The 72089-nt window shown below is 26.8% G+C and overlaps 1 protein-coding gene and 1 long non-coding RNA gene across 2 annotated transcripts; both read right to left on the reverse strand.

Annotated features, from left to right (window-relative positions):
• Window positions 1-17116: 17116 nt before the first annotated feature.
• LOC127291317 (uncharacterized) lies at window positions 17117-26544 on the reverse strand. Its single transcript, XR_007844582.1, has 4 exons — window positions 26465-26544; window positions 19661-19873; window positions 18695-18896; window positions 17117-17282 (listed from the first exon to the last, which is right to left on the reverse strand). It is a non-coding gene; the product is annotated as an uncharacterized LOC127291317 (long non-coding RNA).
• Window positions 26545-38912: 12368 nt separating this feature from the next.
• Window positions 38913-40341, reverse strand: LOC127291325 (uncharacterized). The gene is made up of 4 exons (XM_051320392.1): window positions 40198-40341; window positions 40035-40097; window positions 39207-39531; window positions 38913-39067 (listed from the first exon to the last, which is right to left on the reverse strand). Exons 1-4 carry the CDS (start codon window positions 40339-40341, stop codon window positions 38913-38915), a joined length of 687 nt encoding a protein of 228 aa, XP_051176349.1.
• Between the last annotated feature and the right edge of the window lie 31748 nt (window positions 40342-72089).

Raw genomic sequence — 72089 nt, forward strand, 5'->3', positions numbered from 1 at the left:
TTTAATTTTAAATCACAAAATAGTATTTATGCTTAATTGTGTTAAAAATACTCTCATTTATGTGCGCCTGAGATGTGTAATTAAAATTTTTTTCTAAGTTATTAAGGTAGGTATAATGTTGACACACACATATAGGGTCATTTGTCCAGAAATTGTAAAAAAAATTCAAAAACAACATTTTGATGATGTTAATGAGCTCAAATAACATCGGAATATTTTAAAAAATCCCAATCGGTAATTTATATACCGCACTTAAGGAAAGAATGACGTTGAAATTTGAATGAAACTTTCTTTGAAGTTTTCAACCTTATTTGATGCGTAGTAGGCTTCTATAATACTTATGGCGAGTTTTGTGTCTCAAGTTTTATCGTCAACTTTTCCGCAAGTGAGAACATTTTAAGATTGACACAACGTTTTATCGAATTGGCTTGATTTAATCGTGGCCACAAAAAAAATTTTAGCGAAGAAAACGACTACGAATTAGGAATTCAGTGTTAAAATTTATTTTTAAAATACTTTTTGTCTTTCTTGATTAAAACTGTGTATTCGTATTAAATTATTTTTTTAAGCGTTTGTCGATGTATATTCACTTTCATGCTAAAGTTTCATTATAAAATCATTACAATCGGTTAGGAAATTAGGGTGTAAACAATTTCAAACGTTTTACATTGCCCACATTTTCCCTTCGCACTTTATCCAGGCTGAGGACTGGCAGCAGATTAGTAAACATACCTGCTGGCGTGTTTAAAAAATGTGGAGTACACACCCCAGTGAGATACATTTCCCACTGCTACATTTTTTATTCTTTTCTACATTATTTTAAGATTTTTATAATTTCTTTCTTTGTTTGCTGCGGTTTCTAATTATGACATAGATTTTTTTTCAATAAGATTGCTTTAGTTTTTTTAATTTTAAAATTTTAATTGTTTCTTTAACGTAATGTTGGGTTATTAATGACAAATATAGTATTATATAAGTTTTAATTTATTCTTTTTTTACATATTTTGTTTCATACAATTGTTATACAGGTTTCGTAAATTTTTATATTATTAAATTTTACTTACATTAAATCTAATACAAAGCTTACATGTAAAGTAGTTGGAGTTTGTATTATATTTGTCGAGAAGTTTTTTCTTGTCTTTTGTTAATTTTTTGTATTTCTTATTTCTTAAGGGCTGTGAATACCGACAACTTTCTTCGTCACTAGTGTCTTCGTTGCTTATAATACATGTTATGTGCGTCCAGCGTTTACAAAATTCGCATATTTTTTCTGCACAAGCTTTTTTATGTTGTCCAAAGCAATACATACAAAAACTTTGTATATTCTCTGAATGTAATAATAGTGAGTGAGCTATATTTAATCTGTACTGAACTGGATCAAAATTCATATCGAAATCAATATTTTTTCCTATACATTCTAAATAGTAAGAAACAATCGGTCCACAGTTGCTGCTATCATTTTCTTCCTGATATGGTCTTTCCAAAATTTCTAATCTTTTCCAATTTATTCCTTTTAATTCTTGTAAAGAACTTGATTCTTTTACTCTGTCTATAAATTTTAAGAAAGCTTCATATACCCTATCATTATCGTAAGATTTACGTTTTGGATCTAACAATGTAAAACTTCTGTCATTTTTATTTATTATTATGAGTGAATAATGTCCACCATAACAATATGGTATAAGTAATTTGGTCTTTAATGGTGAACGAATATTTAATATTTCTGATGTCATACTCCCTGATCTACTCTCTGAAAAATGTCCAATCGCTTTACCTGAAATATCCAAGGGCATATAAGATGTATCATCCCAGTTATTCATATGTGTAGTACTATAGCAATCTATAACTACAGAGTTAAACCAAGCTGTCTCGGGAAGGATGTCACTAAACTCATGTGCAGTCAATTGAAATTCATTATGTAATAATGATATATCTTTCTTTGCTCGATAAATTCCTATTTTAACAGAACCTGCACGTGACAGTGTATAATAGATTGGATTAAATATCAATCCATTAGGTAATATCCTACATTTTTCTACTTTACTTATTTTTTTTTTTATTATTATTTTATTTTCTTTATCACATATGACACCTTCATTTTCAGATAGTGAGTTACCTATAACCTTTGTAATTTCAATATTGTTATCTAACTGTTTTAGAAGATTCACTTCATCATTTCTTTTCATGTCAGATATTTCATTTTTAATAATAGTTTGAGAATTTTCTGTGTTTAGTCCTTTTATTTGTAATTTTCGAGGTTTACGTTTCTTATTGTTCATAATTTTTTCTGTTTCTTTTTTGTTTGAATTACCTACATTTAATATCTTTTGTTGAAATTTAGTCATATGGTATTGTTCTTCATTTTTATTTTTTTTTGCATTTTCAATGTCACTTCCAAACTTTTTAATTTTTTCGCCACCGAAAACAGTATACCGTTTTTTCTCTATAATATTTAACGCTTCTATTTCCTTACTTGTTTTTCCCCATTTTTCTTTTTCAAGAGGATTCGTAGCTACATCAGGATAATGAGGTTTCTCATCTATTCTAAATTTTTTTTTCCCACTTATGTTTAATTTGTGTTCTGCTTGTAATAACTCATCATAATGAATTAATGCACGTGTAGCATCACCTACAGTAACATTGTCTTTTCCAGATAATATAGTATTTTTATATATTTTTGCATGGTTTTCAGAGTACGCATTACTAACACGTGAAACATTATCATCAACCAAATCTAACATTAAACATGAAATTATCGGAGCAAATGCTAAAATGTTTTTTATTAAATATGCCCCAAAATCATATTTCTCTGTACCATCGTCTTCAAGCACTATTGCATAATAAGGATTTGTTAAACATTCAATATTATTTGAAGTACAGGATGTTTTAACTTTGTGCCATTGCATCCAAAAAAATTTGTAAAAAAAACTTTTTTCATAAATCGCTTTCATATCAGTATGCGCATCTATAAAGTCTTCTTCGATTTCAGCGTCGTTTTCATTATCATTTAGCATTTCTTTTATTTTTTCTGTGCATTTAACTTTGCGAGCTCCTACTATTTGTAACTGTATGTTAATATTGAGTGCATTTTTTGTATAAAAGATATTAAAAATGTCCATCATTAATTGACTTTACTCATCCATAGTCCTACAAATAACTATGAGGGCTACGCACTCTAACAAAAACGTCTTAATTCCTTCGAGTTCTGGCATGTCTTCTTTTATACATCTTGTCACCCTTCGTAACAAATGTGCATCACATGATAATATAATAATAATGTTATTTGGGAACTGTTTGTTTTCCATTAAATAGTCCCAAGCAAGCTTCAAATAAGTTAAAATTTTCATTCCATCATTCCATTCCATTAGTACACTGTTCATAAGTACCCAGCTCCAATCTGTAACAACTGCTTTAAAAAGCGGCCACTTTTTTGTTATTCCAGCTACAAATCTTTTATATTTTTTGAAAACAATTTCAATGGAACAAGTATCATGTTCAGAAGTTATAAATTGAAACAACACTATAATCGACTCACGTCCTCTAAAAACACATGCATAATGATATACTGTTTTACATTTTAAAAATTGTGGAATTATACATTTAGCTCCTGTTGAATCTATATGAACGATTTTCGGTGATACTTCTCTTAAAATTTCGAATTCCTTTTCTGAATATAATACAATTCTTAAGGGCAAAGACACTTCTTGAATTCTTGGATCATCAGTTTTTTGTCTGTCTAAGTATAATTGCATAATGTCTCCAATATCTCTTGACTTTAACTGCAGTCTGGGTTTACAACGATCTTCTGATTCAATTTGATGCAATACATTTAAACGTTTTGCTCCTTGTGGGTTTCCTTCATGTGCTAGTTCTACGTCAACATTTTTGTTTATTTCTAAATGAGCCATTCTAGTTGATCTGTACTTTAGTAGTTTTCTCAATTCTTTTCGCTTTCGACCTCTCGTTGGAAAAAGATGTAAAGCTTTACTATTAATACCGTGATGTGTAACTAACTCTTTATTACAGCAAATGTGAACTTCCATTACATTTTCATCTATCTCAAACATGTTAAACTTGAATTTTGCTCCATGACTCTCATAAGTACACATTGCATAAGCAACATAACTCTTGTTATTGTTCGGTCTGATTCCACTATAAAAACTTAAACGACAGTTAATCTTAAAATGTTCTGTTATTATCCTGTAAAGCTCGAATCGTGCAAAAGAATCATCAAAATAATAATCATTACCATCGCATAACATAACTCTTTCACTTAAAATTTCTATTTGTCCAATGTCCACGGTATAACGAGTTTTATTTGCTTTTTCTGATGAATCTGGTTTAGCTTTATAATCTAAATCGTTATGATCGTCAACATCAGATCCTGATTCAGAAGCTGACTGTTCATTTTTAAAATGTTTCTTGTCTATTTTTGTTTTTCTCAATTTATAGTTGTTATAAGTTTCATAAATTTCACACTCGTTTTCATTAAAATCGTAAATTTCTTCCTCATCATTATTATTTTCACTTTTATTTTCATAATCATCATTACTACTATTATCATCATTAACAGAAGGCTCACAAGAATATTCCATGTTAATTGCGTAATTGCTGCCATCACTATCATTTTCACTTACTTCCTCTGTAATAAGACATGTTTCTTGATCCTTTTCTTTACATTGTACATTTGTTGCCGAATTTATCAGGTTCTTATTTGGTTCATCTACATCATTAACAGAAGGCTCACAAGAATATTCCATGTTAATTGCGTAATTGTTGTCATCACTATCATTTTCTCTTACTTCTTCTGTAATATGACATGTTTCTTGATCTTTTTCTTTACATTGTACATTAGTTACCGAATTTATCAGGTTCTTATTTGGTTCATCTACATCATTAACAGAAGGCTCACAAGAATATTCCATGTTAATTGCGTAATTGTTGCCATCACTATCATTTTTACTTACTTCTTCTGTAATAAGACATGTTTCTTGATCCTTTTCTTTACATTGTACATTTGTTACCGAATTTATCAGGTTCTTATTTGGTTTATTTACAATAATAGTAATATCTTACAGAATTTGAAAAATATTTCTTTCATAATCTGTTTCATATAAAATGTGATAAGTTTTTATTGCATGAATTTCATCATCAGTTGGATAAAAAATATGTTCCAGTAAATCATTTGAAGATACAAGTTTAGCATTTTCATTTTTACGAATATTTATATCGCGCAACGTACAAAGACTAATGTTTACTTCATATAAGTTTGAAAAAATTGACATTTCCATTTTTCCGTTGTCAATACTATTCGACTTTCGCTTCCTATAGTTCATATAACACTCACTTTCTTTAATATCAGAATAATTTTTTTGAATTGAGTCCCAATTATCCTGTCCGTAACTAATAATTCCCTTTTCAATTTTGTCATATAATTCCTCATCACCATATTCTAAAAAAGCCAAGCATCTGTAAAGCGACTTTGTATCTGTTTTAACTGGAATAATCTCATATGTCTTTGTTTCATTATATTTTGTAATTTCTTTACAATACATATTATCGTTATTACTTTCAGACTCATAAGAATTAACTTCCCGATCTAAAATACTATGTATTATTTGATTATGTTTTTCATTATTTTTAAAATTATTTTCTTCATTAAAATCGTTTTTACTTGTATCTGTGGTTATTTCCTTTACAACTATGGTACTGTCATCCATTGTAAATATTTTTGCTTGTTTTTCTTTAATATAACAATCGTCATTGTTCGTTAATGCACTTCTTTTCTTTTTATAATTTGTTAACCTGGTATAATCTGTTTTTTCTGACAGAAGTTGAAAATGTCCACCCTTAAAATTTCCTATAAATAAAAGTTTCATTTTTTTTCTGCACATATTTCTTCTTCATAACATTTATATATGAATCCATCAATTAAATTGCTTTCTAAAATTTCTTTATGCATCACAGGTTCCATCTTAACCGTACATAATTCCACAATTACTTTGTACAATTTAGAAAAAATTGCAATTTCTGAATCTGTACCATAATTTGTTGATTTTCCCATATACTTCTCATATTCTTCAGCATTTTTGTATGCACTTTTATCTGGGAAACTTTCCCAATTAAGTACAACATATTTAACAATGTTTTTTCGAATGTCCAAATGTTTATTTTCAGTGCCATTTAAAAGATTTCCATTTGAATTCAAAAATTTGGAGAAACATCTAAAGAGACAATTTCCATCCGGCTTTACGTCCACAATGTTAAACTTTCTTTCTATTTTTTCATTATTTTTTTGCTCTATACAATACTGGTTTGTCATTTTCATAGATTTTTTACTCAATATTTTCTGACTTTCTTCATTTGTTTTATTGTTCTCGTTTTCAACCAACATTTCCTGAATAATTTCAACCTTCTTTTTATTATTCACATTAATATTTATAGCTTCGTTTTCTTCATCACTCTCCATAATTTTTTTTTTTGCTGTTTTATCTTCTCTGTCAGAAATTTCCAACACATGACCCTCATCAGTGTTCTTTCTCTGATTTCTTGTTTTTCCTGTCATTTTTATTTCATTACTCTTTATATTCTTAAATTTTTTCAAATTCACTTCACTATAACTTTTCAGTACAATATTTTCATTAACTTTAATACTTTGCACTTCATTTATTTCACTAGTACTAGTAACATTATTCTTTTCAGAATTATATTTCACTTTACTTTCATTATAATTATCTTTGCCTTTATTTCTTATCCATTTTTTTTGGCATTTTCCTTTCAACGTAATATCTTTATTCAATTTGATATTCTCATTTTTTATCAACATTTCCGGAATAATTTTAACTTTTTTTTTACCATACTCATCACTATTTAAATCTTCGCTTTCTTCATCACTTTCCTTAATTCTTTTTTTTGCAGCATGATCTACTGTTTCACAAATTTTCAACTCATTAAATTCATCTTTGTTCTTTATTTGCCTTCTAGTTCTGTCTGTTATTTTTCCTACGACATTCTTCATTTTATTTTTTTCGATCATTTCACAACTGTCCTGTACTGAATTTAATAAAATTTTTTCATTTATTACTGGATTTACCTCTACACTTTGCACTTCATTCATTTCACTCATAATACTATTTTCATTTGAATTACATTGAACTTCAAATAATTCACTAATAATATCGCTTTTCTCAGTATTACATTCTACTACACTAAATTCACTACTTTTTGTCGGATTAAGTTGCACATCACATTTATTATAACTGTTAGTTTCTTTCTTCTCATCACAAACGTCACTATTTAAAACATTAGTTATTTCATCACTTGTTACAGTTTTTTCATTGACTGTTTGATCTTCGCTTTCAGAAATATCAACCTTATTAAGTTCTACTATATTCGGTTTGGTACTTCTTGTCATCTTTAACTTACTGTTGCTTACACTTATTACACTTAAATCGATTGCACTTCCACTGTTTATCTTAATCATCACTTTTTCTTTATCACTATTTTGCACATCATTTTTTAATATCACATTTTTAACTATTCCTTCCATTTTATTCTTTAGTTTCACTTCTTCGCTGATTGTTATGTTCGATTTATTATTTTCATTTACATTTAATTGGGTTTTACCATTTTTAATTTTCTGACTGCTTCCATTCTTTGTTTTACTTACTTTTTTATTACTTAATGAATCACTTCTATTTACTTTACCTTCACCAGCATTTGAACTATCAACATTAGATTTAATACTACAAATAATCAATTTAACCTTGTCTTCTAAATTTTTATTTAATTTAATTTTCAATCTTTTTGAAACCTATATAATAAAAAAATTAATATTAATAATAAGTTTAATTTTTCTAAACAGTGTAAGAATGCAAATATACAGAGAAAGAAAGAGAGAGAGAAAGAGAGGGAGGGAAGGGGGAAAGACGTGTTTAAAAATATTATACACTCTATAAATCTGAATTTTAGTAAAAAAAAATTTAATAATTTAAATTAGGAGTCGTGCACATAATACGCAACGAAATTTTTACCCTTTTTTGACCCCCCGCTCCCCCCATGTCACATTTGGTTCCATACATTAGCGCCATTTTTTCTATGGGTCGTCACAAGGGTACGGTCACACTATCTCATGTATGCACTGTGCATGCATGCATAAACATTTGTCCGGTCACACTTCAACGAAATCTAGTGAATGTTTAGTAAATTTCTAGATGCAACCGAAATTTTTGAAAAATTACTAGAAAGTTACAAAACATTCACTAGATTTCGTTGAAGTCTGACCGACCTAATGTTTCTGCACAGTGCATGCACAGTGCATGCATGAGATAGTGTGATCGCACCCCAAATCTGTAGACCCCCCATCCCCCTGTTCGCGTGACGTATTATGTGCACGACCCCTTAGTGACTCACTTTTTGCTTTAGAATTAGTTAATTTTTACTAATTGTTAGTTAAAGTTACTTATAATTAGTAACATTTTACTAATTCAGAAGCAAAAAATGAGACACTGATTTAAATTAGTAAACATTTTTACTAATTCAGATTGAGAGCGCATAATATGCAAATACAGAATAAACCTGTCCATATTTAATATATGTTTGAAAAATAAATAATATACTTATATTATAAATAATTATATATATGTGGGTGATTCTCCGCGTAGCGCACGATTTGGTGTCTGGAACTTTAAAAATATTTTTTTATCGAAATAATAAATATCAATACATATTTTTGAAGATAAAGTGTCAAGAAATAAATATCCATGGTGGGCCGGAAAATTTTTTTATAATTTTTAAATTTTTTTAAACAAATTAAAAAAAAATTCTTTGCTTTTTGAATTCTATAAAATAGTTGAAATTTGATATAAAATGTTTATGGGAATTTTTGGGGTAATTCACAAAAATATATATAGCGCGAACGACAATTAAAAATTTTTCTTTCGGTAATTTACGGACATTTTCGAGGTAATTTATGGAAATTTATGCGGGAATTTATAGAAATTTTGTCTAAAATTCATAAAAATATATAAAGCATAAATCACAATTAAAAATTATAATTTTGGTAATTTAAGGAAATTTCCGCGGTAATTTACAAGAACATAAATAGCGCGAACGACAATTAAAAATTTTATTTCGGTAATTTATGGAAATTTATACGGTAATTTATAGAAATTTTGGCTATAATTCATAAAAATATGTAAAGCATAAATCGCAATTAAAATGTTTAATTTCGGTAATTTATGAAAATTTTCGCGGTAATTTACAAAAATATATATAGCGCGAACGACAATTAAACATTTTATTTTGGTAATTTATGGAAATTTATGCGTTAATTTATGGAAATTTATACGGTAATTTATAGAAATTTATTTGGTAAGGTATAGTAAACCTATAGGAGCTATGATAGTTTGTAATAAATATTTTTAATTTCGTTTGTTTCATTGTGTATTAAACTTGCACTAGTGCCGGTCGAAATTCTGTGGCGGGTGGAGACGCTGGGGTCGGTGGAACCGGTGGAACTGGCGTTAATAATTTTTTTTTTTTTGAAAAAATTATAATTTATTTTTAATGGGTTTCATATGTTTTACATATATATAGACTAAAATAATATAACTACACTTTATTCAACCATTATTATTTAATTATATTCTATTTTTTTTAAATATTGAATGGTCGGTGAATGCCGGTGGAGACGATTTTGTGATGCCTTGTACAAATTTGAATCTTGAAATGTGTAAAAAAAGGATAAATCAATTAGAAAATTGATTACTTTCTTCATGGATCAACTTAAGGAATATAACTTTTGCTGTTACTGAAGTAGAACTATATGAAGATTTGACTTTTATTTAAATAATTCAATGTTTAATAATAAAACGCAGAACAACACACAAAAGTGCAGTCAAGTATAAATAGCAAAAAAAAAGAAAATAATTATTTTTTTGATCAAACGTTTTTTTTATTCAATTCCACTACAATATACGATACTAAAATAGCAACAGAAATTGTATTTATTAGTGCACATTGCTAAAAATATTAACTTTTTTGGTTAAACATCATGTGGGGACAGGTCAAATTTTGACGTTTTCAGGCTTAAAAACCACTTTTCACGAAAAATTATAATGTTAAATACAAAAGTAACTATTGGTTTTTGTTTGTAATCACAGAAATTACCTTTTTACATTAAAATCGAAATATTATGCGAACATTATTTGTGATTTTTCTTTCACAACATGAAAAAAAGCAAGTTGTGCGCTACGCGGAGAATCACCCATATATACTTATACATATATATACTTATATACAAGCATAGAAAAATTTTGCTGTGGCAGAGAACTATTTGCTGTCACAGCAAATTACGTTACTTAATATAGGGACAGCGAACAAATTTGCTGTGGGGTCAAAAAAGTTTGCTGTGACAGTAAATTTTTAAAAATTAAGACTGATGTTGTTTATCACAGCAAACTTTTTCGTTGTCATAGCAAAAAATTTAGCTGTGGTTATTAATTTTGATAGATCCTATAGCAAACTTTAGTGAGCATCTGTAAACAATTCCTTTTTTTCCGTGTATAAAATACTTATATTTTAATAAAAAAAGAATTTTTGAAATAAAAACTTAAAAAATTTAAAAAAAAAAAAAAAAATTTTGCTATTTAACCCAAACAGCATGGTATATAACGTGAATATACACTGAGAGAAAAGATTAGTTGGGGTTACCATTTTTATTTAGTAAACTATACTACTGCTAATTTATTAGTTGTGGTTACTACTTTCGATTAGTTTGTTGGAATAACTATTTAATTATTAATTACCTCACAGAAAAAAACTGTACTCAAAATGAGTACGAAATCATACTCATTTTGATATGCAGCAAAAATGATAACGCTCTTATTCATTTTGAGTTTTCAGTGAAAAAATATCAAAATGAACAACGTCAGTTTCATTTTGAGTAAATATTTAACTATGAATTATAGATAAATAACAAATGATTATTTAATTTAAAATAGTATTAAAACAATTGTTTTTCATAAATAAACACTTTTAAACTAAAAAGACTTTAATTCTTAAAGTCAATTTATTATTATTTATAAAATAAAATAAATCAAGTTTTAGGTTAAGAAACATATGAAATGACAGGCAGTAATACCAACTGCGTTAACATGAAGTAGAGAAAGAAAGCGCTATTGTCTAAAAACCAAAAGTAATGGCGCCTTATTTAAAAAATTTAAAAGTAAAATATTGTTTACGGAACAAAATGATATTGTGTTAAATTTTTTTTTATATTAATTAATAAATAAAAAAAATTTATCTTTAAAAATTTTAATTCTTAAAATCACTGTTTTGTGATCAATAAACTAATAAAAAATTATAAATTAAATATATGTGATTGATGTAGTTTTTCTTTGGATCTATAATTTTTAGTAGAAGTTGTTCTTTTTTTTATTTGAAAAAAATAAAAAAATAAATGATTATTTTAAAATATTATAATATTATAAAATTGAGTTTTTATTATTTAAAAATTCTTACGTATAATATATTTAAAAATAAATTTATATTATTATATAATTAAATTAGCTCATAATTATTAATATTATTAATATAATATTATAATATGAATAATAATAATAATTATTATTATTATGAACAACTTTAATAATAATGTGATAAAAATTTTTTTCGATAGAAAATAAAAACTTTAATAATATTTTGAATATCACAGTTAGTACCAACATAATAGTGGTAAACAATTTTATCTAGCATAACCTGACATTTGATACTAACCAGTTTCATTTTGAGTAACGTGAAGTTTGCCGTTTACTCATTTTGATAATTTACTCAAAATGATAAGCAGCAAAAATGAGTACAGTTTTTTTCTGTGCTTACAAACGAAATGATTAGGCTGACTAACTAAATGGTAACAGTAACTAATATAAATTAGCATTTTACTCTTACCAATGACATGGTAATTGCAACCAATCATTTCTCTCAGTGTAACCATGAATAATAATATATAGGAAAATCAAAATGTCCGTTTTATGGAAATATTCTACTGTGACATAGAGAGGATATTCACGTGATATTGTGGAAATATTCAACGGTAATATTAAATTTTTGTGAAGCTGAAATACGCAACGTTTATGATAAACGATTTTAAAAGAAATAATTTTTTAAAATAAAAAATTCAATAATTTTTGGCCAAAAAATATTTTTTTTATAATTTGTCGATTAATGAAAACTACAAGAAATATTTTTTAGACAAAAAATTATAGAATTTTTAATTTAAAAAAATTATTTCTTTAAAAATCGTTTATCATAAACTTTGCGTACTTCGGCTTCATAAATATCAAGTGATTTTGAAATAATAATTTTTGGTAATTTTATTTTCTAATTTTTTAAAATTATATACAATTATTAAATTTAGTAAAAAATTTAATTGAAAAATAGTTTAAAATAATTGAATTTTTGAAGAATTTCATTAAAATTATTAAAAATAATTAATTTAGTGAAGAATTTTAGTTAAAAATTTGTTTTTTAAAATGTAAAAAAAGTCGAAAAAGTCGCATTTTATATTCAAATAAGTCGAAAAAAGTTGTAGTTTTTGAAAAAAAGTCGTATAATACGAGGCCTGAAATTTTGAGAATTAAACATTTTTATGTTACTTAACTAAAAAAAAGTTTGTTAGATTCAAGAAAAAAATATTTTATCTTAAAATCCGAGAAGAGTCTGAAAAAATTAAATTTTTTTTTTTGTGAGTGAGAATCGCTCGTATTTCCCAAATGGTCAAATCGTTGAATAGAAAAATGTAGGACCGACAAAATTACGAAAAGCAAAAACGTTGAAAGTACAAAACGTCGAATATCCAAATCATCGAATGGTCAAAGTGACAAAAATTTTTTTTAAGTGACTTAACTCGCTATGTAGGATGACAATAAAATGGGTTTAAACTAAGCATGAAAATTAAAAACAAAAAACTATTTCAAATATTCAAGCCGCAGTTTAAACACATTTTTTGAAATCTAACATAGAGATTTAACTCACCACCAAAAGAAAGTTTCGACGTTTTATCTATTCAATTTTTTGGCGGTTTAAAGTTTTGTACGTTCAGAGAAAGTTACATAATTTAATCCTGTTGTTAAAGAGAAGTGTATTAAAATTTTTTATATTTTTAAAAATAAATAACTTTTGGATGAAAAGTCAATTAAAATACAAAGCTAAAGTACGCAACGTTTTACAGGCCCTCGAACTGCATTCAGCACTAAAATTTAGGTACTTTACGGACCAAAAAATAATAAATTGGGGACCAATTTACGGATTAAGATTTTTTGTATTTTCATTTAAGTTTTTTGATTTTTATATAAAAATTGAATGATACAGTTTTAAACAATGACATAAATTTGAATTCAAATATTTGTATTAGTTTAGAATTTTTTTATATAAATTAAATAAAAATTTTTATATGAAAATTACATATAGAGCATTCCACAGGAAATTTTTATACAAAATTTTTTTTGCTCGAAACATTTTTTTCAAAATTTATATGGAAAATAAGGAAATACGTATTTTATTATTTTTTTATTTGATAAAAATGAAAATTTGTGCTCAAAAATAACAGACCTATAACGGTAGCAACAGAAAAGTTGAAATTAAATTTAAAAATTGAGTTTTCACAAAGATGGACACTTTCGATTTTTAATTTGTTTTCCCACTACAATCTCTGATGACTGAAGAATTTTTTGCACTATTTGCAAAAGTCGTGCTTTTAGTTTTTAAATTTCTATTTGCAATATTTAAGCTAGACGCAAAGATTCATAGTATGTTTTTTTGAAAATTTTAAAAAACAAATGAATGATAATGGAAAAGGTCAGCTTAAAATTCTGTGTGCCTTACTAAGAAAACTAAAAATAGTAATTTAAAAACTAAAAATACCACTTTTGCAAATAGGGGAAAAAATTCTTCAATCATCAGAGATTGCAGTGCAAAAGAAAAAAAATTATTTGAAAAATTTGAGAAAAAGTGGACAATTTTCATATACAGCATAATTTTTTATTCATTTTTCATTTGTCAATGAGAAAATCCTGTTTGAACATTTAAAATCAATTTTTTTTTTGAATTTACCTCTCATTAAGTCAGTAAGTCCAAAACGATAACCTTTCCCTAAGGTACCTAGTAAAGAAAAGTAAAAAAAAGAATTTTTTTATAACAGAAAATCGCTTCAAATTTTTAAAGGGTCAAAATGTTGAATTGTAAAATGTTGAACCGATAAATTAACAAAAATGCAAAAATTTCGAAAAGTAAATCGCAGAAAATGCAAGACGTTGAACAAACAAAATGTCGAATAGACAAATCGCCGGATAGACAAAATGTCAAAAATTTTGTTTGAATTAACTTAATTCTCAATGAAGAATATCAATAAAATAAATTTAAACTGATCAATAAAAGCAAAATCTTCGAACAACAAAAACGTTAAAAGAACAACATGTTTTTAAGTGACTTAACTCACTATTTAGGATACCAATAAAATGGGTTTAAACTATAAGTGTGAAAATTAAAAAAACAAATTTAATAATTAGTTAATAAATACTTTACTTTAAATAACGAATGTTATTTAGATATTAAATTGATTGTATTAATTCGTTAATAAGAACATTATAAAGAAAAATTTTTTTGAAATGTTTCAAAATCCAACTAAGAAAAATTTTCAAAAATTTAATTAAGTAAGACAAATTTCTAAAAATAATTTAAGTTCTATTTTCAAATTTTTTGAAGTCTAATTTAAGTAATTTATTTAATACTAGCAAAATTAAACGCGCGCAAGCGCGTCAAATTGAGTGTTTAATTGTTTGTTATAAAGAAATCAAAGATTAATATTACATTTATTAATATATCAATAAAATGCGACATTTTTTTTACATATGACAAAAAATGTAAATAAAATGTACATTTTTTTAGTATAAAATGTAGATCTTCTTCAGATCTTCTTCAATTCAATTATTTAACAAATTTTGAACTAAAATGATTCTTCACTAAATTAATTATTTTTAATAATTTTAATGAAATACATCACAAATTCAATTATATCAAAATTATTTTTCAATTAAAATTTTTATGAAATTTAACAATTGTTTATAATTTAAACAAAAAATATCAAAATAAAATTGAATTATTTTTTAAAAATTTCAATTCAAAATAAACTAAAATTCAATTATTACCCGAAATTTTAATTCAAAATCAATTAAAAATCCAATAATTATCCAAAATTTTCAATTTAAAATTTAATTATTTACCAAGTTTTCAATTTAAAATGAAATAAAATTCAATTATTTTCTAAAATTTCTATTCAAAATTAATTATCCAAATTTTCAATCAAAAATGAACTTAATTAAATTATTATCCAAAATTTCAATTAAAATTCAATTATTTCCCAAAATTTTCAATTCAAAATGAACTGAAATTCAATTATTTTCTAAATTTAAAATCAAATAAAATTTCATTATTCTCAAAAATTTGAATTCAAAATTAATTTAATTTTCAATAATTTGAATTTAAAAGCATCTAAAATTTAATTATTTCTAAAATTGTCCATCGAAAATTTTTTTTTTGAATTTAATAATTTCAATTATAACTCTAAGGAAATTCAATTATTTTTAACTATTTTAATAATATTCGTTGAAAATTCAACTATCTGAAACCATTTTTCAATTAAAAATGATTTTCAAATTATTGTATTTTGTCCGCATTTTCTAATAAATTTTTAGTGAAATCATCTAAAATTTTAATTAAAAATCACTTAAAGTTTCAATTTATTTCAAAAATCTCAATTTTAAATCATTGAAAATTCAATTAAATTTAAAAAATGTTTTCCAAAAATTGTTTGATAAATTATTTTTAGTTCTGTAAAATTTAATGATTGTTTGAAAATTAACAATATCTTTTGAAATTTAATTATTTCTAAAAATTTCAACTTTAACCCTTCGAAAAGGATTATTATTAAAAAAAAATTTTATTTAAAAATCTGTAAAATATTTTTGTTAAAATAAAAAACAAATCCACTTTTTTTTGGAATATAAATCGACTAAAACGACTTTTTGTGTCTTTAAGTTGATTCGAGGCCTGTGTTTTTATAATTAATATTTAATAGGTATTTAATGGGTGTTTAAAAAAACACGTGAAATCAGAAAAGGCCAATTTCAAGTCAGGACAGAAGGACAGACCAAGCATTTTATTATTATATAATTTATTTTATTCAAATAATCAGTCACTTGTTGACTATCCTAGGCCTGTAACGATACTGAAGTTCGCAACGTTTATGATAAACGATTTATTAAAATTAATTTTTTACAATAAAAAATTCTATAATCTATCGTGTGAAAAATTTTTCTTGTAGTTTTTATTAATCAACAAATTATAAAAAAATATTTCTGTAGGTAAACAATTTAATAATTTTTCGTTCATCATAAACGTTAAGTACTTCAGCATCGTGGCATGTACAATGTACATAGATGGAGTTAAGTCACTTGAAATATAACATACCTTTGAAGCAATTGACCAATAACCGGAACATGGTGATTCGCTAATGCATAACTTAACAAATTCTTCAATTTTTGCTTTAGATGGCATCGTGACACCACAGAGATGATCGGCCAAAGGCCGACCATCAACTATTTGGGTGAATTGAAATGTACTTAATTTATTTAAGTCACAAAAATAATAAAAAAAACTTAGTCAAATAAATAAATAAAAAGAACAAAATTTAAAGAGAAAGAATAGGACGATGAATTTTTTTCTCCGCATACGCTGTTGACAGCTTGATGAAATGGAGGTTAATGAGAAGTAAAGCGCTGTTGCCGCTTCTGCGCAGTCCTCCATTCCCATGCACGCGTAAATGTGGCGCGTTTAATGTGATCGATTTAAATCGACCCCGCTCAATATATTAAAATTTTTAAAAATAATTGAATTTTTGATGAGTTAAGGTTTGTTATATTTCAGACAATAAATAAATTTCACATAATTAAAATTTCAAAGAATATTATAAAAATCATTAAAAGTAAATTGAATTTCGGGAATAATAATAAATAAATTATATCATAATTGATGACCAAATTTTTTTTTATTTTTATACAAATTAAGGAAAATCATTACATTTTTCTGAACTTATAATTTAAATTATTAAATAATAATTTTTAAAAGATATTATAAAATGAAAATTATTAAATGATAATTGTTAAATGACTAATTGTCTTATGTTAATGAACTTTTAAATTTAATTTTAAAGTTCCAAGTTTCACCTGAAAAAAATTAATATTATTTTATTATATAATAATTGATTAAAAACATAAGTAATTTATTTTAAAACATTTCTTAAAGCTTATACAGGGTATCTCATTTTAATTTCTAGAATTTCTACAATTTTTTAATGCTTTTCTTACAATAAAAGTTTTATAACGTGTTTTTTTCAATTCTAAATCAGAAAGTCCCCTTAATTAATGAATAATAATTAAGTTTTACAAATTTTTAAATAAAATTTTTTTTCAAGTAATAATAATTTTTGAAGAGTTAAAGTTGAAATTTTTAGAAATAATTGAATTTCAAAAGATTTTGTTAATTTGCAAACAATAATTCAATTTTATAAAACTAAAAATAATTAAATTTGTCAAATTAATTTAGATAACATTTTTTAAAAGTAATTGATTTTTCAAAGATTCACAATTTCGATTTTTAAAATTAATTAAACATCAAGTGATATTTAATTGAAAATGTTTGATGATTTCTATTACTAAAAAATTTATTAGAAATTGCAGAGAAAAATACAATATTCTGAAAACTTTTTACGTCGGTGAAGTTCACAACGTTTATGATCAACGATTGAAAAAGAATATTTTTTATTCAAAAAATAATATCTAATTTTTTTCCTACAAACATTTCTTGCATAAATTATTGATTAAGGAATGTTGCAAAAAATTTTGTAGATCAAAAATAATAATAATAATTTGTATAGAAAAATATTTTTTCTTCTCGATCGTTGATCATAAACGATGTAAACTTCACCGACATATCTCTTGAAGCAAGAAATGGTTTTAGATGGTTGCATTTTCGAAGAATATTATAAAAATCATTAAAAAATAATTGAAATTCTTGCAAATAATTAAAATTTGTGAAGCTGAAGTACGCAACGTTTATGATAAACGATTTTAAAAGAAATAATTTTTTAAAATAAAAAATTCAATAATTTTTGACCAAAAAATATTTTTTTTATAATTTGTCGATTAATGAAAACTACAAGAAATATTTTTTAGACAAAAAATTATAGAATTTTTAATTTAAAAAAATTATTTCTTTAAAAATCGTTTATCATAAACTTTGCGTACTTCGGCTTCATAAATATCAAGTGATTTTGAAATAATAATTTTTGGTAATTTTATTTTCTAATTTTTTTAAAATTATATACAATTATTAAATTTAGTAAAAAATTTAATTGAAAAATAGTTTAAGATAATTGAATTTTTGAAGAATTTCATTAAAATTATTAAAAATAATTAATTTAGTGAAGAATTTTAGTTAAAAATTTGTTAAATAATTGAATTAAAGAAGATCTGCATTGTTTACTTAAAAAACGTATTTTGTTAAAAATTTGTTTTTTAAAATGTAAAAAAAGTCGCATTTTATTCAAATAAGTCGAAAAATTTTTAATTATACTTACATATAATGCCGTCACATTGACGCATTTAATGTTTCGATTTCAAGTTTTATTTTCCTTATTTCGGCATCAGCCGAATTTCTGATTTTTATTTGCTGTTGACAATTTGAGCAATCTCGCAGAGTGGAGATTGCTGAATTTTTTTGTCTATATAGATTTTCTTTTTTTTCGAACAGTTTGTTGAGTTGTTCTAATTTTTCGTATCCTAAAAATAATATTTTATTATTATCAACGAGTGGAAATAAAAAATATTTTTTGATCGAAAAGTGATAATTACACAGAAAATTATAAGGTATCAAAATAAGCTGCAACGCTTATTATTTTAATCCAATTTTTCTTATTTTAATACCAAAATGGATTAAAATAAGCAAAATTGGATTAAAATAATAAGCTTTGCAGCTTATTTTAATGCATTTTAATTTTCTGTGTACACAGGCACACAAAAAAATGTTTTATGCAATTCGTTATGAAGCAATTCTGACTTCATATTCTTTTTTAAAGCGCCAAAATACTATAGAAAAGGTATGTCTACTTCAAGAAACAGACAAATTTTTTTGTGTACCTGTGTTAAGTATTACCTAATATAATATAATAATTATAATATAATATTAAATAAGAAATTATTAAAGAATAATTCTACAGGAATATTATGAAGAAAATTTAAGACAAATTTAAAAAAAAAATTTTAATATTCTATTTAAAAATTTATTTAGTTTGATTTATGAAAATAATTATTAGTTTTAATGGTAAAAAATGTCGAAAAATAATTAAGTTTAAATTTTTTTAAATAATTTAATTTTTAAAGTATTATTAAAATTATCTTAAATAATTATTGAATTTTTAAAGAAATATTAAAATGATTAAAAATAATAATTGGATTTTGGAAGAGTTATAGTTGAAAATTTTAAATATAATGTAGATAACGTTTTTTAAAAATATTTAAATTGAAAATAGAAAATTCGCTTTTACCTTTTTTTTTTTTCTGATTTTGATTTTCCTTTTGAACTTGTGTTTTTTTTAATTTATCCGCATACTTTTCAGCGTCCTCATCACTTTTCCTCTTTACAATTTTTTTTTTTTCTTCTCTTCATATTTTTTTTTTTTTTCTTCTGCTTTCATCTCTAAATATTTTCTACAGTGCTCCTCCTCACTACTTTGTAACGAATTTTCGCTTAGATCATCCTAAAAAATTTTATTGTAAGATGAGCCAAAAGTTTTGAACGTTCAAATGAACGAAATATTTTTTGGAACTTCTTTAAGTACGAATTTTATTACAAAATATTGTTTTAAATATCAAAAAAGAATTTTTTTATTTAATAATTGTTAAATTTACTGTTTTATTTTACATTGACATCATAATTTTTAATAATTTATAGATTGAAAAAAATATTTCGTTCATTTGAACTTTCAAAACTTTTGGCTCATATTGTAAGTATTTAATTTTTTTTGATCAGGGAAAAAAAGGTTTTTAATAAAATATTAATGAAAGTTAAAAAATCAAAAATTCACATTTTAGCTAAAAAATTTTGTATTTATTTAAATTCAAGTTTTAATATAAAATAATTGTGTTCCTTGTATTGAAACGAATCGATATAATTGTAAATAATTATAAATTATATATTATTTTTCATTAATTTTTAGAAATTTCAGCTAAAATGTGAATTTTTGATTTTTTAACTTCCATTAATTTTTTAAATTTAACTCAAATGTATAGGTACTCAAATGTTTATATTATTATATTATTTTTGTATGTTTATTTCAATGTTAATGCCTTCTCCACAAGGAAGCAAATTTTTTTGCTAATCGTAAAAGAGGAAGCAAAATGTTCATGTAATGAACATCTGAATTTACAACTTGTTTTAAATATCTTGGACGATTTATATATTTTTAATACATATTATATTACATGAATAATTAATTAATAATTATTACTGTAGTATAATTTACAATATAATATTTTTAAATGAAAAGGAATTTTAAGCTGCCAGATTAAAAGTAGATACAAAACCTTGACTTTGACGATTTATACTTTTATTTTTATTTTGACAATATTTCGTTTTATCAAATAAAAGCATTAATCGCCAAAGTCAAGGTTTTGAATATAATATATTTCAGCTGGCAGTTATTACTGAAAATATATCAAATTTCTAAAATTCCTACTTTAATTATAATTTTTGAAGTATTAAATTCTTTTTTTTTGCTTCTAAAAATTATTGTTTTACATTTTTATAAATTATAGGCCTCTGAGCAACTTTTGAAAAAACAAAAATTATTTTATTCTTTTTATATTACAAAAGAACTTAAAAATTTAATTTTTTTTATTTGTATTCTATTTAATTAGTTATTTTGTTTTTTATTATATATAATACTTTATGATAGTAAATTCAAAAAAATATATGAATTTCTTAATCAGAATATTTCAAATAAATATTTTTAAGGTTTAAGGTTTTTTCTGCTTAATCTACTGAATTAAATTGTGACAAATTAAAAAAAATATTAATTCAGTTTTAAAATAAACTTTTATAAATAATTTAATGTTATATTTAAAAGAAAAAAAAATCTTCAATTCTGATTTCTGCACATTATTCGAATTTCGAATTTGGGACAAAGATTTGGGTAATTCAATTTTTTCAAAAATTTTAATAAAATATTTTTAAAAAAATTAATTATTTTTAATAATTTTAATGAAATTCATCACAAATTCAATTATTTTCCAAATTTTCAATTCAACATTAATTATTATCAAAATTTTCAATCAAAAATCAATTAAAATTAAATTATTATCCAAAATTTTAATTAAAATTTAATTATTTCCCAAAATAATTGGAAAAATTCAATTATTTTCAAAATTTTAAATTCAAAATCAACTAGAATTCAATTATTTTCCAAAATTCCAATTTAAAATCAAATATAATTCAATTATTTTTAAAAATTTCAATTCAAAATTAATTATTATCAAAATTTTCAATCAAAAACCAACTAAAATTGAATTATTATCCAAAATTTCAATTAAAATTAAATTATTTTCAAAATTTTAAATTCAAAATCAACTAAAATCAATTATTTTTAAAAATTTCAATTCAAAATTAATTATTATCAAAATTTCAATTAAAATTCAATTATTTCCCAAAATAATTGGAAAAATTCAATTATTTTCAAAATTTTAAATTCAAAATCAACTAGAATTCAATTATTTTCCAAAATTCCAATTTAAAATCAAATATAATTCAATTATTTTTAAAAATTTCAATTCAAAATTAATTATTATCAAAATTTTCAATCAAAAACCAACTAAAATTGAATTATTATCCAAAATTTCAATTAAAATTAAATTATTTTCAAAATTTTAAATTCAAAATCAACTAAAATCAATTATTTTTAAAAATTTCAATTCAAAATTAATTATTATCAAAATTTCAATTAAAATTCAATTATTTCCCAAAATAATTGGAAAAATTCAATTATTTTCAAAATTTTAAATTCAAAATCAACTAGAATTCAATTATTTTCCAAAATTCCAATTTAAAATCAAATATAATTCAATTATTTTTAAAAATTTCAATCCAAAATTAATTATTATCAAAATTTTCAATCAAAAACCAACTAAAATTGAATTATTATCCAAAATTTCAATTAAAATTAAATTATTTTCAAAATTTTAAATTCAAAATCAACTAAAATCAATTATTTTTAAAAATTTCAATTCAAAATTAATTATTATCAAATTTTCAATCAAAAACCAACTAAAATTGAATTATTATCCACAATTTCAATTATTTTCAAAAATTTGAATTTAAAAGCTTCTAAAATTTAATTTTTTTTTAATTTTTTGAAATTTTATAATTTCAATTATAACTCTAAGGAAATTTAATTATCTAAAAGCATTTTTTAATTAAAAATGGTTTTCAAATTATTGTATTTTTGTCCGTAATTTTTAATAAATTTTTTATTGAAATCATCCAAAAATTTTTAATTAAAAATCACTTGAAGTTCAATTAATTTCAAAAATCTCAATTGTAAATCTTTGAATATTTAATTACATTTAAAAAATGTTATCTAAAATTATTTGCTAAATTATTTTTAGTTCTGTAAAATTTAATTATTGTCTGAAAATTAACAAAATCTTTTGAAATTAAATTATTTCTAAAAATATCAACTTTAACCCTTCCAAAAGTATTATTATTTAAAAAAAAAATTTATTTAAAAATCTGTAAAATATTTTAGTTAAAATAAAAAAAATCGACTTTTTCGACTTTTTTTTGAATATAAATCGACTAAAACGACTTTTTTTGTGCCTTTAAGTCGATCCGAGGCCTGTTATTACTGAAATTATATCAAATTTCTAAAAGTCCTACTTTAATTATAATTTTTGAAGTATTCAATTCTTTTTGTTTGCTTCTAAAAATTATTGTTTTACATTTTTATAAATTATAGGCCTCTGAGCAACTTTTGAAAAAACAAAAATTATTTTATTCTTTTTATATTACAAAAGAACTTAAAAATTTAAATTTTTTTATTTGTATTCTATTTAATTAGTTATTTTGTTTTTTATTATATATAATACTTTATGATAGTAAATTCAAAAAAATAAATGAATTTCTTAATCAGAATATTTCAAATAAATATTTTTAAGGTTTAAGGTTTTTTCTGCTTAATCTACTGAATTAAATTGTGACAAATTAAAAAAAATATTAATTCAGTTTTAAAATAAACTTTTATAAATAATTTAATGTTATATTTAAAAGAAAAAAAAATCTTCAATTCTGATTTCTGCACATTATTCGAATTCGAATTTGGGACAAAGATTTGGGTAATTCAATTTTTTCAAAAATTTTAATAAAATATTTTTAAAAAAATTAATTATTTTTAATAATTTTAATGAAATTCATCACAAATTCAATTATTTTCCAAATTTTCAATTCAACATTAATTATTATCAAAATTTTCAATCAAAAATCAATTAAAATTAAATTATTATCCAAAATTTTAATTAAAATTTAATTATTTCCCAAAATAATTGGAAAAATTCAATTATTTTCAAAATTTTAAATTCAAAATCAACTAGAATTCAATTATTTTCCAAAATTCCAATTTAAAATCAAATATAATTCAATTATTTTTAAAAATTTCAATTCAAAATTAATTATTATCAAAATTTTCAATCAAAAACCAACTAAAATTGAATTATTATCCAAAATTTCAATTAAAATTAAATTATTTTCAAAATTTTAAATTCAAAATCAACTAAAATCAATTATTTTTAAAAATTTCAATTCAAAATTAATTATTATCAAAATTTCAATTAAAATTCAATTATTTCCCAAAATAATTGGAAAAATTCAATTATTTTCAAAATTTTAAATTCAAAATCAACTAGAATTCAATTATTTTCCAAAATTCCAATTTAAAATCAAATATAATTCAATTATTTTTAAAAATTTCAATCCAAAATTAATTATTATCAAAATTTTCAATCAAAAACCAACTAAAATTGAATTATTATCCAAAATTTCAATTAAAATTAAATTATTTTCAAAATTTTAAATTCAAAATCAACTAAAATCAATTATTTTTAAAAATTTCAATTCAAAATTAATTATTATCAAATTTTCAATCAAAAACCAACTAAAATTGAATTATTATCCACAATTTCAATTATTTTCAAAAATTTGAATTTAAAAGCTTCTAAAATTTAATTTTTTTTTAATTTTTTGAAATTTTATAATTTCAATTATAACTCTAAGGAAATTTAATTATCTAAAAGCATTTTTTAATTAAAAATGGTTTTCAAATTATTGTATTTTTGTCCGTAATTTTTAATAAATTTTTTATTGAAATCATCCAAAAATTTTTAATTAAAAATCACTTGAAGTTCAATTAATTTCAAAAATCTCAATTGTAAATCTTTGAATATTTAATTACATTTAAAAAATGTTATCTAAAATTATTTGCTAAATTATTTTTAGTTCTGTAAAATTTAATTATTGTCTGAAAATTAACAAAATCTTTTGAAATTAAATTATTTCTAAAAATATCAACTTTAACCCTTCCAAAAGTATTATTATTTAAAAAAAAAATTTATTTAAAAATCTGTAAAATATTTTAGTTAAAATAAAAAAAATCGACTTTTTCGACTTTTTTTTGAATATAAATCGACTAAAACGACTTTTTTTGTGCCTTTAAGTCGATCCGAGGCCTGTTATTACTGAAATTATATCAAATTTCTAAAAGTCCTACTTTAATTATAATTTTTGAAGTATTCAATTCTTTTTGTTTGCTTCTAAAAATTATTGTTTTACATTTTTATAAATTATAGGCCTCTGAGCAACTTTTGAAAAAACAAAAATTATTTTATTCTTTTTATATTACAAAAGAACTTAAAAATTTAAATTTTTTTATTTGTATTCTATTTAATTAGTTATTTTGTTTTTTATTATATATAATACTTTATGATAGTAAATTCAAAAAAATATATGAATTTCTTAATCAGAATATTTCAAATAAATATTTTTAAGGTTTAAGGTTTTTTCTGCTTAATCTACTGAATTAAATTGTGACAAATTAAAAAAAATATTAATTCAGTTTTAAAATAAACTTTTATAAATAATTTAATGTTATATTTAAAAGAAAAAAAAATCTTCAATTCTGATTTCTGCACATTATTCGAATTCGAATTTGGGACAAAGATTTGGGTAATTCAATTTTTTCAAAAATTTTAATAAAATATTTTTTAAAAAAATTAAATTTAAATATTTTTTATATTATAAAAATATTTTTTCCATATTTATATAGTTATATTTTTTTAAATATCTTGGACGATTTATATATTTTTAATATATATTATATTACATGAATAATTAATTAATAATTATTACTGTAGTATAATTTACAATATAATATTTTTAAATGAAAAGGAATTTTAAGCTGCCAGATTAAAAGTAGATACAAAACCTTGACTTTGACGATTTATACTTTTATTTTTATTTTGACAATATTTCGTTTTATCAAATAAAAGCATTAATCGCCAAAGTCAAGGTTTTGAATATAATATATTTCAGCTGGCAGTTATTATTGAAAATATATCAAATTTCTAAAATTCCTACTTTAATTATAATTTTTGAAGTATTAAATTCTTTTTTTTTGCTTCTAAAAATTATTGTTTTACATTTTTATAAATTATAGGCCTCTGAGCAACTTTTGAAAAAACAAAAATTATTTTATTCTTTTTATATTACAAAAGAACTTAAAAATTTAATTTTTTTTATTTGTATTCTATTTAATTAGTTATTTTGTTTTTTATTATATATAATACTTTATGATAGTAAATTTAAAAAAATATATGAATTTCTTAATCAGAATATTTCAAATAAATATTTTTAAGGTTTAAGGTTTTTTCTGCTTAATCTACTGAATTAAATTGTGACAAATTAAAAAAAATATTAATTCAGTTTTAAAATAAACTTTTATAAATAATTTAATGTTATATTTAAAAGAAAAAAAAATCTTCAATTCTGATTTCTGCACATTATTCGAATTTCGAATTTGGGACAAAGATTTGGGTAATTCAATTTTTTCAAAAATTTTAATAAAATATTTTTAAAAAAAATTAAATTTAAATATTTTTTATATTATAAAAATATTTTTTTTTACTATTAAAAACTTATCAAGTTAAATTTTTTAAAAATCAAAAATATTTAAAAAATAATTAATATATAATTAATATAATTAAAATTTTTAATATTTATATTTAAAAGTAAAAATTAAAATACTTACATATACTTCTTGGTTCTTCTCCTCCATTTTTATAATAAATTTGGTCACTCAAACTGCTTGCTTTGAGAAGGTTTACACTACTGAAGCCTTTAATATATTCAAGGCTTTAATATATAAGGCAGAAAATGAATATAATAAGCATGCGCTGCTTAACGATAGAAATTTCTGGAAATTGCTAATACAAAATTTCGCGCTTTTTTCCTTACGCTTAGAATATGTGTATATACGTATACTGCCGTGTTTTCTAAAAACTTAGGTTACTGCAAAAAAATCGAAAAATGAGTTTTTTATATCGTTGGAATCGTGGAAAAAAGATACACCTGTTAATGCAAATTATTTTTAAAAATTGTTAATATTATTAATAATAATTTTTGCATAAATAATTGAAAATACCGGTAACTGCAAAAATTGATGAGTGATAATTTGAGAAACTTAGGTAACTGCTATAAAAACTTGGGTGTCTTTGGGTGTTGTGACGTATTTTGTAGGTCGTGATTTGAAGAACTTAGGTAACTGCACCAGTGCCTAAGTTTCTCAAAACACGGACCTCATTTTTCGAGTCCTCGTCGCATGGAAAACTTAGGTAACTACAGAGTGCTATCAGAGCACTGTAGTTACCTAAGTTTTCTATGCGACGAGGCCTCGAAAAAGGAGGTCCGTGTTTTGAAGGACCAAGTAACTGCAAAATCTTATACATTTCTTTAAAATTACAATGTTTTTTGTGCAATTAATAATTTATAATGACAATAAATAATGAAATAAAAAACTCCAATACTATATATATATATAATTATACCTAAATAATAATTTATCAATTATTGAAAAATTAAGTATTAATTTTAATAAATAATATAAAAGCATTAATAAATTAAGAAAATGAAGTTCAGTAATATGTTTATTTCATGATTAATATATAATTAATTTAGTTCAATTATTTAAAAAATTAAAATCGTTTTTAATTATTTAAATAAACGTTAATAAAGCAGCGAACTACATTACCTACAATAATTTGACTTTAATATTGTATAATTAAAATAAATTCAATCATATAGTTTAATATTTGTAAAAAACAATAATTATAATGATAACTTTCGCATCTTATTAAATAATTACACTTTATTATTTATTATTTTTTTTTATTTATTTTTATTTTATTTCATATAATTATTTAATATATTTTTACTATTTTTTAATTTAATTTAATTTATTTTTTTAATTTTATTTATGTATTTTATTTTATTTTATATTATTATTTAATATATTCTGAGTTAATACAATATTTGACTCTAATATTGTATAATTAAAATAAATTTAACCATAAAATTAAATATTTGTAAAAAACAATAATTATAGTGACAACTTTCGCAGCTTATTAAATAATTATAGTTTATTATTTAATATATTTTTACTATTTTTTGCCCAGAAAGATGAAAATTCTTATATATTCCCTGCAGTTACCTAAGTTTTCTGTGCGACGAGAGGCCTAATACGGGCGCTCGTAGCACGAGGGACCAAGTAACTACCAGTTACCTAAGTTTCTCGTGCAACGACCCTCGAATCAGCATACCGGTAACTACATTTTTAATAATTTATTGAATGTTTAAACAAATACAACATTTATTTTTACATAATTAAAAAGAATAAATTTAGACGAATCGAAGGAACAAAACGGCATTTAAAAATTTTAATTAGGCTTTGCGGTACATATCAATGAAGTTTAAACAGTTTTTCGCGTTTTTCTCGAAATCTTTCATTCTGCAGTTACCTAAGTTTTTAGAAAACACGGCAGTATACGTAAAGCTTGATTATTATTTCTTCTGTGGGCTCGCGGGAAAATAGGCATATACAAAAATCTCTAAATAAGAATTAGTGAATTGTGAGCTACTAATTTAAATTAGAAAAAATTTCCACAAATTTTTAGTCACTTTTTACTAAAACTTTAGTCAAAAAATTGAAAATTACTAAATCAAATAGTAATATTTTACTAAAAATTAGAAAAAATTATTACTAATGTGAATTAGTAGCTCAATTTTTACTAACTCAAATTTGGCGAGAATATTTAAAGTACATAACATGCATTCTTAATAAACAATGTTTTATTAATAATTATTTTTATTTAATTGAACATTCAACATTTATGACAAAATGCGACAAAACGATATTTTGATAACAGAAATACTAAACTTTGAAAAAAATTCTATGCAATTTAATAAAGTTATTTCAAATATCAAATACGTTCAATAAATTTTAATATACTGAAAAAAATAAGTATTGATTAAAATAACTTAAATTATTTGAATCGCATTCACTTGAACCAAATAAATCGTTTTTGGTTCAATTAAATAATTAATTAAATTGAATAAATGAATTTATTTAATACAAATAGTGAATTACATTATCATTTATTTAATCAAATATTTCGTTTATTTGATACAAATAAAAAGTATTTCACACAATAAATTTATGTTGTTGATTTAAATAAACTGAATTATTTAATACAAATAATTCGTTATTTAATGCGAATACATTATTTTATTTCTCAGGTTTGCGTTTAATAATTCATTCTATGTTTGAATTAGTTGAAAAATGAAAATGATATAATTGGATCAAATACTTTTTAATTGATCCAAATATTTTTTTTCAGTGTATAACTTTACCTCTAAATTTCATGTAAGTTTTTTTTAAGTTTAGAATTTCTGATATCAAAATTTCTATTTTTCGCATTTTTTTTATATTTTATATTTTTGAATTTAAATCATGATTTAAATATAATCATTGAAAAAAAAATTTTTTTAGAGAGAGAGAGAGAGAGAAAGAGAGAGAGAGAGAGAGAGAGAAAGACAGAGAGAGAGAGAGAGAGAGAGAGAGAGAGAGAGAGAGAGAGAGAGAGAGAGAGAGAGAGAGAGTGAAGTTTTCAAACAGTTGTCGACTTTCAAGGGGAACTAACATAACGAGAGGGGCGGAGGGACTAGTGCCAAGCGTAAAGCCGGACCTGCGTTGAACGCAGCCGAACATCAACGCTCGGCTCTATCCCTGCCATTCTCGCTGCTAGACTATAGCCAGATTTAAATAGGAATTTTTAGAGCATACTTGATACAATGTATACTAAGAAAGTATGCATGATCCAAGTTTTTCCGTGCGACAAAAGGACACTACATATATCCCGAATATAAACTTCAACGAAAATACGCAAATAACCTCAATTCCACAAATGGCAGAATACTAATTAATATTTTAAAAAACAAAAGAATCTTCAAAAACAGCATTGCATATGTCATATAGGCGATAGTGGGGCAAAACCGGGTACCCCCAGTTTTCCATGATAAACATTTCCATTTGTGTCACCCATTACATATATCTTTTATATTACAACCAACATCATTTAAATTATATAACCACTATATAAAACTTTATTTAGTATATTTTACGCGACTTTTAAATTTTAGGTCAAAAGAAAATCCATTTTTAATCGAAAGTAAATCACTTAAAAAAACTTTTTGTGCAGATATATTCGTTTCGACAAGTATAACATAATTTTCAGCATTTATTTACGAGTAATTTTCATTAAAAATAATTGTTAAATTATTAACAATAAGCTGAGAATTTTACATTTTGTTAAAAAATGCAGTACGGGGCTAAACCGGGTACCAAACGGTGGGGCAAAATCGGATATATTTAAATGCATTACACTATGCATATTTAATTTCTATCTCAAAAGAATCGACATGTATGTTACGAAATCGACGTTTAAGTTTCGACATATTAAATATTTACAATAACGATAAATAAACAATAAAAAATTTAAAAAAATATCAAAAATTTTGTTTTAAAATATTTAACTGCTGTTATTCATTATTAATATAATATAATTATTTAGATTAAATTTATTTAATGACCAATAAATGGTTCCGCATCCAATATATTGACCAATTTGAGGCCTTCTACGGGATATATGCGTTAGGGGTGGTTTTAGAGGTTCGAACGCGTTATACCGAATATGGATTTTGAAAGGGGATAATAAAAGAAAATTTTTAAAAATATTTTTAGGAAAAAAGGCGAACAGGAAAGTCGTGAATTTGACCAATATACGTTCCCGCAAGCGATATATGTGTTAGGGATGGTTTTAGGGGTTCGAGCGCGTTATACCGAATATGGATTTTGGAAGAGGATAATAAAAGAGAATTTTTAAAAATATTTTTAGGAAAAAAGGCGAACAGGAAAGTCGTGAAATTGACCAATTTGAGGCCTCCTATGGGATATATGTGTTAGGGGTGGTTTTAGGGGTTCGAGCGCGTTATACCGAATATGAATTTTCGAAGGGGATAATAAAAGAAAATTTTTAAAAATATTTTTAGGAAAATAGGCGAACAGGAAAGTCGTGAAATTGACCAATTTGAGGCCTTCTATGGGATATATGTGTTAGGGGTGGTTTTAGGGGTTCGAGCGCGTTATACCGAATATGGATTTTGAAAGGGGATAATAAAAGAAAATTTTTAAAAATATTTTTAGGAAAAAAGGCGAACAGGAAAGTCGTGAAATTGACCAATTTGAGGCCTTCTATGGGATATATGTGTTAGGGGTGGTTTTAGGGGTTCGAGCGCGTTATACCGAATATGGATTTTGGAAGGGGATAATAAAAGAGAATTTTTAAAAATATTTTCAGGAAAAAAGGCGAACAGGAAAGTCGTGAATTCGACCAATATACGGTCCGGCAAGCGATATATGTGTTAGGGGTGGTTTTCAGGGGTTCGAGCGCGTTATACCGAATATGGATTTTGGAAGGGGATAATAAAAGAGAATTTTTAAAAATATTTTTAGGAAAAAAGGCGAACAGGAAAGTCGTGAAATTGACCAATTTGAGGCCTTCTATGGGATATATGTGTTAGGGGTGGTTTTAGGGGTTCGAGCGCGTTATACCGAATATGGATTTTCGAAGGAGATAATAAAAGAAAATTTTTAAAAATATTTTTAGGAAAAAAGGCGAACAGGAAAATCGTGAAATTGACCAATTTGAGGCCTTCTATGGGATATATGTGTTATGGGGTCGATTTAGGGGTTCGAGCGCGTTATACCGAATATGGATTTTCGAAGGGGATAATAAAAGAAAATTTTTAAAAATATTTTTAGGAAAAAAGGCGAACAGGAAAGTCGTGAATTCGACCAATATACGGTCCGGCAAGCGATATATGTTTTAGGGGTGGTTTTCAGGGGTTCGAGCGCGTTATACCGAATATGGATTTTGGAAGGGGATAATAAAAGAGAATTTTTAAAAATATTTTTAGGAAAAAAGGCGAACAGGAAAGTCGTGAAATTGACCAATTTGAGGCCTTCTATGGGATATATGTGTTAGGGGTGGTTTTAGGGGTTCGAGCGCGTTATACCGAATATGGATTTTCGAAGGGGATAATAAAAGAAAATTTTTAAAAATATTTTTAGGAAAAAAGGCGAACAGGAAAATCGTGAAATTGACCAATTTGAGGCCTTCTATGGGATATATGTGTTAGGGGTCGATTTAGGGGTTCGAGCGCGTTATACCGAATATGGATTTTCGAAGGCGATAATAAAAGAAAATTTTTAAAAATATTTTTAGGAAAAAAGGCGAACAGGAAAGTCGTGAATTCGACCAATATACGGTCCGGCAAGCGATATATGTGTTAGGGGTGGTTTTCAGGGGTTCGAGCGCGTTATACCGAATATGGATTTTGGAAGGGGATAATAAAAGAGAATTTTTAAAAATATTTTTAGGAAAAAAGGCGAACAGGAAAGTCGTGAAATTGACCAATTTGAGGCCTTCTATGGGATATATGTGTTAGGGGTGGTTTTAGGGGTTCGAGCGCGTTATACCGAATATGGATTTTGAAAGGGGATAATAAAAGAAAATTTTTAAAAATATTTTTAGGAAAAAAGGCGAACAGGAAAGTCGTGAATTTGACCAATATACGTTCCCGCAAGCGATATATGTGTTAGGGATGGTTTTAGGGGTTCGAGCGCGTTATACCGAATATGGATTTTGGAAGAGGATAATAAAAGAGAATTTTTAAAAATATTTTTAGGAAAAAAGGCGAACAGGAAAGTCGTGAAATTGACCAATTTGAGGCCTTCTATGGGATATATGTGTTAGGGGTGGTTTTAGGGGTTCGAGCGCGTTATACCGAATATGGATTTTCGAAGGGGATAATAAAAGAAAATTTTTAAAAATATTTTTAGGAAAAAAGGCGAACAGGAAAATCGTGAAATTGACCAATTTGAGGCCTTCTATGGGATATATGTGTTAGGGGTCGATTTAGGGGTTCGAGCGCGTTATACCGAATATGGATTTTCGAAGGGGATAATAAAAGAAAATTTTTAAAAATATTTTTAGGAAAAAAGGCGAACAGGAAAGTCGTGAAATTGACCAATTTGAGGCCTTCTATGGGATATATGTGTTAGGGGTGGTTTTAGGGGTTCGAGCGCGTTATACCGAATATGGATTTTGGAAGGGGATAATAAAAGAGAATTTTTAAAAATATTTTTAGGAAAAAAGGCGAACAGGAAAGTCGTGAAATTGACCAATTTGAGGCCTTCTATGGGATATATGTGTTAGGGGTGGTTTTAGGGGTTCGAGCGCGTTATACCGAATATGGATTTTGGAAGGGGATAATAAAAGAGAATTTTTAAAAATATTTTCAGGAAAAAAGGCGAACAGGAAAGTCGTAAATTCGACCAATATACGGTCCGGCAAGCGATATATGTGTTAGGGGTGGTTTTCAGGGGTTCGAGCGCGTTATACCGAATATGGATTTTGGAAGGGGATAATAAAAGAAAATTTTTAAAAATATTTTTAGGAAAAAAGGCGAACAGGAAAATCGTGAAATTGACCAATTTGAGGCCTTCTATGGGATATATGTGTTAGGGGTCGATTTAGGGGTTCGAGCGCGTTATACCGAATATGGATTTTCGAAGGGGATAATAAAAGAAAATTTTTAAAAATATTTTTAGGAAAAAAGGCGAACAGGAAAGTCGTGAAATTGACCAATTTGAGGCCTTCTATGGGATATATGTGTTAGGGGTGGTTTTAGGGGTTCGAGCGCGTTATACCGAATATGGATTTTCGAAGGGGATAATAAAAGAAAATTTTTAAAAATATTTTTAGGAAAAAAGGCGAACAGGAAAATCGTGAAATTGACCAATTTGAGGCCTTCTATGGGATATATGTGTTAGGGGTCGATTTAGGGGTTCGAGCGCGTTATACCGAATATGGATTTTCGAAGGGGATAATAAAAGAAAATTTTTAAAAATATTTTTAAGAAAAAAGGCGAACAGGAAAGTCGTGAATTCGACCAATATACGGTCCGGCAAGCGATATATGTGTTAGGGGTGGTTATCAGGGGTTCGAGCGCGTTATACCGAATATGGATTTTGGAAGGGGATAATAAAAGAGAATTTTTAAAAATATTTTTAGGAAAAAAGGCAAACAGGAAAGTCGTGAAATTGACCAATTTGAGGCCTTCTATGGGATATATGTGTTAGGGGTGGTTTTAGGGGTTCGAGCGCGTTATACCGAATATGGATTTTCGAAGGGGATAATAAAAGAAAATTTTTAAAAATATTTTTAGGAAAAAAGGCGAACAGGAAAATCGTGAAATTGACCAATTTGAGGCCTTCTATGGGATATATGTGTTAGGGGTCGATTTAGGGGTTCGAGCGCGTTATACCGAATATGGATTTTCGAAGGGGATAATAAAAGAAAATTTTTAAAAATATTTTTAGGAAAAAAGGCGAACAGGAAAGTCGTGAATTCGACCAATATACGGTCCGGCAAGCGATATATGTGTTAGGGGTGGTTTTCAGGGGTTCGAGCGCGTTATACCGAATATGGATTTTGGAAGGGGATAATAAAAGAGAATTTTTAAAAATATTTTTAGGAAAAAAGGCGAACAGGAAAGTCGTGAAATTGACCAATTTGAGGCCTTCTATGGGATATATGTGTTAGGGGTGGTTTTAGGGGTTCGAGCGCGTTATACCGAATATGGATTTTGAAAGGGGATAATAAAAGAAAATTTTTAAAAATATTTTTAGGAAAAAAGGCGAACAGGAAAGTCGTGAATTTGACCAATATACGTTCCCGCAAGCGATATATGTGTTAGGGATGGTTTTAGGGGTTCGAGCGCGTTATACCGAATATGGATTTTGGAAGAGGATAATAAAAGAGAATTTTTAAAAATATTTTTAGGAAAAAAGGCGAACAGGAAAGTCGTGAAATTGACCAATTTGAGGCCTTCTATGGGATATATGTGTTAGGGGTGGTTTTAGGGGTTCGAGCGCGTTATACCGAATATGGATTTTCGAAGGGGATAATAAAAGAAAATTTTTAAAAATATTTTTAGGAAAAAAGGCGAACAGGAAAGTCGTGAAATTGACCAATTTGAGGCCTTCTATGGGATATATGTGTTAGGGGTGGTTTTAGGGGTTCGAGCGCGTTATACCGAATATGGATTTTCGAAGGGGATAATAAAAGAAAATTTTTAAAAATATTTTTAGGAAAAAAGGCGAACAGGAAAATCGTGAAATTGACCAATTTGAGGCCTTCTATGGGATATATGTGTTAGGGGTCGATTTAGGGGTTCGAGCGCGTTATACCGAATATGGATTTTCGAAGGGGATAATAAAAGAAAATTTTTAAAAATATTTTTAAGAAAAAAGGCGAACAGGAAAGTCGTGAATTCGACCAATATACGGTCCGGCAAGCGATATATGTGTTAGGGGTGGTTATCAGGGGTTCGAGCGCGTTATACCGAATATGGATTTTGGAAGGGGATAATAAAAGAGAATTTTTAAAAATATTTTTAGGAAAAAAGGCAAACAGGAAAGTCGTGAAATTGACCAATTTGAGGCCTTCTATGGGATATATGTGTTAGGGGTGGTTTTAGGGGTTCGAGCGCGTTATACCGAATATGGATTTTCGAAGGGGATAATAAAAGAAAATTTTTAAAAATATTTTTAGGAAAAAAGGCGAACAGGAAAATCGTGAAATTGACCAATTTGAGGCCTTCTATGGGATATATGTGTTAGGGGTCGATTTAGGGGTTCGAGCGCGTTATACCGAATATGGATTTTCGAAGGGGATAATAAAAGAAAATTTTTAAAAATATTTTTAGGAAAAAAGGCGAACAGGAAAGTCGTGAATTCGACCAATATACGGTCCGGCAAGCGATATATGTGTTAGGGGTGGTTTTCAGGGGTTCGAGCGCGTTATACCGAATATGGATTTTGGAAGGGGATAATAAAAGAGAATTTTTAAAAATATTTTTAGGAAAAAAGGCGAACAGGAAAGTCGTGAAATTGACCAATTTGAGGCCTTCTATGGGATATATGTGTTAGGGGTGGTTTTAGGGGTTCGAGCGCGTTATACCGAATATGGATTTTGAAAGGGGATAATAAAAGAAAATTTTTAAAAATATTTTTAGGAAAAAAGGCGAACAGGAAAGTCGTGAATTTGACCAATATACGTTCCCGCAAGCGATATATGTGTTAGGGATGGTTTTAGGGGTTCGAGCGCGTTATACCGAATATGGATTTTGGAAGAGGATAATAAAAGAGAATTTTTAAAAATATTTTTAGGAAAAAAGGCGAACAGGAAAGTCGTGAAATTGACCAATTTGAGGCCTTCTATGGGATATATGTGTTAGGGGTCGATTTAGGGGTTCGAGCGCGTTATACCGAATATGGATTTTCGAAGGGGATAATAAAAGAAAATTTTTAAAAATATTTTTAGGAAAAAAGGCGAACAGGAAAGTCGTGAAATTGACCAATTTGAGGCCTTCTATGGGATATATGTGTTAGGGGTGGTTTTAGGGGTTCGAGCGCGTTATACCGAATATGGATTTTGGAAGGGGATAATAAAAGAGAATTTTTAAAAATATTTTTAGGAAAAAAGGCGAACAGGAAAGTCGTGAAATTGACCAATTTGAGGCCTTCTATGGGATATATGTGTTAGGGGTGGTTTTAGGGGTTCGAGCGCGTTATACCGAATATGGATTTTGGAAGGGGATAATAAAAGAGAATTTTTAAAAATATTTTCAGGAAAAAAGGCGAACAGGAAAGTCGTGAATTCGACCAATACACTGTCCGGCAAGCGATATATGTGTTAGGGGTGGTTTTCAGGGGTTCGAGCGCGTTATACCGAATATGGATTTTGGAAGGGGATAATAAAAGAGAATTTTTAAAAATATTTTCAGGAAAAAAGGCGAACAGGAAAGTCGTGAATTCGACCAATATACGGTCCGGCAAGCGATATATGTGTTAGGGGTGGTTTTCAGGGGTTCGAGCGCGTTATACCGAATATGGATTTTGGAAGGGGATAATAAAAGAAAATTTTTAAAAATATTTTTAGGAAAAAAGGCGAACAGGAAAGTCGTGAAATTGACCAATTTGAGGCCTTCTATGGGATATATGTGTTAGGGGTGGTTTTAGGGGTTCGAGCGCGTTATACCGAATATGGATTTTGGAAGGGGATAATAAAAGAGAATTTTTAAAAATATTTTCAGGAAAAAAGGCGAACAGGAAAGTCGTGAATTCGACCAATATACGGTCCGGCAAGCGATATATGTGTTAGGGGTGGTTTTCAGGGGTTCGAGCGCGTTATACCGAATATGGATTTTGGAAGGGGATAATAAAAGAGAATTTTTAAAAATATTTTCAGGAAAAAAGGCGAACAGGAAAGTCGTGAATTCGACCAATATACGGTCCGGCAAGCGATATATGTGTTAGGGGTGGTTTTCAGGGGTTCGAGCGCGTTATACCGAATATGGATTTTCGAAGGGGATAATAAAAGAAAATTTTTAAAAATATTTTTAGGAAAAAAGGCGAACAGGAAAGTCGTGAAATTGACCAATTTGAGGCCTTCTATGGGATATATGTGTTAGGGGTGGTTTTAGGGGTTCGAGCGCGTTATACCGAATATGGATTTTCGAAGGGGATAATAAAAGAAAATTTTTAAAAATATTTTTAGGAAAAAAGGCGAACAGGAAAGTCGTGAAATTGACCAATTTGAGGCCTTCTATGGGATATATGTGTTAGGGGTGGTTTTAGCGGTTCGAGCGCGTTATACCGAATATGGATTTTGGAAGGGGATAATAAAAGAGAATTTTTAAAAATATTTTCAGGAAAAAAGGCGAACAGGAAAGTCGTGAATTCGACCAATATACGGTCCGGCAAGCGATATATGTGTTAGGGGTGGTTTTCAGGGGTTCGAGCGCGTTATACCGAATATGGATTTTGGAAGGGGATAATAAAAGAGAATTTTTAAAAATATTTTCAGGAAAAAAGGCGAACAGGAAAGTCGTGAATTCGACCAATATACGGTCCGGCAAGCGATATATGTGTTAGGGGTGGTTTTCAGGGGTTCGAGCGCGTTATACCGAATATGGATTTTGGAAGGGGATAATAAAAGAGAATTTTTAAAAATATTTTTAGGAAAAAAGGCGAACAGGAAAGTCGTGAAATTGACCAATTTGAGGCCTTCTATGGGATATATGTGTTAGGGGTGGTTTTAGGGGTTCGAGCGCGTTATACCGAATATGGATTTTCGAAGGGGATAATAAAAGAAAATTTTTAAAAATATTTTTAGGAAAAAAGGCGAACAGGAAAGTCGTCATATTCGTAATATTTTTATATTTATTCTTAATGGGGGTTGTTTTTACCCTATTTTTTAAAAATGTCAATTTTTTATTATTGATATTGTAGTTTTTCACCATTCTGAAGGTTTTCCAATAAAAATTTTTTTTTTTTTTAAAAATTTTTTTTTTGTTCGGCGAACGTTCTGAATTTTTGGCTCATCTAATAAAAAGGAAAAAGAACTCAAAAATTTTCCCGGTATTTTATTCATTTACAGTACTGAAAAAATAAATATAATAAAAAAATGTAAAATAATAAAAAAGTCAATTTATTGTACACAATTACCTTTTTTAATAAATATAAGCAATATATGGAGCTTATGAGTTTGAAAGAATATAAATATAATAATACTTGTTGTGAGATTGAGTATAGTATCTAGTTATAAGAAATTGATTTCAAAATAATTTTTAGAAAAAGCTTTACTGTCGCATCTACGTCTTTTAACCTTTATATGAAAAAAATTAGAAATAATTATTATTACTTATAGTAACGATGAACTTTAAGTATAAGATTTTAAAAACTTCCATATTATGCTTAATATTGACCAATACAATCTTTAGCACACGTTTCTAAAAAAATTTTTAGATATCTACAAAAAATATATATATTTAAAAAAACGTTTATGAAGTAAAGACATGATCAAAATTAGTGTTCTTATAAGTTGTTTAAATTCAATTCTATAAGTTATTAATTGAAATTCCCTCATGAGTTTAAAAACATTTATAGTACTATAAATTCTCGACACAGATTTGTTCATTACTGCATAACTGCTACAGATAAAATTTTATATTAATTAATTATACCCTCCGCATTGGAGCTCCTCTTGAGCATTCTGAATTATAATATCTCGGTTCTTATCCCTTGAACGCATTCTTTCCCCAGTGTATATCCCATTTAGGATATCTTCGTACCTCATTTTCTCTTCAGAAATTACGCCCTTCAGCAAAACTGTTGAAACAAATGTTAATATATATTAAAAACAACATTGTAAGTTTAAATGCATTTGAATTTTATTAAAATAGTTGCATTTGACTCAATCAATGCTTACAATTCTGACATTTGTTAATGGAATCTATGTTCTACATACACAAAAATTTCCAAACTCCAGGATGCTTTCCCATTCTTCTTGTTAATTTGCTATTTAGAGATTCGCAAATATTATTTGTTCTATGTGGTAAATGACCAACGCATAGAATGTGAGTTTTTCTACCCCAGTAGCGTTCTAAATAACTCACAAACTTTTTTAACTCCTCATGGTATTGTTCTTCATAACAATTTATTTTTTCTTTTAAAACTTCTAACCCCTCAGAAAATTTTTCTTCTGGAGCTAGTGCCAGACAAAATGCCATTTTTAAAATCATGTCATTTGCATTTTTCAAGCTTTTCAAGCGGTCCCATAATCTTCTTAGTGCCTTTAAAAATTATTTCACAATAAGTTACACATTTATAATATAAAATTTTATTTATTAGAAATAAATATTACCCTTATAAAATGGAACCAACAGCCAAAAATTTCGCAAAAGGGAAATAAATTCAAAATACTTCTCTGGACTGGAGTTTCATAGTCTGTCATTACAAATTTTAATGACATTTTTAGAAGGGGCACAGCTCTTGCAATTTCGTAAAAACAGCAGTATACAATGCTTTAGTGCGCTTCGTCATTAAAATAAAAATGCACCAACACTCTACAATATTAAAATATTTAGTCAACAACGTATTGTATTAATAATAAAAATTATATAAGAGAATTTTTATAGAAATCACAATATAAGTTACTTACTTATTATTACTTACTTATTGGTTATTAATAAAATAAATATTTGATAAATTGAAACTTGTTTAGGTTTTATTACTTTTTAAATAAAATATTTTCTACAATTAAACATATGGCTCAAAAAATATTTTCTCGACGTACCTTATCATTAATACGCATCACAATTATATACAATTGACAGATTTTCGCCACTTTTGGAGGCACCTAATAGATTTATGTAAAAATTTGAATTGTAAAAAAAAGTTGATTAATCATAAGTTGTGTAATAACAACTGTATAAATAGAAAATGTGTTAAATATTTACTTTAAAAGTCCCATCCATGAAAATTTCCTGTTGGCCATTTAATACGTTTAATAAGGATTTGCTACCTAAAATTAAAGCGCTATTACCTCTTACTTCGACATAACCTTGAACAAGGTTTTTTAATGTTCCATTCTTATTTATCATTTTTTTAAATCTTTTAAATTCGAAGGCTGATTGTAGCCGCTATTTGTCCTCACTCTTTGCATTATTTGCTTCATGCTATTCCACTTTAAGGTCGTTGGTCTATTTTTTAAACGAAATCTGCAATCCAGTTTTCGTGAATTACAGTTTAAGATAAAAATATAAAATTTCTTTAAAATAAAAAATATTAATTTTAGAAGTCATCAAAATTTGTATAAAAATTGAAAATAACATTTTAAAAAAGTTCTAAATATATCATTGGCATTTTTAATTTTCTCAAGTCTTATTCTTCTTAAAATTTTATTATCTTTTAAATAATGAGAAAATAATTTTTTAAGTACTTACTTACGACGAATGGTATTATAAATTTCTCGTAATGGTAGCATCATATTTTGGCACATTTTTATCATTTCTATTTTCGCCGCTTCATTATTAAATTCATGTGAATTTAGCTGACAAGAATGAGGTGTCGTGATTTTAAATTTATTATTAATTTTTTTCATAGTGCCATTGAACTGCAAATCATTTTTATATGTGCGAAACCAGCATCTACTTATTTAGAAAAAAATAAATCAATTCCGTAAATTAAAAAATTTAATATTGGTAATTATTTATTTAACCTGTATGTCTCGGTTTTCGTGCACCTAACGTCTTTTTCATATTTATAGCCTCTGAACCAGGCAGATACCATTGTCTGCAAATATGAATTAATTGCCATTAAAAAAATTTAAGAAATATACCTAATTTGTATTATTTATAGTTTTTAAACATATTTCGCGCACTAGGCCAGCCTTTCTGCCCGTGATTATCTTTTAAAAATCTACAATTGATTAAAATTCTTTTTTTAATTTTCTCACATTTTTTTGTCTTCACTTGGACTCAATTTAAACTTGTTTCTTATTAAAATCAAAAAGTTTGTAATATTAAAATTGTTTATACATTTCTTCAAATACATATACTTAGTTTATTTTTCTACATTCAATTTTATACACTTAAAGTTTAAAATTTTCCCTTAAAAAAATTTATTTCTTGAAATATTATTATTATATATGGGACGTTCTTTGTCAACCGGACCACCCCATCTCTCCATAATTGGTTTAATTTAAAAAATTTTTATAATATTGGAAAAATTAGCTTGGAATGTCTACTTTTTAATTCCGTTGGGCGCTTTTTGAAATTCAAAATGGCGGATAAAATTAAAAATTGAGCTAGACTCGTGAAAATTACTACTTGGGGGTTTTCGAGGTCGCTGGATACAAATTTGATGTCAGTTTTTAAAAATAATAAATGGCGGATTCAAAATGGTGGACCAAAAATTTAAAAAATTGAGGTAATTTCGTAAAAATGGATATATAGGGGTTTTTTGGTCGCTGATTACAAAGCCGATGTCAGTTTTAAAAAAATATTAAATGGTTGATGACAAATCTATTTAAAATTCAAAATGGCGGATAGAATTAAAAAATTAAGCTAGTTTTATGATTATTAAATTAAATAATCCTCACGTAATTTCCATAAAAAGTTATCTGGCGTTGTATTTGATAAGCTCAAATGGCACTTTTTTACGTTCAATATAAAAAAGTTAGATCAATTTTTTATATTTTGGTCTACCATTTTAGATTCACCATTTTGATTTTTTAAAAAGTAACGATGAATTCGTAAAGATTGTTCTGCAAAATCCTTAGGTAAACATTTTAACGAGTTTAGCTCAATTTTTTGGATTTTTGGTCCACTATTTAGAATTTTTAAAAAGTAACCGCAGATTCGTAATCAGCGACCTCGAAAACCCCCAAGTAGTAATTTTCACGAGTCTAGCTCAATTTTTAATTTTATCCGCCATATTTAATCCGCCATTTTGAATTTTTGAATTTTGAATGGAGATACGTTATCAGTTTGTAAGTAAACTATGTTGTCGTTATTTTTATCGTCATATGTGAAGCTTTAAACAATAATATAGATCATATTAGTGGATTTTTTGTGTTTTTTATGTCGTTTAGGCGCCATATTTAAGTCGCCATTTTGAATTTCAAAAAGCGCCCAACGGGATTAAAAAGTAGACATTCCAAGCTAATTTTTCCAATATGATAAAAAATTTTTAAATTAAACCAATTATGGAGAGATGGGGTGGTCCGGTTGACAAAGAACGTCCCTGTAATAATAAAATGCTTAGTCTGTCCTTCTGTCCTAACTTGAAGTTGGTCTTTATTGATTTCACGTGTTTTTTGAATTGTAATGTTATGACGTATCAAATTTGTGTCAAAATTTGACAATTACACAGCCCCACAAAAAAAAAAAGTGTCATGTACTTTTGACCGGAATACCCTAACCCTATGTATTTTGACGCGCTGAACACGAATCCGAAGTCTGTTTTGCTCCATCACGTCAGGATTTTTTTCTAACCTCAAAAAACATGTCGGATTTTGAGAAGTAGGCGATTTTTTTAAAAATTGATGTATTAACTTCAAACTTGGTATCTGGGGGTTTTTTGTGTCGCTGATTACGAATCTGAAGTTAGATTTTCAAAATCAAAAATGGCGGATCCAATATGACGGACGAATTTTGAAAAAATTTTAAGATTTACTTCAAACTTGGTATCTAGGGGTTTTTTGGGTCGCTGATTACGAATCTGATGTCAGTTTTCAAAAATTGATTATGGCGTATCTAATGTGGCCGATAGAAGTCCATGTTGGATATGCCATTTTTAATTTTTGAAATCTGACATCAGATTCGTAATCAGTGACCAAAAAAACCCCCAGATACACTATTGCACATTAATTTTTGAAAAATTTCGTAAAATAATGTCCCCCTACCAAAAAAAAATTCAAGGGGTATTTCCCCCATAAATCAGCTTTTGGGGAAAAACAAAACATACGTGTCAAATTGTTTTCAAAAAACTACAAAACTGCCAAGTTTCAGAAAAATCGGCGTATGGCACTTCCCTAGTGTTACTTGTCAGCAACTTAGAAAACCTGTAGATACCAAATTTCATAATAATCTGACAATTTTTTAAAAATAATTCCTTAATATTGAATCAGACATATCGAATTTCGCAAATCTGACATCAGATTCGTAATCAGCGACCCAAAAAACCCCTAGATACCAAGTTTGAAGTAAATCTTAAAATTTTTTCAAAATTCGTCCGCCATATTGGATCCGACATTTTTGATTTTGAAAATCTAACTTCAGATTCGTAATCAGCGACACAAAAAACCCCCAGATACCAAGTTTGAAGTTAATACATCAATTTTTAAAAAAATCGCCTACTTCTCAAAATCCGACGTTTTTTGAGGTTAGAAAAAAATCCTGACGTGATTGAGCAAAACGGACTTCGGATTCGTGTTCAGCGCGTCAAAATACATAGGGTTAGGGTATTCCGGTCAAAAGTACATGACACTTTTTTTTTGTGGGGCTGCACAGTGGGGCCAAATCGAAAAAAACCGGACATTAGACCAAAAAGTTTAGGTTTTAAATCGAGATTTTTCAACTGACAGTTGGCTACACTGGACTCTAGTGAAGTAAAATTCACTCATAGTAAGTCCCCAAATCTATTACAGCAGTGCTGGTGTCAGTTGAAACGTAGCGTTTGTGGTAGTGCTCGATGTTGCGTTTAAAATTGAAAAAAGGAGGCGTTAAAATTTTTACTATATATTTGGACGAAATCCATAATTCTAGGGAAATATAATGGAGTCCACTCCAAACAGTAAGTAAAAGATCATTATATTAAAAAAAAATATATTAGAAGAAGTGCTGAGCATGTTAATTTCAATCTAAAAAATCTAAAAAATTTGTTGTTTAAAACTGAAAATCTAAAAAGTACCTCCGTACAACTTTTGGAGATTGTACTTTAAAGTATCATAAATAATATATCCAAATTTTAGCTGCCCATATTTGCCCGAAAAATTTTAATCGAATTTTTCGTGAAAAAATACATGCGTTCGCTTGAGTAACGCACATGGCTATAGTATACTAATGCATAGAAATTCTTGGCTTCCCTTGTACGCACACCTGTTCCCCCCTCTCAAGCTAGTTTCTCTCTCTCTCTTTTCTCTCTCTCTCTCTTTTCTCTCTCTCTCTTTTTTCTTTCTCTCTCTGAAGAGTGTACAGTGCGTATGACAACGTACAAAGCGTGGATGTTTTTGGTAGTTACTGTGAGTACACTCCAAATTTGACAGTCGTGCTCAACTGATTTAAGAAGTAATATTTTTCAGTTTTTCTTTCAGTTAATTTGTTAATCAATTAATTAATTAGCCAATTGCAGCATGTTACCTAAAAACTGAGAAATATTACTTTTTAAATTACTTGATCACGACTATCAAACTTTGAGTATTCTCACGCAGTAACTACCGAAAACATTCCTTAGCAGCAGTAATTTACCGGTTTAAAATTTAAAACTTTTTGTTTAGCACATTATAGATTATTGTTATATACAATATACTTTACAAAAGTATCTATGCTTTGTTGTTTTTTCAATACTTAAATTTTTTGAATAAAACTGTAATTATATTATTTTAAGAAGAAAGTTATTTATATTCAAATATTGTAGATTATTGTTTATTAAATACATCTAATAATAAATTTTAATTTAAAATAATTATCTTTCAGAATCCGATGCGGTACATATAAATGGTTATCATTGAAATCTTTGTCACAGGAAGTTTTACAGCTACTCAAATCGTCATCTGCACCTGTGCACGAAAATATTAATAAACAGTTTCAACTGAACGACAGTAGTACAAGTGAATCAGAGATTTCAAATTTGGACTCCGATTATGATGAAGAATTTTTGTACTAACTATTCCACTCCTTTGCACTGACATTATGTTTATATTGACTGCCGAATTTACTGTAAAATTTGTATTTGACAAGTAAATTAAAAACTTATAAATTGAAAAAACTACTATTTTCTTATTTCAAAAAGCTTTAATTCAACTTCAGAGACACTGAAAACCCCCGTATAACAAGTTTTAAGGGAATTTGACCATCTTTTAATTTTTATGTCCGCCATATTGGATCCGCCATTTTGAATTTTGAAAAACTAACTTCAGATTCGTAATCAGCGACCCCGAAAACCCCCGAGTAATGATTTTCAAAACGATTACTTTACTTTTTGGTCTAATGTCCGGTTTTTTTCGATTTGGCCCCACTGTGGGCTGTGTTATTTTTCTCATTTTTGCCAAAGTTGTATAATTGTGTTTCCGAATTTTGGAATTAGTTTCTTTAAAATTCCAAATTCAATTCACGAAGCTGAAGTACACAACGTTTATCAACGAAATTTTTTTTAAAGTTGTATATTGAGCCTAAATTACATATATTTATTGTAGGCGGAATATTTAAAGCATTTTTCAGATAAATATTCCGCCTATGTTAAATATGAGCCGCCGGATATTATAACAACACAATAAAATTTCTACAGCGGTATTCCTTGGCCCCTGCTATCTTAAAAATCAATTTTTAAAAATAAATTTTTTCAAATTACTATCTTGTAGAAAATTTCCTGTCGCATCTTTTCTCTCATCATAAATTTTTTTGTATTTGTAACAGTTTTTGAGAAAAAAGCAAAAACCTAAATTTTTCATAAAGTCACTTTTAATTAAAATTTTTACTTTAATTCGTTCTAAAATGAAAAGTTCTAAATATTTTTGCATACAATATACAGGAGTTATAGTTTAAACTATCCTTTAAATGATCCTTAATAATAATTCTTCATTTTTTAATTAGAAAAAAAATTATTAATTTTTTTGTTGCTCAGTGTTAGAATAGGGCTTTATATTTTTTAAACGCTTCGTTTATGTAGGGAATTTTCCTTAAAGACAAATTTCCTCTGAATAAAATGTTTATTGATACACAATGAAGATTTCTGTAAAGTTTTATTTTAATAAGCATTTTTTTATTATCAATAAACATTTTATTCAGAAGAAATTTATCCTCAGAGAAAATTCCCTAGATAAATGAAGCTTTTGAAAAATATAAAGCCTTGCAGCACTGAGCAACAAAAAAATTAATAATTTTTTTTGAAATTAAAAATGAATTATTATTAAGGATCATTCAAAGAATAGTTTAAACTATAAATCCTGTAAATTGTATGTAAAAGTATTTAGAACTTTAATTTTATAACGAATTAATATGAAATTTTTAATTAAAAGTGATATTAGAAAAATTTAGTTTTTGCTTTTTTCTCAAAAACTATTACAAATACAGAAAAATTTATGAAAAGAAAATAGATGCGCCAGGAAATTTCGTACAAAATAGTAATTTAAAAAAATTAATTTTTAAAAATTGATTTTTAAGGTGCCAGGGGCCAACGAATACCGCTGTAGAAATTTTATGTGTCGTTATAATATCCGGCGGCTCATATATGTAATTTAGACGTAATATTTAAATTTAAAAAAATATGTTTTTGTTGATAAACGTTGCGTACTTTAGTTTCGTTTCAATTCTATTAAATATTAATTATATAACCATAATTTTCATTATTATTATTTAATATGTAATAATTTTCTAATAAATTCAAATTATTATTGATAATATTCATTTTAATTTCTTTATAACAAACAATTACATACCCCATTTGGCGCGCTTGCGCGCGTTTAATTTTGATAGTTTATTAAATAATATTATTTGTTTAAAGTATTATAAACAGTTAGAACAATTTTTAAAAAGGTATGAATTAATTTATTTCAGATATTATTTATGTGGTAATAATTCTATTAAATTAGAGGTTTTAGACCAGTTTTTCAGGAAAAAAAAGTTTTTTCGGCCACAAATAAATGGCCTAAAACCTCTAATTTAATATGAACTAATTTATTTCAGATGTTTCATTATAAATTTTTCAAATTTTTTGGCGTACCAAAAAAATTTGAGTTTATGAATTTTCCTGACATTACAAGAAATTTCCCTGACACCTTTTTTTTAAACAAAGAAAAAATAAAAAATTAAACTAAAGTAACCAACGTTGATTTAACGAAAAAAAAGTTAAGGATTCTAATTCCTATCAATAAAATTGGATTATTTTCAACCCTCAGAAACCTGAAATAAAAGAATAACAGTAATAATCATCGTGTTGTCACGGATTTTCCGAAAATCTCGAAATTTCAAGTAAATTGCTATTTCCTCGACTCGGAAGCAATTCTTCTCGTTTGATAATTATTTGTTTCAATACTAAAATCATTTCAAAAAAGGAAAAATTGCTTTCAAGTTTGGGAAAGCAGTGATTTTGATTTTTTTGTCACAGATTTTTTTTCTCGAAAATTCCGAAATGTCAAGTAAATTTTATTTCCTCGCTTCGGAAGCAAATTTTCTGCTTTTAAAAGACTGCTAGCATTAAAATAAATACTTATCAAACACGAAAAATTGCTTCAGAGGCGAGGAAATAGCAATTTATTTGAAATTTCAAGATTTTCGGAAAATCCGTGCCAAAACAATGATAAATACTCATGTTTTTAATTTCAGGTTTTGGGAGGTTGAAAACAATCAAATTTTATTGGGAATTAGATTCTTTAACTTTTATTTTTTTCGTTCAAACAATGTCGGTAATTTCAGTTTCATATAATCTCTCTGACAAAAAATTTTTTTTTCCTGACTTTACTGGCATGTGGCCACCTGTTTTGGTTAGTTTTTGCTTAAAAGTTTTATATAATCTATATAAATTTTTTACTTATTTAAACTTATTTATAAAATTATTAACTTTTTAAAAATCTTGAATTATTTTTGCTTCCTAAACAATATATTAATTTATTTACAAAATATCACGAGTATAATGTTAAAATTTAATTATTTTTGAGGTTAGTAAAATTTACAATTTTTAATGATTTACAAAAACAAATTTACAAAAAATTGGCAACATCATTTTATTTATATTTCTTTCAAACTCATATTTACTTAAACAAAAAATTTTACACAAACCTTGATTTCTCGTTCCAAATCCAAATATAAATTTCCTCTAAATTCTGCCGAGCACCACGTATCCTCACGCACAATGTTTTAAATAACACAATTTTTATTGTCACTATTATCAGTTATTATATGTATATAAAATAGCACCATACAATATAATTTCACTAATAAATACATGATATATATACATATATACATATATATACTAGACGTAGACTGCGCGCCTTTTAAGTTGATCTTCGTACTTGACCAGAAATAAGTAAAGAATATTCATATTGCAAATGTCAAAATGTGTTATGATTGAAAATTAGTCAAAAGTTCAATCTTTTGTCGATAATAATTTATTTGACCGGAATTTATGAAGACAACACTCTTAAAAGTCGACATTTTATTAGAATGCTTTTATATGAAATTGGTTTATCATTTTCGAGAAAGGACATAGAACCATCTAGTAACTTAATGAAACTGTCTAGAAACTTAATTAAAACTTTTAGAATCTTCATAGAACGTTCTAGTAAATTTATAAAAACTTATAGAAATTCCGTAGAATTTTCTAGAAATTTCTTGAAAATTTTGAAAAACTTTGTGGAACATTATATTCACAATACCTTGTACTATCTTCATGGAATTATCTAGATACTTTATGGAAACTTCTAGAAACCTTATAAAACTTTTTAGGGTTTTCATGGAAATTTCTAGAAACTTAATGGAACTTTCTAAGAACTTCATGGAACTTTCTAGGAACTTAATGAAATAATCTAGAATCTTTATGGAACTTTCTATTCATGAAACCATATAGAGTCTTTATGAAACTTTCTTAAAACTTAACTGTACTTTCTAGAAACTTTCTAGAATTTTCAAGAAACTTAATGAAACTTTTTAGAGTTTTCATAAAACTTTCTAGAAACTTAATGAAACTTCGTAGAAACTTCATGAAGCCTTCTAGAATATTTGTGGAATTTTCTAGAAACGTCGTGGAATTTAAAAAAGAAACTTAATGATACTTTTTAATGTCTTCATGGAACTTCATAGAAACTTAATGAAACCTTCTAGAATCTTTACAGAACTTTCTAGACAATTCATGGAACTTTTCATTCATGAAACCTTGTAGAGTCTTTATGAAACTTTCTAGAACGTTTTATGAAGCCTTTTAGAAATTTCATAAAACCTTCCACAATGTGCATGGAACTTTATAGTAACTTCATGAAAACTTCTAAAATATTCACGGAATATTCTAGAAACTTCATGGAACCTTCTAAAAACCTCTTGGAACTCCCATTCCTGAAACCTTCTGAAGTCTAATTTTAATAAACATTTTAATTTTTTTACTCTTTTTTAGAAACTTCCTAAAAACTTCATGGAACTTTTCAGAAACTTCATAAAACCTTCTAGGAACGTAATGGTACTTTCTTGAAACTTCATAGAACCTTATACCTAGAAAGTTCGTATAGAACTTTTGAAGAAACTGAATGAATAACCTTTTAGAATCTTTATGGAACTTTCTATGTATAAACTTCGTAGAACTTTTTGGAAACATAATCGAAAAATCTAGGAAATCTTCATCAAAATTTTTAAAACTTCATGAAAATATCTAGAAAATTCAGGAAAGCATCTAAAAATTTCAAGAAATCTTCTGAAATCTTCATAGATCCTTTTAGAAACTTGATGAAACTTTCTAGAAACCTAAAGAAATATTTAGAAATTATATTTCACCTTTTAGAAACTTTATAGAATTTTATAAATATTTCATGGAATCTCCTAAGATCTTTGTTTATGAAGTAGAATATTTGCTAAAAAAATATTTACCTAAATATACACATTTTGAAAACCAACAAATCTAAGCAACTTTTCTTTATGAACCAAAAAGTAATAAATAAAAAATTAAAATCACAAACAATTTTTTAATTAGAATGCTTTTATTATGGCGTAGAAAAGTAGAACTATAAAAATTTTAATAAAAGAATAAATGTCCGATAAAATATTTTAATTTATTGCAAATATTCATTATGGCAGATTAAATCAAAATGAAACATGACAGTTTTAAATAGTTTGTCGAATTGATTAAAGGTCCAAGAAGAAGTAATTCATTCGTAAAAACATTCAAAGTTGTCTAAAATATTTTAAATCATTGAAAACATTCTTTAAACCATATTTAATGAAAAAAATTTTTCCAATTTTGAATGCTTTTACGAATTACTTCTTCTTGAACCTTTAATCAATTCGAAAATATATTCAAAACTGTCATGATTCATTTTGATTCAATCTGGCATAAATAATACCTACTCGCAATAATTTTAATTATTTTGGCAAACATTTATTCTTTTATTGCAACTTTCAACAGTTATACTAATATCTTTTATTTATCACTTTTTAGGCCGCCATAATAATAGCATTCCTATTAAAAAAAATTTGTTAAATTTAATTTGTTTAACTGGGGCGCATGAATAAGTTCTAAAATTAATTTGTTAGAATTCCCATTTGTTAGAATTACATTAGATAGAATTTTCTTTTAATCGAATTTTTACTTGACCGAATTATTATTTTACAGAATTTCTGTTCATCCGATTTTCTATATGACAGAATTTTTATATAACCGAACATTCAATTGACAGAACTTCTATTTGATCGAATTTTCATTTCTCAGAATTTTCATATGCTCGATTTTTTGTTAAATAGAATAGCCATTTAGACGAATTCTAATTAGACAGAATTTTAATATAAAGAATTTACTTTTATCCGAAGTTTCATTTTTCAGAATTATTATTTCACAGAATTTCTATTTCATCGTTTTTTCACAGTATAGAATTATTACTTAACCAAATATTCATTTAACAGAATTTCCATTTCATCGAATTTTTATGTGTCAGAATTTTCATCTTTTCGAATGTTCATTAAACAGAATATTCATTTAAATGAATTTTTATTAGGTAGAATTTTAATAGGAAGAATTTACTTTTAGCGGAAGTTTCATTTCTTAGAATTCTAATTTAGCAGAATTTTAATTTAATCGATTTTTAGCAATGCAGAACTTTTATTTAGTCGAAATTTTATTTAAAGAATTTTTATTTGATCGAATTTGCATTTGTCCGAATTTTTATTAACTCGAATTTCTATTAAACAAAATATTTATTTAGATGAATGTTTGTAAGACATAATTTCAATTTCACCGAATTTTTATTTGTTCGAATTCTTATTTGAACGAATTGTCATTTGAAAGAATTCTTAAAACGTCGAATTTGCATTTGACCGAATTTGCAAATGGTTGAATCGTTTCTGCCGGATGCTTATTCGGTCAAATGCAAATTCGACGTTTTAAGAATTCTTTCAAATGACAATTCGTTCAAATAAGAATTCGAACAAATAAAAATTCGGTGAAATTGAAATTATGTCTTACAAACATTCATCTAAATAAATATTTTGTTTAATAGAAATTCGAGTTAATAAAAATTCGGACAAATGCAAATTCGATCAAATAGAAATTCTTTAAATAAAATTTCGACTAAATAAAAGTTCTGCAATGCTAAAAATTGATTAAATTAAAATTCTGCTAAATTATAATTCTAAGAAATGAATCTTCCGCTAAAAGTAAATTCTTCCTATTAAAATTCTACCTAATAAAAATTCGTTTAAATGAATATTCTGTTTAATGAACATTCAAAAAGATGAAAATTCTGACACATAAAAATTCGATGAAATGGAAATTCTGTTAAATGAATATTTGGTTAAGTAATAATTCTATACTGTGAAAAAACGATGAAATAGAAATTCTGTGAAATAATAATTCGGTCAAATAAAAATTCTGTTAAAAGAAAATTCTATCTAATCTATTTAAAATCTATCTAAATAATTTATTCTAACAAATGGAAATTCAAAAAAATTAATTTTAGAACTTATTCATGTGCCCCGTTTAACTGACATTCTATTTATAGTGACCCTTTTATTCGGTTAATATTATCTAATTAGTTGACATTCTATAACCAATCAGGCAAGGTTGCAGAAGATTTGACTTATGTGAATTCTCTTGAAATATTATAAGTTAACCTTCATTTTCTATAATTAAAATTAATAATTACAATCGGTACATTTAATTTTAAAATAATTATTACAAACAAAATATTTATCCTTCCTTCTAAATAAAAAAAATTATGAGAGAAAAAATATTATTCAACACGTTCTTCATGACAGAAAATTTAATAAACATAATGTTCATTTTTGTACATAAAAAATTAATCAAACTTCAAAATTTTCATTAATTATTTATACTACCAAAATATTTATCCTTCCTTCTAAATAAAAAAAATTATGAGAGAAAAAATATTATTCAACACGTTCTTCATGACAGAAAATTTAATAAACATAATGTTCATTTTTGTACATAAAAAATTAATCAAACTTCAAAATTTTCATTAATTATTTATACTACCAAAATATTTATCCTTCCTTCTAAATAAAAAAAATTATGAGAGAAAAAATATTATTCAACACGTTCTTCATGACAGAAAATTTAATAAACATAATGTTCATTTTTGTACATAAAAAATTAATCAAACTTCAAAATTTTCATTAATTATTTATACTACCAAAATATTTATCCTTCCTTCTAAATAAAAAAAATTATGAGAGAAAAAATATTATTCAACACGTTCTTCATGACAGAAAATTTAATAAACATAATGTTCATTTTTGTACATAAAAAATTAATCAAACTTCAAAATTTTCATTAATTATTTATACTACCAAAATATTTATCCTTCCTTCTAAATAAAAAAAATTATGAGAGAAAAAATATTATTCAACACGTTCTTCATGACAGAAAATTTAATAAACATAATGTTCATTTTTGTACATAAAAAATTAATCAAACTTCAAAATTTTCATTAATTATTTATACTACCAAAATATTTATCCTTCCTTCTAAATAAAAAAAATTATGAGAGAAAAAATATTATTCAACACGTTCTTCATGACAGAAAATTTAATAAACATAATGTTCATTTTTGTACATAAAAAATTAATCAAACTTCAAAATTTTCATTAATTATTTATACTACCAAAATATTTATCCTTCCTTCTAAATAAAAAAAATTATGAGAGAAAAAATATTATTCAACACGTTCTTCATGACAGAAAATTTAATAAACATAATGTTCATTTTTGTACATAAAAAATTAATCAAACTTCAAAATTTTCATTAATTATTTATACTACAAAGTAACATTTTTTTATTCTGAGAAACAATCCTTGAAGATTCTTTGGAAAAATAAGTTTTAAGAAAATTCGACCGTATATATTGCTTTCATTCATTTACTGACTGAAAACGTTGCTTGACAAAGATAACTGACGCAAACACCACTTTTATTACTGTGTGTCGGTAAATCTGTACGCGGACAGATCGTGTCTGTTTTACGCTCTTGCGAGACGAAGATGACAAATAAGAATTCGACCAATGGAATAGACGCCACGGCGACAATCAACCAATGGGATAGGCGTTACTATAGATCGAGAGTTTATCGTTTAGAGATTTCTTATATAGGATATATACAGTAAGATTATTTGACTATGAATCACCCCCAATATAGTGTTAAAGTTTATGAAGACTTTAGTATATTTTACTTTAGAAATATGCAACCCGGTTTACAGAGAAGTTTGAAAAAAACATTGAACAGGAGTCATTTTTAAATTTGCCGCTTGAAATTGGATGCGCGCGATGATTTAAGTCATCACGTGATAGCAGAAAAGGCAAGTTGGAAACCATTTTGGTTATACGAAATCAAAACATAACCCCAAATAATCATCGTATTTGACATTATTAATAAAAAACAAATAGAAATAAAAAATAAATAGTCATTAAAAGATTATAATAATGATAAAAAAGTTAAAATAAAAATTTAGTTAAAAAGTGTTTGGCAATTTTATCTACATAGTGTGATGTGGAAGAGAAATATTATGTGTCTGAAACAATGTTTGTCGGAATTATTTATTAAAAAAAAATTTTTTAATTGAAAAATGGATAAACTCTAAAGAATTTGATTAAAAATTAGTATAAAGTGAACAGTGTCACAAGGTATTCTACAAGAAATTTTGACGTAATTCACAATAAATTATTTATTTATTCGAAAACAACGAAAAAAATACGGTTAGAAACTACACAACTGAAATTATGAATTAATCATTTACTTGCTGATTTGAAAGAATACAATCGGACTCTATTTAATGATAAATAAATAAATAATTCCGACAAACATTGTTTCAGACACATAATATTTCTCTTCCACATCACACTATGTAGATAAAATTGCCAAACACTTTTTAACTAAATTTTTATTTTAACTTTTTTATCATTATTATAATCTTTTAATGACTATTTATTTTTTATTTCTATTTGTTTTTTATTAATAATGTCAAATACGATGATTATTTGGGGTTATGTTTTGATTTCGTATAACCAAAATGGTTTCCAACTTGCCTTTTCTGCTATCACGTGATGACTTAAATCATCGCGCGCATCCAATTTCAAGCGGCAAATTTAAAAATGACTCCTGTTCAATGTTTTTTTCAAACTTCTCTGTAAACCGGGTTGCATATTTCTAAATTAAAATATACTAAAGTCTTCATAAACTTTAACACTATATTGGGGGTGATTCATAGTCAAATAATCTTACTGTATACTGAGAGACCTTTTGCACCGTAGCCGACTTTTGACAGGCGGCTGCGGAGCATTCTGTTGGTATGCTACGAGACTATACGTTTCGGCTGCTGCGTTACTTTTTTGGGGGCGTGTCTGCCAAAAAGTTGTACAGCTTACAAACCAAAGGTGGCGTCCTTACAACTTCGGTGAGCTACTCACCAACATTTTGGACAGTCACGATCCCAAAATTGTACCGCCGCACACCACAACCATTGTGGCGCTGCTGTCACTTACCTTGTTCCGCTGCAGTCCAAAAGGTCTCTCAGTGTATATATAAATAAGTGGGGGAAAAGAGGGCTTAATTATGTTCTAGGAGGAGCTAAAGTGTATCCGAATTTCCCCTCGTATAAACTTAATTATTTTTTAAGTAAAACAGTCTTCAGAATTTCTGTATACAATATTCAGACTTTATTTATTTAAACGCACTTCTGTCTAAAGAATGTCTGATGAAATTGTGGTAGTTCATGATGAATATAAAAATCTCTATTTTCTTTTTAAACTAGCAGACTTTCTGTTAACAGTAGTTCGTTGGAAGTCTGAGGAATATCTTCAAACTTACTGTCGATTATTTTACTTGATTTGGATGTAAACGTATTTTTAGGATATAACAGAAAGAAATAAATTCTAAAAGTTTTAGAATTGTCGAAATGGTAAGAAACATTAACAAAAAAACATATCAAAAATGTTTACTAAAAGACTTAAAAAGCTCATTTAGAAATTAATTTGTTTCAGTGTTAAAGAATTATTAATATTTTTTAACTTAAATTTATTTTTAAATGCTTTTTTTACTTATTTTAATTTATAACATATACTTATTTATTTCAGAACATTATTAATTTATTAAAATTTATTTTGAAAGTTGGAGATTTCAAAATAACATTCATTATTATAATAAACAAATGAAAATTCTTTAAATGTATCTTGTTAAATATAACATTTAAAAATTCTGTAGTTGCATAATATAACATTAGTAAAGTCAATATTTGTAGAAAATAAACAATGGACTTTGACAGTATTATAATATAACAATATTTACTTTTGTATAATATAACATATTAAGAAAAAAATTTGTGTGAAAATGATACCTTCTCGTTAAATTATTCTTAAATAATCAAAGTTATCCATATGGAAATTTGAATTTAGATTTTGATAAACGACACTATGCTGTCCTTTATGACATGTATGCCAATTTTCAAGCGACGTATTACAATAAGGAGCCCCAACCATACTTATCGAAAAATGAGTTTTTTGAATATGCTCCACTTATAGTAATTGATTGTTCAAGGCAAAATGAATCATTAAAATATGGTCCAGTTGATATTCGTCTTGAATTTGAATCTAAGAAAAATTTACCTGACCAAACAGCAGCTTACTGTCTTATATTACATGACAGAATTTTTGAGTACAGACCAATTAGCGGTGGGGTTAAAAAAATCGTTTGAATAAATTATATAAATTATTAAATATTTGTATAACATATTTAGTCGTCAGAACAATGGCATACATAGTAGATGTTCAATGTTTCAAATTGCCTGTTAACGAATTTATTATAAAGGAATTAGCTATTTTACCGCTTGAAAAAACTTGTCAACAACCATACAAATTTATTTTTCAACCTCCATGTGATTGGAACTGTATTTCACCACATTATAAAAGAATGAATAAGTGGTTGGAAAATAATCTACATTGTATATATTGGTCGTCTGGTGATGTTCCATATACACTACTTCCCATTATATTAGAAACTATTTTTAAAAATGCAACTCTAATTTATGTAAAAGGCTTAGAAAAAAAGAAGTGGTTAAAAAGTTTTCTTAAGCCATCTACTGTGATTATAGATATGTTAGATATAAACTGTACATCGCTTCAATCACTGAAGCATGCTTCGTATAATATCAAGCCATGTTATAATCATCGCAAAATAATTGAAAAAGCTTTAAGGGGGGAACACCAGTTGTAACTCAACAAATAATGCTTTTTACAAGAATATTTTCCAAAAGAACAATGAATCTTTTTAAAGAATACTATTTATTAGTTAAAAGTACATGTAAAAAGCTGTAATTTAAAAGAAAAAAAAAATTTTTTAACAAAAACTTTTGGAGATATGAGCAATTGAAGTGGCGCCTTAGGAAAAAAGGCGAATTGCGGTGACCAGCATTCTGCAAGTATACTTCGTCTAAAATACAAAAATGAAATTGATTTACATTTATTATAAGATTATCTAGTTCGTGATCGAAGGATTTAAAAAAAAAAAATTTGACAAAATGGCGACCTGTCAAAGTCAAAAGTATGATTTTCGTTAAAAAATACGGTCGATTTTCAGCTATATAAAAAAAAGTTTTGCATAAAAAAAAATCCTTCGATCACGAACTAGACTTATATGTGTAAATGAAGCACACTAAATTTTAAATAAATCGGTTTAATGGTATTCGAGTAATCGTGGTCACCGACTTGGAAAATGTCATTTTGAGAAAAACGCATTCAAAGTTTCAACTTACCTTTTTTTTGTTCAGAAGAAATTTTGTTTCCAAGTTACAAAGAGTCATCGATTCCTGGACCATATAATAACTCTTCCGCAGTGGTTGCCGATTCTAAAATGCCAATTTGCTGCCATCTGTCGTTAGGGTCAGGTATGGCTGGCCACCTTGTATGAAGCCACGGGACGCGCCGCTGCTGTGTTCTGTATATCTCATTTATTTTTCACCGGATCAACTTTGAAAGGACCCCGCACGTTTTGCATGGAAAATGGCTTTCAGCCAATTTTTCTGACACTTTGTAGTTTTGTAGTTTAAGGCCTCCTGAACAAAAAATGTTAATGGCAAAACTTAAAATAATGGACATTTTTTTGCTACAATGGCTCAAAGTTAAAAAACAATAGCATTATGGGCATAGACTTTTGTGAATTTAAAACTTTTAAAACTTAATTAAATCTGCTTAAAACTCGTTACTCGGGGGTTTTTGGGGTCGCTGATTACGAAACCGAGTTTTGTTTTTTAAAATTCAAAATGGCGGATCCAATATGGCGGACGACTTTCCTAAAATCTGATTGAATTCGCATGAAACTCATCACTCGGGGGTTTTCGGGGTCGCTGATTGCGAATCCCGAGGATTGCTTTTTAAAATTCAAAATGGCGGATCCAATATGGCGGACGACTTTCCTAAAATCTGATTGAATTCGCATGAAACTCATCACTCGGGGGTTTTCGGGGTCGCTGATTACGAATCTGAGGGCTGGTTTTCAAAACGATCAAGTACAGACTAAAGGTTCTTCAGGACCTGATAGATTAAGCCCAGGTGAACCAAAAAAAACGGAAAAGGGACATACTGAACCTTACGTTTTTGTTTCGATAGTATGTAGTTGGAAGGACTGGGATGCAAAGAAAGAGCGTACTCTTGAGAAGTACTGCAATACCATCACGATTTTAACGTTACTGTAACTATTACAATTTGGCAAAGTACCTAAGTATGGAGTCATTGGCTTTTAAATCAGGCGAATTCAAGCGATTTTCCAAAAAGTCGTCGACCTTTTTTGATCAGTCATTTTGAGCTTTGAAGAACAGCCCTCACGTTCATAATAAGCGACTCCGAAAACTCCCGAATAACCATTTTCAAGAGAATTCAATGATTATTTTTTAAAATCATCGACCTTTTTTGATCCGTCATTTTGAGTTTTGAAAACCAGCCCTCAGATTCGTAATCAGCGACCCCGAAAACCCCCGAGTGATGAGTTTCATGCGAATTCAATCAGATTTTAGGAAAGTCGTCCGCCATATTGGATCCGCCATTTTGAATTTTAAAAAAGAAACCTCGGATTCGTAATCAGCGACCCCGAAAACCCCCGAGTGATGAGTTTCATGCGAATTCAATCAGATTCTAGGAAAGTCGTCCGCCATATTGGATCCGCCATTTTGAATTTTAAAAAACAAAACTCGGTTTCGTAATCAGCGACCCCAAAAACCCCCGAGTAACGAGTTTTAAGCAGATTTAATTAAGTTTTAAAAGTTTTAAATTCACAAAAGTCTATGCCCATAATGCTATTGTTTTTTAACTTTGAGTCATTGTAGCAAAAAAACTGTCCATTATTTTAAGTTTTGCCATTAACATTTTTTGTTCAGGAGACCTTAAACTACAAAACTACAAAGTTTCAGAAAAATTGGCTGAAAGCCATTTTCCATGCAAAACGTGCGGGGTCCTTTACAGACACATTTCTAAATATGTATACTTTAAGAAAATTCACAAAAAAAAATCGATTTTTCGAAAGTTACAACTGGTGTTCCCCCCTTAATTCAATGTGCTGAGCGAAATGTAAAACTATTATCAGAGTGGTTATCTAAAAATACTAGTAATAAGTTGTTGTAAAAAAATTTTGATGTGCAACATTTAAAAAAAATAAACATATATAAAAATCAAAAGAGTCTCATGTCATTTATTTATAAAAAAAACCCCTTTTATTTTAATCAAAATGTTAATATATTATTATTGTCAAAAAGTAAAGAATTGAGTAAAAGAAGTTACTTTATTAATCGTAGATAACTATTTATTTTAATATTTTAAAAATCAAATAATAAGAAATGAGTAATGTTTTCAACTCCAAGCTGCATTCGATGTATCACATAGTTTGTAGGTGTGTAGAAGAGGTGATGAGCGGCCGGGGTCTAAGCACATGTTGATGAAGCGGGGGACGAAAGTATGGACAGACACATAATCTTGAGACGTCAGTGCAGCAAAGGGGGTGACTAAAGTAGGAATTTTTACAGTTTTGTGACCTAGTTATTACAATTTTGTGACCTAATTGTTACAGTTTTGTGACCTAATTGTTACAATCTTGTGATCTAATTGTTACAGTTTATTAACCTAATTTAATTATATTATATAAAAGGTTGTTAAAAACTGTAACAATTAGGTCACAAAACTGTAACAATTAGGTCACAAAAAATGTAACAATTAGATCACAAAATTGTAACAATTAGGTCACAAAACTGTAACAATTAGATCACAAAACTATAACAATTAGGTCACAATACTGTAACAATTAGGTCACATAACTGTAACAATTAGGTCACATATCTGTAACAATTAGGTCACATATATGTATCAATTAAGTCACATATCTGTAACAATTATTTTTGTATAAATGAGTTATCTATTTTAGATTATAATTATTTATATAATAAAAAAATTTACACTTTTCATATAAATTTATTGAAACATAACATTTCACAAAAAATATATTTGACGATTATTCACTTATTTATTTATACATAACGTTTTATACTTTAATATATTAAAAGATTATTTATATTACTGGTTTTAAACTCTATTGTCCAATTTTTGTAAAAATGTAATTATTATTCACTGCTCTTAAAGCACAAAAAGTATTTTCAATTTTTAAAATAATTTTTGGTTCGAAATTTAAAGACATATATTTTTCAATATATTGCTCTATTGAGAAATTGAGCACGGGTAGAAGAAAATTAAAATCGTAAGCATGGAACCATTCTACAGGTACAGAAATCGCACTCTGTACCTTACAATATTCTGGATATCCCGGTGGCATAAAAACATATTCACCATTCACTAATTTTAGTCTAGCTGATATATCCCCAATTTTAAGGGATATATCAGGCTCTACATCTGTTTCTAAATATTGCTCCACAAAAGTGTCAATTGTTAAGTTTATTGTTTCCATTAAAATTTTATGTTGTAAAGCACTACACCACTCCTTTGGCACGACAACTGATGACTGCACCTGGCTGTAAACCGGACTTGCCATTTTTCAAACTGAAAAAAATTAAATTATTTAATGCAACTATTTTTTCACAACACTATAATAAAGAAAATTTTATTGCTTAGCAAGATTTGAAATTTGACTATAAATGTCTGTTTCCAATCTTTTCTTTAGGGGTACGTTTTAAATAAAAAATGTATTACTTCTTTCGAGCAGGAGTGACACTAAATTGAAAGAAATCTCATCTTCAATACTATCCATATGTATAATAATAACATAATGTTTTGTCTATTATCCTCCTTTTGACCACTCTTTATGAAATGTGTAGAAAATTTTTATATAAAATCTTTGAAATTGGTCTGCATAATTGTTGAAATCCATCCCATCTCTTATCAGCTAAACAGCTGAAAGAAACAATTCGTGATTCTTAAAGTGTAAGCAGGGTATCATATCATACTCTTATTACTAAGTATTACACGTTATTACAGAGTATTACACATTATTACAGAGATATTACAGAGTTTTTTGCGTTATTACAGCACTGTAATAACGCATTATTACACGGTATTACACGTTATTACACAAGTATTACAGGAAGAGTGTACACTTGACTACCTGAGTAAATTCCCCTCGACTTCTGCTGTGTGAATATTTAAATTTAAATTAAAAGAAGAAATACTCACCCTATTTATTTATTGGTAATTTTTTTCATCATGGTGAATTGTAACCCCAAGGAAACGTGTCCGTTGTTCCTGGTAACAAGACTCGTTTATCATCTTGCCAGTTGAGAACAACTTTACTTTGTTTGAATGTATAAACTTCATGTTTTTTACTTTTAATAAAGTGCTGATTTTGGATCAGGTTTTCAGATTTTTCGAGAGTGTGCTTGTTATCATTAAACTCTATTCTTTTTAATGTTGAAAATTTCACACCTTTTGCTTTCTTTTTTAACTCTTCATTATCACCCCATAATTTGAAAGCATACAATTTTGATCTCAAACCTATAAATTCGGCTACAATTTTACCATTATTCTCATCTTTCATAAGCCCTAAAACTTTTTTATTTACAAGAGGTATATTATAAATATTATTTTCTGGATAATCAGATGTGTCAAATTTATGTAAATCCCGTCTGATGTAATCATAAATATTTGGTACTGTGAAAAAATAAATAAGACTGTCAGTATCAGTATACAGTAATTTTGCATTTTCACCGAAAGTTTTCTTTATGTAATTATAATGGAAGTCGTATATTATTATTTTTGATATATCTAAAATTGTGAATCCTGTGTAAATTGGTTTATTAAACGTCACTTTTGTTTTATTCATTTCAATAATAACCATATCTTTATCGAATACAATACAGCTATGAAAATTTGGTTAGCAAATCAAGTTCTACGTTTGTATACTTAAGCATTGCATCGAATGCCAAACCTGGTGCAGTATAATAATGGAGTGGATCTAACTTGTATGTTAAGAAGCATGTTTTTCTAAAATTTTCGAAAATGTCAGCTAGAAGTAAAACATCAGTCTTTAAATATAAATCAGAGTATTCACCTAATGTTTTCAAATTAAATGTTTCCCATACTTTACAAGCATGATTATAGTCCTCGTCTGAAATATGAGAGTCATTTAACTTAGAATAAAAAGATTCTTTAATCGGTAATTGACATTCTTCTAATTTCTTCCAGCTATTAATATATTCATAAGGAAAGACCCCCTTTCTTGTCAATAAATTGAATTCATCTAAATTACTACAATATTTTTTTGTGATTTCTTTCTTATTATTTTCAAGGTATGAAGATAACTTTTCTAAACTACTGGGCATGAATCTAAATGAGTCTAAAAATCGGAATTTTATTTTTGTATTTTCTACATCTTTTGTAAAGGAAATGTATTTTTCTTTGTTTATTGGTAATAATTTAATACCACCCTCAAAAGATGTTGCAAGTTCTCTTATAATAAAATGTTCATCATATCCAGACAAATTATGAAAAATTACTGGAATAACTTGTGAATCTTTATAGTTTACATTACAACTTTGATGTGCAGGACCACGATATTTTCCTGTAAAATGACAATGATCTCGGTGCTTGATGTCATCTTCTTTAAAAGTTTTTTCACATATATGACAATTTGTTGCTGTATTAAATTGCATTTGTTGTGAAAAAGTTAAATTTTCCATTGGAATTATATTTGTAAAATAAGAATTTGCTTTTACAGACAATTGCTTCAATTCATTCATGAACCATTTAATACAATCCGATCCTCGAAATATTTTAAATTCAGAGAGTGATTCATCAAAGTTACAATGTAAATAGAAAGCCACACTTGTCGGAATATGCTTTAGATATGGAGCTGTATTCACGAAGGTATTTGTTACAGGTTCTAAAAGACTTTCAGTGTCAGCATATATAACAAATGGAACATGTTCTTTATTTTTGTAATTTTAAAATTTTAAAATATTATCATCTTCGTTTGGCATAAAAACTCTACACTTATTTAATTTTTCACAATCAGGAGTATGTTTATTAAAAGAGTGCTCATGTGTAAAATGACATAAACATCTATCACAAAACCATATTCTATGACAATTTTTTGTAATCTGTGAACTAACTAATCGAGATAAATCGTTGATTATCATCATCATCATCATCAAAGTCAATTTCATTATTTTCAATCATTAATAAGTGATATGTTGGTTCATCTGATTTATATTCACTTAAATAAAGTGGAACAATATCATTTTTTTTATTAATTTTATCAATTCCATAAACGTTAATGGTTAAATTGTTTAGTTTTTCAAATTTTGAAATGTCATTTAGAGAAATAGGGAAATTTATATCACCAATCTTTAAATCAGTATCTTTGAAGTGTGGGTATGAACTAGTGCAAGACACATTACTCTTTGCTGGATAACGTTGGGCAATAATTGACCATAAAAAACAGAATTGATCATTATTTTTAATATTAATAACAGCTCTTTTATTGATTATAAATTGTGGCATTTTTATAAAAGTTGATAATCCAGTTTAAAGAGGAACGTATTTATTAATATTCACAGTGAAATTTAAAATTTCTTTTAAAGACCACCCTGACTCATTCTGTTGAAAATCATCAATTTTAACAAAAAGTTTTTCTCTAATTTCACTCTCAAACCATTTATCAAAATTTGCTGATTCAAGAATTTTTGAATTTTTTGTGTTAAAAAATTTGACATCATCAATTTCTCTACCATTTTCTAAAGCACTATAATTTGCTGCAAAAACAACATTAACTTTCAAATTTCCCATTCTTTTAAAAATTTTTTTAATTTTAGAGATAATTATGTTTTTCGCATCACTAAAAAAACAATCTAAATTTTTATGTTTTAAATTTATTATTAAACCTGTTCTAATTCGATTATTAAAAGCATTCTCGATATCATCCCACCTGATCCATTTCTCGTCTTCCTTGAGGCCTAATCTTCGCCTCCTTAGCTTCTTAAATTTCCGACTGTTTGCCTTCAAAAGTCCAATTGTTGATAAAATTTTTCTCTTTTCTCCACATGGTAATGATTTATTTTTTAAAAGTTTAGTAAGTTGATTCACATTTTTTACACTATTTTTAATCCAAAATTTCAGTTCTTCAGGTGTTGTTTTCTTACTTAAAGTTGCTAAAGCAGTATTCATAACCTTCAAAAATTCTTTACAATAGTCAAAATTCATTGTAAATTAATAAAAATTTAACTGTTCCTTGATATTTCACATCGGACGTAACAATACAATGTAGTAATAAGAAATTCTTCCTCACTCTTTTATAGTCATACATTTTTCTCTATCTCTTTTTACTAAATATACTTCATCATTTTCTAAGAGATTTAGATTGAATCATTATTGTCAGCTGATGTGAAAATAAATTAAAATTCATGCAAAAATTACATCTTGAGAGTTAATAATACTAATAATAATAATTGTAATAATTAATAATAATAATTGTAATAATGAATAATAATAATTGTAATAATGAATAATAATAATTGTAATAATTAATAATAATAATTGTAATAATTAATAATAATAATTGTAATAATTAATAATAATTATTAATAAATAATAATTGATAATAATAATAAGTATTATATGTCTTCTAATTTTATTGTGCTGACATATGTCATATTACACACCAGATGATTCCTCTCTGAAATGTATGTAACTATTTTTATCATCCAAGCAAAAAACCATGGCCCGTGCCAGCTCTCCACGGCCCTGGGTCGAGCGCGTTAAGGCCCCGTCTCCCAGCGCGGTTGAGGTCTATACTGTAGGTACATACACTAGTCTGTCAGGGGTTCGAGTCTCGGAACTGAACGCGTGGGAAGATTTTTGAGAATGAGTTAGAGATACTTTTTTTTCTTAATTTACATTATTTACGTCAAATGAAAAAAAATGATACATCCTAAATTTTTTTTGATAATTAAAAATATTAATAACCATAATATATGCGTGTTTGCTATTGGAACATTCAGCAATTGCAGTCTGTACTGAGTCAGTACAGATGTATTACGCCAGTATTGATATTCTGTGTTGCGCCGTTACTGCCAATGCTGGCAGAATACTGCACTGATGGTGCATTTCCCATTGGAGGGAGGATCAATCCTTTTGTTATGATAAATAGAAAAAATTGCGCTAATGTATACAACATTGCGTTACATGGGGGAAACCCCCAGGTGGAAGAAGTGGTATTAAAATGGTATCAACAACCGACGTAGTACAATATCTGTAGGAAAAGTGAAACCATGCCAGTACCGACCAATCTGTACCATGCCGATAGTTGGCATTGTACTATGCCTATACTGGCAATTTGTACCATGCCGACAGTTGACATTATACTGGTTTGGTACAATTTTTTGATTTTTAAAAAGTTTTCATAAAGTTTATTTTATTTTATATGATAGATATTAAATGTTTTTAACAATTAAAAGTTAAATTATAATCATATAACAGTATATTTTAAAAATTAGTTAATTGTGTGTATATAACTTTGAACAATCATTTTGGTTGAATTAAATTGTTTCCGAACAAGATTTCCCTTATAATTTTTACCGTATTTACTTTGATAATCTTGCATTTACCTTAAAATAGACTGATATTGGGTATTATTTTCTTAGGATGTGAAAAATCCACAAATAAAGTTATCATTATTTTATCATTAAAAATAATTTCAATGTAATAAATGTAAAAATTTTATTATTGAATAATAAAAATTTCAATTTAAACCATTTTTTAGGTTGAGTTTAGAGCTTTTATTCACCAACGATTAAATAAATTGATGACTTATATTTCTCAACAATTTGGAAATGTCATATTATATAGAAAAAAAAGCACTTGCGTATTTACAACAACTCGCTAATAATAATGATAATAATAATAATAATGATGACACATCGATCAATCAAAATACTTATTTTAAAGAAAATTTAGTAGAGTCTGTCAAAAATGAATATCAACCAATAAACAGTGCAAATAATGACAATATTGTTTTGCGCGATAGAAAATATTTAATTTGTTTGTATTGTTTCAGACGAATTTGTTAATAAAATTTGTTCAATAAATAGTAATAATATTAAATAAATATAAATTTCGTGTTTTTAAAGTGATTAATTAACAATATTGACACCTGAACCTGTTCACTTTTCTTTATAGGGAACTTTGTCACCGATTCTCATGTGTGTTAATACCTTAGTGGTTAGCGCGTTAAGTTATAAGTGCGTAGTATGTGTAGGTAATAGGTTCGATCCCCCCTTGCGTTACAATGTTAATATGTGCGTTTAAAATGTGTTTGTGCGAATTATAAATTAAGTTAGCAATAATCGTCACCATGGAATTCAATAACGCGTTAAAAATATAATAATTTATTTTTTTTATAAATAAAAAAATTTTAATTAATACATTTTTTTTGTACCGGACCAGTACAAAATTTTGTATTTTGCCAGTACAGTTTGGCAGTACCAAGCCAGTACAGCCAGACTGTTCCCAGACAAATTACCTTTCGGAACGATGCCAGTTCCTTGCCGACTGAAAGGCGGTATAATGCCAGTACCTCGCCAGTACTAAAATTCCAGTCTTAGCACTTGCCCGATTTTTTTTATGTATCAGTTTGTCGTAAAAAAATAAATATAATTTATTATACTATCTAGTAGAATTAGTTAGTATTTATAGAAAGGAGGATTCCACGACCGACAGATTTTTCCACCATCAATTTTATTTTAAACTCAATTTTCAAATTTAAGATCTTTTTACATTCGCATCACATGAGAAGTTATTAGTTTTGGTCGCAAATTGACTTTTGCTAATTCCATCAAATCTTCATGTTTGGCTGAATCGAAAAAACATGGTCCGGGAAAAGTACCTGTTTGTATGTATGTCTGTAGACCAAAAACCCAGTCACTGTCAATCAGTCAAAAGTTATTGATTCATTCAGTATGAAACAAACTACTGTTTCAATCAGTTGAAAAAGGAATTTATAATTAAATATTTCGTTTAAAATTGTAATTTAAAATTATGGAAAGTTTATATTTTATTCTGATGCAATAAAAACAATGTAAACTAAATAAAAAAATTATTTTTGACATATTTAGGAGATCATTCTGTGATTATGACTGGGGGCTAGTCCTAAGGATCCGAACCTTGGACCATTTAGTTTTGCATTTTATATGTGGCCTACAACCATTAGGAACTGCTTCTAAACGCGCTCGACCAAGGGAGGCTATAAAAGGCTGCTGCAAAAGGTTGATTTCAAGCAATTTACAATTATAGACTGCTAAACTACTGCTTTAGAAAACAAAATATTTTGTAAGGACAAAATTTTTAATGAGGTTACTTGTTTATTTATTCTGGCCTATTAGATTTTTAAATGTAACTAAATATGTTTGTATAGTTTTAATAATTTACTTATTAAATATTATAAATATCACTTTTTAAAGATAGTAATCCTAACCTAACATAACCTATAAGCTACCAAGACATCAAACAGCCATAATCTTCTCTTCCAGTCATTGGGTATGGGGATGGAAAGAAATTTTGAGAATTGAAAGAATGCATGAGAGGTATCTTAGATTATTAATAATAATTATTAATAAAATTACTTTAGAATTGATATCCTAACACATTGAAGTATAGAGAAAAGGATAACATAATAAGAATGTTCGAAATCATCATTTGTTTAATAACACAGCCACACAAAAAAAAAAGTACCCGGGCCGGGGAATGAGACCACCATTTCTTGATGTATTTTGATGCGCTGAACACGAATCTGAAGTCCGTTTAGCTCCATCACGTCAGGATTTTGACATAACCTCAAAAAACATAGCTGATTTTAAATGACAGGAGAAATTTTTTAAATAATGGCAGATTTGTTTGAATCTTGTTACTCGGGGGTTTTTGGGGTCGCTGATTACGAATTTAACGTCAGATTTATAAAATTCAAAATGGCGGATTCAATATGGCGGACGAATTTTTAAAAAGTAGTTGGATTTTTACGAAAATTGGTATCTAGGGTTTTGGGAGTCGCTGATTACAAATTTATCGTCAGATTATTCAAATTCAAAATGGCGGATCCAATATGGCGGACGAGTTTTTAAAAAATAGTTGAATATTTATGTAACTTGGCCGATACTGGGGTTCCGAGTCCCTGCATCGTAATACGTTTCCTACGTGTGTCTGCCATGACGGCATCAAAGCCATTATCCAGGGACTTAGCCGGATAGCGGACAAACTCCGTTGTCCACCGTCACCGCGTGGAGGTACCCTGGATGCAGACACATGTAGAAACATAAAGATATTTGACCACCGTACTATATCTGCCATTTTACATTTGAATAATCTGACGTTAAATTCGTAATCAGCGACTCCAAAAAACCCCATGATACCAATTTTTGTAAAAATCCAACTACTTTTTAAAAATTTGTCCGCCATATTGGATCCGCCATTTTGAATTTGAATAATCTGACGATAAATTTGTAATCAGCGACTCCCAAAACCCCTAGATACCAATTTTCGTAAAAATCCAACTACTTTTTAAAAATTCGTCCGCCATATTGGATCCGCCATTTTGAATTTATTAAATCTGACGTTAAATTCGTAATCAGCGACCCCAAAAACCCCCGAGTAACAAGATTCAAGAAAATCTGCCATTATTTAAAAAATTTCTCCTGTCATATAAAATCAGCTATGTTTTTTGAGGTTATGTCAAAATCCTGACGTGATGGAGCTAAACGGACTTCAGATTCGTGTTCAGCGCATCAAAATACATCAAGAAATGATGGTCTCATTTCCCGGCCCGGGTACTTTTTTTTTGTTGTGTGGCTGTGTAATTTTTAATTGTTATTTAAGGACATATTGATAATCATGTTTTCTTACCTTTGCCGACAAAAAGTCTGCGGGGAAGTTCCGAGTTTCAAGAACTTCCAGTGAGACATTTGTTTATCAATGTGTAATAAAGTTTTTTGTAAATTTACAAAACGATTTATTAAATAGTTTAAAAAATATTGAAGTTTTAAAGAAACGCGTGCAGCCGCATATCACATCGCCACGTAGAGTAGAGTCTTATTACGCTCTCAGGGCGTCAAAACATCATCTTCCCATTACTTTTCAATAATATTATTAGTTATTTTCATAATATTATTAATTAAAATGTTTAAAATTATGAACAATTAATAAAAAATTAATTAACAACATTATTAAAAATAATTTAAAAAATTTTTAAATATGTATATATTGTATCTAAATTTTTATTAAATATATTATATTATTAAATAATTTTAAATTTTATTACAATTAAATAACAATTATGTTACTAATTACAAATGTTATTACAATGTTAAAATATAATGTAATACGTGTCGTCAAAAAGAAAACCGTTTAAAAGTTAATTTTAAACATCAAATTAAAAAATACAATAAAAGTGATATACTATAACTTTTCATTGTGATATAAAATAGGTTACTAAATAAAAATGTAACTACAAAGTTAAAATATTGTTAAATATTAAAAATTTAAAAATTAATATTGTTTAAAAATATGTTATCTGCAAAAAAAATAAACGTATACTTTACAAACAATATTTCAGAAACAATATTATTTTACTTATTAGGTAACTAACTTGTGCAGTATATTTATTTTAATTTTTTATTAATTGTTTTAAAATTGAATGAAATTTAAGAATTAAAATTTGTCAGTTTTCTGTTATTATTAACTAAAATATTCGCTCTACAAAAAAATTTCAAAGAAAAAAAAGATGCGCTTTAATATTTTATACAAGGTAGCACTTTTTATAAATTAAAATTTTGAGATATTTTTTTTCCTATTATTATGCCTACAACTGCTATGAAATTGTCCCTTCAGAGCGAAGAGCGAGTTCTTCTTTAGAGCAGCTCAATTTTAGTTTAATGGTGTTAGATTGCGGTAGATTAAGTAGTTTTAGATTAGTGTAAGAAATCTGTAATTAGTTTATAAGATAGAGAATTGTAATTAGGTGTCTCGAACCATACCATTGTGGGGAGAGTAAATAAAGATTACATAGTAGAATAAATTTTTTAGACGTTGGCGTTTGGAAATAAAATATATTTTGATTTTTGACAAAGTTATGAACTTTTGAAAGCAAAAGTGGTTACGATCAAAACCGCAGGGCCTTAAAGCGTTATTTGATATGTACAACGACCTACTGATTTTTCCACGACCAATCTTAATTTTATACTATAGTCACTGTTTTATGCTTTATTGCACGTAATATCCAATATTCCACCTTTCTTATGTTGCATCATAATAAAATAAATATTATTTATTACTTTTTAGTAGAATTATTTTGTATTTATAGAACGGGAGATACCACGATCTACTGATATTTCCACGACCAACCTTAATTTTTTTCTGTAATTACAATTTAATGCCTTTTCAAACTTTTTTAAGAAATATTTGACCTTTATTATGTTTCAAGTTGTTATAAGAAATAAAAGAAATATAATTTATGAGTATCAAGTAGAATTAGTAAGAAATTATAGAACACAGGCTTCTGTTCTGTATATAGATACTACGACCGACAGATTTTTCCATGACCAACCTTAATATTATTCTCTAACCACAGTTCTCAAGTCTCTGTTTTATGCTTTATTGCACGTAATATCTAATATTCCACCTTTCTTATGCTGCATCATAATAAAATAAATATTATTTATTACTTTTTAGTAGAATTATTTTGTATTTATAGAACGGGAGATACCACGATCTACTGATATTTCCACGACCAACCTTAATTTTTTTCTGTAATTACAATTTAATGCCTTTTCAAACTTTTTTAAGAAATATTTGACCTTTATTATGTTTCAAGTTGTTATAAGAAATAAAAGAAATATAATTTATGAGTATCAAGTAGAATTAGTTAGAATTTATAGAACACAGGCTTCTGTTCTGTATATAGATACTATGACCGACAGATTTTTCCATGACCAACCTTAATATTATTCTCTAACCACAGTTCTAAAGTCTCTGTTTTATGCTTTATTGCACGTAATATCTAATATTCCACCTTTCTTATGTTGCAGATTATCATAAGAAATAATATATATATATTATTTATTACTTTCTAGTAGAATTATCTTGTATTTATAGAACCGGAGATAAAACGACCTACTGATTTTTCCACGACCAATCTTAATTATTTTCTAATCACTATTTAATGCCTTTTTAAACTTATTTAGCAATATTTAAATAATTTTATCCTTTTTGTAAATACGAAAAAGTGAATAACTTAATGTATAGGAAATTAAATGAAAGTTAACCCTTTAAGTGTCAGACTAAAATATAATAAATTCACCATGCGTGTCAAGAAAAAATGAAGAATTCTTGAATAAAATAGTTTTACTTCAAATTTATTTTTTAAGACATTTTAAATTTTGAGAAACTAACACCGTATTCATTATTAGTGACCACGAAAACCCCCGAGTAACCAATCTCAAGCGAATCTATAAAACAGAAAAAAAATTTTGTTGTAAGGCGTCACGCGACACTGATGGTCAGTTTTTTCTTGACGCCTATAGGTGTCAGTGACACTGAAAGGGTTAATGAAACAACATATACCACGGCCGACATATGTTTACACTCTAGTTTACACGACCAACAAAATTAATATTGCTACTCAAGTCACTCTTTTATGCTTTATTGCACGTAATATCCAATATTCCAGTTTTCTTATGTTGCAGATTGTCATAAGAAATAAGATATTAGTGACCAGGACAGGGGTGCGATTCTGTAACTTTACTTCACTTTCACTCGAAGTTCACTCGAAGTTCACTCGAAGTTCACTTCACTTTCACTTCACTTTCACTTCACTTTCACTTCACTTTCACTTCACTTTCACTTCACTTTCACTTCACTTTCACTTCACTTCACTTTCACTTCACTTTCACTTCAC

The sequence above is a fragment of the Leptopilina boulardi genome, unplaced genomic scaffold (genome assembly GCF_019393585.1).
Source record: "Leptopilina boulardi isolate dan_hultmark-lab unplaced genomic scaffold, ZJU_Lbou_2.1 LbouV2_131, whole genome shotgun sequence".
Lineage (NCBI taxonomy): Eukaryota > Metazoa > Arthropoda > Insecta > Hymenoptera > Figitidae > Leptopilina > Leptopilina boulardi.

Bases quoted from the DNA above. Each gene is read 5' to 3' on its own strand.
- LOC127291325 (XM_051320392.1), bottom strand. From the start codon at position 40,341: ATGATAAATAAGAATGGAACATTAAAAAACCTTGTTCAAGGTTATGTC. The intron at 40,098-40,197 runs GTAAATATTTAA...TAAATCTATTAG, and splicing joins TCATGGATGGGACTTTTAAA to GTGCCTCCAAAAGTGGCGAA. The intron at 39,068-39,206 runs GTATGTAGAACA...TTGTTTCAACAG, and splicing joins TGGAGTTTGGAAATTTTTGT to TTTTGCTGAAGGGCGTAATT.